Below are 60,948 nucleotides of genomic sequence, written 5' to 3' on the forward strand. Positions count from 1 at the left end.
TATACAATAAAAAATAAACCAAGTATAATTACTAAATTTTCATAAAAAGATGGCATACTCGAAGGTCAAATACATTATGGAAATGACAACGAAATTCTTCAACATGATCTAAGATACATGTGTAGATCTCTTCCAAAAACTGATCAAGGGCCTTTATAGTAACGTGATAAAGGTCGTTCATCAAATACACTGCATGCTTTGGGTTCAAAACCATCCAAAGTATCTAGAATTTTTTCAAGCGGGAAAGCCACGAACCTGGTTACTGTGGAAGGTAAGTTGTCTGCCCGTTCGAAGGCTCGAATATTGGTATGTTCCTAAATTGTGTCTGAGAGACATCAACTAATACGATCTATGATAGTGTGATTGTTTTGATCTCTTGTACAATGCTTATAATGTTAGTGAACTTTTCATGAAGCATTTGAGCCGTGCCACGGAAAAACCAGCATAATGGGTTTGCGACCAGCATGGATCCAGACCAGCCTGCGCATCCCCACAGCCTGGTCAGGATCCACGCTGTTCGCTTATGGTTTCTCTAATTACAATAGTCTTTGAAAGCGAACAGCATGGATCCTGACGGATGCGCAGGCTGGTCTGGATCCATGCTGGTCGCAATCCCACTATGTTGGTTTTCTCATGGCACGGCTCATTTGATGAATGCGCTTAATCTTCCATTTACCTAATAAATAAACAGTAATACACAGGACAGATTCTTGTAAACCTCGTTATACAACAATGGACAGACATGCGCAACAACATGATTCTATTTGACGGCAAATGTCCCTGAAGCTAACGATGCAATCTTAATTGGCGATATTGTGATACCAGATAAAGGTGTTGCAAATTAAGCTAAATTAGAATACTCTCACATAGATCGATGTTAATCTATTGATCTAAAAAAAAATACAATAAATATGAAATACATAGATATAAAAAAAATATCAAGTAAATTCTACCTACAGTTCATACTGAGGGAGAATTTCATAAAGATGCATATTCCTAGTCATTTTCATTGGTCTAAATGCAATCACATGATAAGTGATAAAAGGTAATATTTTGTGTTTATGATATAATATATTCAATAAAGCTGCTGAGTTGTTAGTTTGAAGGTTGGGGCTCAATGCTAATACCAAATAGATCTTGTGGCAGTTACAACTTGTGTAACTGCTTTTGCATTCATACTATCATAAACTGATATATGTAAGTCAGATCTTGCCAAATGTTACAGAATAAATCATGGAACTGTCAATATTTGTGTCCATTGGCTGTCTTTGATTTATTAGATAGACAGCAATTATCTATCATGCCAAATGCTCGTACACATATTACAAAAGTTCATTGTACATGAACATTTGTAGCATTAAATTTCATAATATAATAAAAGACGCTTTCAGGAAGCAGTGATGTATAAGGAATAACATAAGCTTTGAACAGTTTAAAAGATATCGGTCACATACTTCTAGTTATTATTCCGTTCATTGTCATTTACAGAGACCCACACATTTTAGATGAAAACTAATCTCTGTCAAAAATCCATAAAAAGTGAGTACTCTAAAACTGACTAGTGGTACAAACTTACTGACATAACATTTTTTGAGATATTCTTATAAATAACCAAAACTATTGTACAGAAAGTAGTAAACCGTTGTAACGCTTTTGAAATAATGCAGAGAATTTACATTCTTCTTGCATATTTACCAATATCTAATTTTTATTTTCACCCACTTTATCATTTTTAGTGTCATATATACATTCTATGCAAAACTTTGGGGAAATGAACATGTTGAAAAATTTCACTCAAACTGTGGGCAAGTAGCTTTAATGTCACACCACACAAAGCAGTGGTCAATTAAATGATATAACATGATCATGAAGAATACATTAGGTGATGGAAGATATTACCTTACTCATCATGAATCAAAATTTGAGCCGCGCCATGCGAAAACCAACATAGTGGCTTCGAGACCAGAATAGTGCCAGACCAGGATCCATGCTGTTCGCTAACAGTTTCTCTAATTACAATAGGCTTTGAAAGCGAACAGCATGGATCCTCACCAGACTGCGCGGATGCGCAGGCTGGTCTGGATCCATGCTGGTCGCGAACGCACTATGTTGGTTTTCTCATGGCGCGGCTCATTTGTGCAACAGAGATATATCTTGCCGCTGCAATGTAACAGTGTGATGGTCGTAAATGTGACCCTATTGATTCTGCTCTAATGAACTTGGTTACAACATTTATCTGTTCATGATTCTGACATTTATTTATTGAAGCTCAATACAGAAATAAGGCATTGTTAGGCATAATATGCTATCACACTAAAGCGATTGAAACACGATGTACCCCTGAGACAATATGTGTCTGCAAAATATGACGATGTAATATTGCATTTGGTTAGATGAAATGAATGAATCAATTGTTTGGTTGTTTATTGTTTTATTCAAAAATTCCATTTCTGGGACTTTTCGAAAATTCCTTCCCTATATATCATTCGTATATAATTTATGCATCATAGGCATACCGATGTGGTTGTTGGACATCTTTGAATTGTGGTTATTTTTCAAAATTTTATAGCTTTTATTAAATACATTGAGTAACTTCATAAGTTTCTGACAGTTAAGATATCAACTACTGCAGCCAAAATGACAATTTTCAACACAAGAAGTTCAAAACAACTCAATTTATTAGGAAAACTGTCCTATAGCCATTCTGTATATTCTTCAGATATAAAATGGCAATATTTTAATCATTTGTTTCAAAGAAGAATGAACGTTGACACATATTTCGGTCCAGGAACTGGAAATTTCTCCCACCTATCTAAGAGGCCAGTACTGACGTTTTCAAAGAAAGACGGCTTTGAGTGTATCGATGCAATACACCGAGCACTTTAAAAAAAAAACATACTGGCTATTCGCAAAGAGCTAGGCTTAGTTAGCCGGACAGGCCTGTACCTGAAACATTTCTCTGTCTCTATCTGTTCTAGGGGCTTTCTCTGGCTCTGTCCCTCTGGTCAGATCGCTCTGTGTCTGTACTGGTAGAGAATGAATTTGATGCCCTGAGTGGCTGCATTTTCATTGTATAAAGTGCCTTCGAAAATGTGTATATCATGAAAAGGGTGCCGTATGAATCTGGTATTATAATAATAATAATAATATAAAACTGGATGATACAACATTATATTTTTAGTGTAAGTCTGTGTGGTTCCGTGTAACTTTGTGGCGGTTCTGTGCTTTGGTTCAGTGTAACCCATTGACGGTTTTGTGTGTTTGCTGAGTGTGACTCAGTGATGGTTCAGTGTAACTCCATAGTGACTGAATATAAGTATGTGATGGTTCTGTGCGTTGGTTCGGTTTAACTACGTGATGGTCCGGTTTAACTCTTGTTGTTCAGTGTAAGTCTGTGGCGCCAGAGTCTGCCATCACTTTGCATGATTATGCTGAATGCTTCTAAAGTAGCTCCTTATATATAGTCGAATACCGTTACCTCGATATTCAAGGGACTGTAAAAATTGCATCGACGTATCCGAAGTTCGACGTAACGATATCAACTATCCGGGACTACTTTGTACTTGTGTCGAACGTCTATATAGCCATTATATCCAATGCATTTTCAAAGGGTTTGAAAGGGGAAAGAAATAATATAAAACGAACATACGATTTTAATTTTATTGACAAATAAAACATATTAATTAAATAGTACAAATTTATATACATACAACTTTTTAATTTTTCAAAATATACATATAAACATTAGCATTTTTATTCCTTTCCTAAACAAGTTTGAATGCAGCGTAATTTAATGTTCCTAGATGAGTAGTCATTTTGACTGTTCTTCGATAACTAAAATTTGCCAGTTCAAAACGCATATTGTTACTCAATCCTAAATGGCAGATTTTTACTCCGTCAAACAGAAAAATATTTCATCCAAATAATTGTTATATTGGAAAGCAGTTTGCCCGCTTGCACGCTGTTTTATAAGAGTAATTATTGGGAATTATAAGTACTAATAAACTTTGATAATGTGGCAGTTGACCTAAATACAATCGACACTGTTTAATTTCCAATACAGGTAAATCCAATATTTGGTTTACAATAGATCTATGACGGATTATCATTGAACACCCCTGGACTTATTGGACTCAACTGCCACATTATCAAAGTTTATTAGTAACGCACAGTATTGTGTTATTTTTTATTTTTAGCATCATGTAAATAAACAATAAGTACTTAGCAATCTCTTTTAAAAGGAAAGATATTGAAGGTATGATCAATAGTTGGCTTGCTGGCGAAGTAGGTTGAGTGGATAGACATGTAATCATTTTGTAGTGATAGTCTTGATGCATCTTGAACTTTGCATCCGTCATTTTTTATTTTGTATTTAATTTATGTACTTTGTGTAAGTTTGTTTTTCTCTGATTTCTAATTTATTCACGAAAGCCTCAAAACATTAGTTCATATTAAAGATGAAGCATATATAAACATGAATACGTGTTAACAATGACATATATAAGTTCGTGAACAAGTTAGTACTAGATTAACAAATTTTTGCTGTTTTCTTTAAATCGTATTGAAGAAAAAAGAAATTAAATACAGTTTTCAAAATACTTTTTACGGGTCCGGGAATCGAACTCCCGACGAAAAAGTATAAGACGGATACCAATACCGCTCGGCCAACGAGGAATTACTATTCGCAGCGTAAACGTTGTGTATTAGATTTATGCTATTGTTATGTTTGTTTACATTTCAAAACGCCTTATTACTGTGCGATACCTATAAATCCATTTAAACTGGAGTAAAGATTAAATAACAAACAAAACAAACGCACAAACTATCTTGATTATGATTAATACATCCCCGGACAACAATAGGTTGATTTTCACACCTTACACATAACATGGATATTTGTTGACAAGCTGTGATATCGGCAAAACCAGGTGTAAAAACAGTACAGGTATACTAATAAACTTTGATAATGTGGCAGTTGACCTAAATACAATCGACACTGTTTAATTTCCAATACAGGTAAATCCAATATTTGGTTTACAATAGATCTATGACGGATTATCATTGAACACCCCTGGACTTATTGGACTCAACTGCCACATTATCAAAGTTTATTAGTAGTAGTCGCAACTTGACTGCGATGGTTGGCCTTAGGCTGATTATTCATATCGCATATTTCATTATAGCAATCAAGGGAGCTTAGGATAGCCGTGTACATTTATATGGAATTAATTTGTATACAGTGCAATATCAAAGTATATATACTTTTATATGAACAATTAAAACTTTCCAGTACACTAATATATATTTACACAAATTTATATTTCCTTTTCTCGTGCAGCTCGTGTTTTACGTACACTCCTTTTCAATAATAGGTTGTGCCTCATTATGTATTATAATGCAAAAGGTCAACCATCGGGGTCAAGTTGCGTCCACTATAAGTTGACGGGACTGAAAAATCTCATCGAGCTAAACAAAATATCGAGCTAATCATATCGAGGTAATGATAAATAATTACAGAGAAATATATACGGAAAAATCGGGACCAACTAAAACACATCGTGCTAACCGGAGTATCGAGGTAACCGATATCGAGGTAACGATATTCAACTGTATATATTCAAGTTATGCTGAATTTCACCTATGTCAAAGTCGGCAAAAGCGATGGTTACTGACGTACCATCGTTCTATAAATACATATTTAAAAGGTAACAATAAACTAATTTTCATAAATAAACTAATTTATCTTTTCAAAACTGATTTAACCTAAATATATAACCAGCTTTGTCAGAAATCAAAGAATGATTTTATTTTTATGCAAACCTGTGGTTTCAAAATCAATCACCTCTAAATTCTGTTAGAACAGAGATAATTTAAATATAAACAAGCATGAAACCAGTAAAGTTACATGTATTATTAAACGCTTGATAATTAAATAATATACCTAGAAATAATTTGCATTGTTTAAAATAAATTAAATGTAAATAATCAAACCAGTTGAATATACTCATTTGTGCTTTGTAAAATAACAACAATTAGATGAAATGCCCATCTTGCTTGGGGTTTATGCTACAATGTACTTGAAGCAATTCATTATCCTAACATATGTATTCCTTCAGCAATAGAAAATGACTTCCTTGCAAATAACTGATGTCATCTTAATTAGCTGCAAGGGAATTGCCAAGTAAATTGACGAGATATCACAAGGCGGAGTAAGTCTGTTTATCTGCAATATATGCTAAATAAATACGTCAGAGTTTAATCACAGTGAAAAATCAGCACCAATCTTCACCATCAGGATCTGCATGTTTTTAAATATTGTACTGAGACAACATTTAATACAATATTTCGGCCTGAAAGATTTTAGATAAGTATCTATAAATTCAGGTATGCATTCTCTTTTAAGAAAGAAACTAAATGATGTAGTTCAGTTTATTGTTAATTTTGATTAACACCTCGCCCTAGTGAATCTAAGTAAGGCTTACATGTTTTGATTTGGTATTGACTGCTATTTCCTAGATATTAACCGAGTGCCGGTGTGGGGTGAAAGGAGTGGACCCATGAAAAAAGTGGACAGGTCATATGCGCATGCGCAAACCTATATGTAGCTAATGGGCGGAGCGCGCTTAATATAACCCCAGGGTACATCTCAAAACCTAAACTGACTAGTTCGCAAATTGATAATACCCCCAGAAACTAATAAATATCCTCTTGATTTATGATATTTGTCTAAGCTTCCGTGTATTAATTGGGCTAATATACTGGTGTGACTGATTAAAAATCCTCATAAGGTCTAAAATGGTTTAGGTTTGTTTTTCTTTCAGGTCATATTTTATTATCGACATAGTATTTTACATAGTCTTTGTGACTGAGTGGTCTAGGGCGCTGGCATTTTGCATGAAATGTACAGCATTTTTTATTTCGAACAATGGTGGTTTTGCCCAGTGGGTATCAATTGTTCATTAAGAGCTATATGCCATTTCTTACTATTGTCTAAGAATGACATGAAACAGGAATATACAAGTTTATGAAATATACATATACACATATAAGAGACACAGCTTAGGAATTAGTAGACATACCAAGAATCCACTGGAAAATAAGTGGACATAATACTATGAGAGAGAAATGCGGTATTGGTAGACATAATAAGAATTATCTGGGAAATATTTGGACACGATGTTATTATTAAATACTGCATTTATATAGCGCCCTTTTCATGATAAACACGTTCAAAGGCGCTTTACCTATAGCAAACGCAGCCGCACAGGGCGCGAAATTCATCCTCTACTAGTACAGACACAGAGCGATCTGACCAGAGGGACAGAGTGAGATAAAACCCCCAGAACAGATAGAGAGAACTCATTTTTAGATACATGCCTGTCCAGCTAACTTAGCATAGCTCTTTGCGAATAAATAGTCAAGCTCTTTGACGTGCCCGGTGTATAGCACCGATACACGCGAAGACGTTTCCCCTGGGAAGAACCAGTACAGGCGTCTTAGTTAGGTTGGAGACACTCAAGAGCATTTCAGAAATGTCCAGTGTCTGGACCAGGATTCGAACCCCGGGCCTATGGATTGACAGTCAAGTGTGTTAACACTAGACTACCGGCCCACATATTATAAATATAATAGACACAGCTATGGTACATATATGGTGGACATAATCACCTGGGAAATAAGTGGACAAACTAGAAACGATATATATAAAACACAGCTGTGGAACTGATAGACATGATAAGAATCACCTGGGAAATAAGTGGACATATGAGACACAGCTTAGGAATTGTACGACATAATAAGAATCTTCTAAGAAAGAAGTGGACAAGATATAAAAAGAAGTGGACAAGATATAATTGAGACACAGCTGAGGAATTTGAAGACATAGTTAGAATCATCTGGTAAATATGTGAACACGATATATATGAGACACAGCTGAGGGATTGGAAAACATAATAAGAATCATCTGGAAAATAAATGGTCTCGATATATGTGAGACACGGCTGAGGGATTGGAAGACATAATAAGAATCATCTGGGAAATAAGTGGTCACGATATATATGAGACACAGATGAGAAAATGGTAAACATAATAAGATTCCACTTAGAAATATGTTGATACGATATATATTTATTTATTTATGTTGGGTTTAACGTCGCACCGACACAATTATAAATCATATAGCGACTTCCAGCTTTGGTGATGGAGGAAGACACCAGGTAGATATATTGACGCAGCTGACCATATCGTAGATACAGTAAGAATATCCGGGTGAATAAGTGGACACAATATATAATACACCGCTTAGGAAAAGGTAGATATAATTTGAATGTACTGGGAAATAAGTGGACACGATATTATGAGAATCTCCTGGGAAATAAGTGGACACTATCTATAAAAGACACAGCTGAGGAATTGGTAGATATAATTAGAATCATATAGGAAATAAGTAGACACAATACATATAAGACACAGCTGACGAAATTGTAGTCGTAGTAAGAATCTCCTGGGAAATAAGTGGGCATATGAAACACAGCTGAGAAATGGTGGAAATAATAAGAATCTTCTAGGAAATAAGAGGACACAATACGTATGAGACACATCTAACGAAGTGGTGCACATAATAGGAATTTCTTGGGAAATAAGTGGACACAATAAATATGAGACACAGCTGAGAAATAAGTATACATAATAAGAAGTTCCTAGGAAATAAGTGGAAACGATATATATGAGACACAGCTGAGGAAATGGCGGACATAATTAGACCTTCCAGCCGGATACAAGGCGGCCGTATTAGATTTTATAATTTCCTTGTGCAGCGAACTACTTCTACAGTTTTCATTGCATTCTCTTTCTCAAAAATGTACATGTCAGACACTGCGTCTTAACATGTCGATCACTTCCTTGAAGTCTGAAGACAATACAGCAAAAAATGTAGAAGATGTGAGCTCAACAAGGAAATTAACACAATTTCCAAGTCAATTGTAGCAACGAGTACGTTACACTGGCTGTGTTTCATATATATCGTGACCACTTATTTCAAGGAGATTCTTGTTATGTCTCATATATATCATGTCCACATTTTCATAGAAGTTTCTTATCATGTCTACCAACTCCTCAGCTCATCTTTTGAATAAAGAAGATCAACCCGAATATATTTTAATCGACTGTGTGGACTTTGCTTCGAAACGCAGTACATATTATGACGTTCAATCTTTGAAAATTATTTGAAAACGTTTCAGTCGGAAATATTTTATCGTTTTTAAAGCAGATAGGAATTTATAAAAAAATCTAACATTTCATATTTTTATTTACATCTTTTGCAATTTATTATGTTGCAGCTATATTTTCACACTTACTTAGTATATAATTTTTAATACTGTTTTGTGATATTTCCACACTTTATTTTTCATGATGTTTTATATATGCTTTCATTATGCAAGGACATTGTTATAACATTATGCAGTGTGCTTTACATTTTTACAGGGAGTTTGTAGGTTTTTTTTACATTTTTTACATAAAAGTTTATGCTTTCAGTTGGCGTTGCAATGTCTTCTTTCGGCGTATATGACCAATTTTCTGTCGATTCGCCGTTAAAACCAACTCACTCACCCAGGACTTCAGTTTCTCAGCCGTGTCCTATAATCGTGTTCACTTATTTTTCAGAGGTTTCTTATTATGTGTACCAATTCTAGAGCTGTGTCTCATTTATATCGTATTAACTTATTTTCAGAGGTTTCTTATTATGTGTACCAATTCTAGAGCTGTGTCTCATATGTCCACTACTTTTCAAGGTGATTTCTATTATATCTACCGATACCTCAGCTGTGTGTCATATATTTCTTGTCAACTTATTTCCCAGCGGATAAGAATAATGTTAACCGATTCATCAGCTGTGTCGCATATATATCGTACTATTTTTTTCCCAGAGGTTTCTTATTTTGTTTACCGATTCCTCACCGGTGTCTCATATGTCCACTTATTTCCAAGGGGATTATTTTTATATCTACCAATTCCTGGGCTGTGTGTCATATATGTCGTGTCCACTTAATTCAAAAAGTTTCTTATTATGTCTATTAATTCCTCGGCTGTGTCTCATATACATCGTGTCAACTTATTTCACAGTGGATTCGCATTATGTCAACTAATTCATCAGCTGTGTATCGTATATATAATCATGTCCACTTATTTCCCAGGAGATTCTTATTATGTCTACCATTTCGTCAGTTGTGTCTCATATAATATCGTGTCCATGTATTTCCCAGGAGATTCTTATTATGTCAACAATTTTATCAGCTGTATATTACATGTATGTTTATCATGTCCATTCATTTCCGAGGATATCGTGTCAACGTATTCCCCAGTGGATTCTTATTATGTCTACCAATTCCTCAGCTGAATGTCATATATATCGCGTTCAGTTATTTCCCATAAGTTCCTGTTATGGTCTGCCAATTTCTCAGCTCTGTCTCATATGTCTACTTATGTCCCAAGGCTACAAATTCCTGTGCTGTGTGTCGTATATGTCGTGTCCACCTATTTCCCAGTGGATTCTCATTTTGTCAACCAATTCATCGCCTGTGTTTTATAAATATCGTGTTCCCTGTTTTCCCAGGACATTCCAATTATCTACCAATATCTCAGCTGTGTCATATATATATATCGTGTCTACTTAATTCCCAGAAGTTTCTTCAGCTGTATCGCATATATATCGTGTCCACTTATTTCCCAGGGGATTCTTATTTTGTCTACAAATTTCTCAGCTCTGTATCATTAGTTCACTTATTTCCCAGAAGATTCTTATTTTTTCTTCCCATTTCTCTGCTCTTTTTCATATTTCCACTTATTTCAAATGGTATTTTAATTTTTCCTACCAATTCCTCAGCATTGTCTCTTATGTCCACTTATTTCCCACAGGTTTCTTATTTTGTCTATAAATTTTTCAGATCTGTCTCATCTGTGCACTTATTTCCCACAGGCTTCTTATTTTGTCTATAAATTTTTCAGATCTGTCTCATCTGTGCACTTATTTCCCACAGGCTTCTTATTTTGTCTATAAATTTTTCAGATCTGTCTCATCTGTGCACTTATTTCCCACAGGCTTCTTATTTTGTCTACCAATTTTTCAGCTCTGTCTCATACGTCGACTTCTTTCCCTTATTTTCTCTACAAATTCCTCATTTCTGTTCCACTTATTTCCCAGAAGATTCTTATTTTTCCTTCTCATTACTCCGCTCTCTGTGTCTCATATGTCCACTTATTTCTAAGGGGATTCTTTTTTTTTTCTACCGATTCCTCAGCTCTGTCTCGAATGTCCAGTTATTTCCAAGAAGTTTCTTATTTCTGTTACCAATTTCTCAGCTCTGTCTCATATGTATATATATTTTCCACGAGTGCCTTATCTTGTCTACCAATTCCTCACCTCTGTCTTATATGTCCACTTATTTCCCAGGGGATTATATCTTATGTCTACCAATTCCTCTGCTGTGTCTCATATCGTGTCCACTTATTTACAGAAGTTTCTCATATCTACCAAGTCATCGGCTGTGCCTCATTTATATCGTGTCTACTTATTTTCAAAGAGTTTCTTATTTTGTCAACCAATGTCTCAGCTCTGTCTCATATGTTCACTTATTTCCCAGAAGTTTCTTATATCTACCAATTCCTCTGCTGTGTCTCTTATCTATCGTGTCCGCTTTTTTTAATGTTTTTATTAGCCTTCCGCGTCTCCGGCTGTGTCTCATATATATAATGTCCACTTTTTCCCAAGAAGATTCTTATTTCTACCAAGTCCTCTGCTGTGTCATATATATATCGTGTCCACTGATTTCCGAAAAGTTTCTTATTTTGTCTACCAATTACTAAGCTCTGTCTTATATGTCCACTTACTTCCCAGAAGTTTCTTACGTCTACCAAGTCCTCGGCTGTGTCTCTTATATATCATGTCCACAATTTCTTAGCTCCGTCTCATATGTTAACTTATGTCACAGGGGATTTTTATTTTGTCTACCATTCCTCAGCTCTGTCTCTTTTGTCGACTTATTTCCCACAATTTTCTAATTATTTCAACCAAGTTCTTGGTTAGGTATCATATATATCGTGTCCACTTTTTTATTATGTCTATGATTTCCTCAGCTGTGTCTCATATATATCGTGTACACTTATTTCACAGGGAATTATTGTGTCTACCAATTCCTCAGCTGTGTCTCATCTATTTCGTGTCCACTTATTTTCCAGAGGTTCTTATTTTGTCTATCGTTCCCCAGCTGTGTCTTATATATATATCTTGTCCACAGTTTACCACAGGTTTCTTATTATGTCTACCAAGTTCTCGGCTGGGTATCATATATATCGTGTCCACATTTTCCTCAGACATTTCTTATTATGTCTACCAAAAGCTGTGTCTCGTATATCCGTTTATTTCAAAGTGGATTATTATTATGTCTACGGATTCCTCAGCTGTGTCTCATATATACATTGTGTTCACTTATTTCCCAGGAGATTCTAATGATGCCTACTAATTTCGGAGCTGTTTCTCGTATATATTGCGTCCATATATTTCCCAGGTGATTCTTATTATGCAAACCAATTTCTCAACTATGTCCCATATATATCCTGTCCACTTTTACCACAGGTTTCTTATAATGTTTACCAAGTCCTCGGCTGTGTCTCATATTAATCTTGTCTTATTTTGTCTATATGTCCACTTATTTCCCAGGGGATTCTTATGTTGTCTACTAAATCCTCATCTCTGTCTCATATGTCCACTTACTTCCCACAAGTTTCTTATTTTGTCTACCATCATAGATAAAGAGAAGAACAAACTCCAGATATATACTTTTTACTTTAGAACTAACATGTTTCGTCAGTTGGACTATTTTGTCTACCAATTTATTAGCTCTGTCACTGTCTCATATGTCCACTTATTTCCCAGGGGTTCCTTATATTGTCTACCAATTCCTCAGTTCTGTCTCATATGTCCACTTACTTCAAAGGGGATTCTTATGTTATCTACCAAGTCCTCAGTTCTGTCTCATATGTCCACTTATTTACCAGGGGATTCTTATATTGTCTACCAATTCCTCAGTTCTGTCTCATATGTCCACTTATTTTCCATGGCATTCTTATTTTGTCTACAAATTTATCAGCTCCGTCTTTAAGTTATATGTCCATTTATTTCCCAGGGGATTCTTATGTTGTCTACTAAATCCTCATCTCTGTCTCATAGTCCACTTTTTTCCCACAAGTTTTTTATTTTGCCTACTATAATAGATAAAGAGATGAACAAACTCCAGATATATACTGTTAACTTTAAAACTAAAATGTTTCGTTTATTGGACTATATTTTGTCTAACAATTCATCAGCTCTGTCTCTGTCTCATATGTCCACTTATTTTCCAGGGGATTCTTATATCGTGTACCAATTCCTCATTTCTGTCTCATATGTCCACTTATTTCAAAAGGAAATTCTTATGTGGTCTACCAATTCCTCTGTTCTGTCTCATATGTCCACTTATTTCAAAGGGAATTCTTATGTTGTCTACCAATTCCTCAGTTCTGTCTCATATGTCCACTTATTTTCCATGGGATTCTTATTTTGTCTACAAATTTATAAGCTCCGTCTTTAAGTTATATGTCCATTTATTTCCCAGGGGATTCTTATGTTGTCTACTAAATCCTCATCTCTGTCTCATATGTCCACTTATTTCCCACAAGTTTTTTATTTTGCCTACTATAATAGATAAAGAAAAGAACAAACTCCAGATATATACTGTTAACTTTAAAACTAAAATGTTTCGTTTATTGGACTATATTTTGTCTACCAATTCATCAGCTCTGTCTCTGTCTCATATGTCCACTTATTTTCCAGGGGATTCTTATATCGTGTACCAATTACTCATTTCTGTCTCATATGTCCACTTATTTCAAAGGGAATTCTTATGTTGTCTACCAATTCCTCTGTTCTGTCTCATATGTCCACTTATTTCCAAGGGGATTCTTATGTTGTCTACCAATTCCTCAGTTCTGTCTCATATGTCCACTTATTTTCCATGGGATTCTTATTTTGTCTACTAATTCCTCAGCTCTGTCTCATATGTCCGCCTTTTCCCAGAAGTTTCTAAATTATCTCAACTCAGTCTCATATGTCTATTCATTTCCCAGGGGATTCTTATTTTGTCTATCATTTCCTCAGCGCTCTTTCATATGTCCACATATTTCCCAAAAGTTTCTTATTTTGTCTGCCATTTCTTCAGCTTGGACTCATATGTCCACTTATTTCCCACACGTTTCTTATTTTGTCTACAACTCCTCTGCTCTGTCTCTTATGTCCACTTATTTCAAAACAAGTTTCTTATTTTGTCCACTAATTCCTCTGCTCTGTCTCATATGTCTGCTTTTTTCCCCAGAAGTTTCTAATTTTGACTACCTATTCCTCAGCTCAGTCTCATATGTCCACTTATTTCCCACAAGTTTCTTATTATGTCTACCACGTTTTCGGCTATGTATCATATATAATTATCATGTTCACTTTTTCCCAAAAGTTTCTTATTATGTCTACCAATTCCCCACCTGAGTCTCATATGTCCATTTATTTCCCAGTGGATTATTATTATTATGTCTACGAATTCCTCTGCTGTGTCTCATATATTTCGTGTCCACATATTTCAAAACGCAAACGTACGTCGCGATATCAAAAACAAATCAAAATATCCATTACAAACATGAAAATACATACTGGAGAGAACTTTTTAAATGTTGTGTAAGGTAAACTTGACAGTCCACTAATTTAATCAAACATTAAAATACATACTGGAGAGAAATGCTTTTATTGATGTAAGGTAAACTTGACAGTCCATACACTTAATCAAACATATGTGTTATATTCCTATTATGCCTACTATTTCCTCAGCTGTTTCTGATACATATCGCGTCCACATAATTCCCAATAGATTCTCATTAAGTATAACATTTTTCAACAGTGTTTCATATATATCGTGTCCACTTATTATATTGGAGAGTCTTACTATGTGTAACTATTCCTCAGCTGTGTCTCGTATATATCGTGTCCACTTATTTCCCATCTTCTTATTATGTCTACGAATTCCTCAGATGTGTCTCCTATATATCGTGTCCACTTATCTCACAGGAGATTCTTATAATGTCTACCAGTTACTCAGCTGTGTTACATATATGTCGTGTCCACTTATATCCCAGGAGATTCTTACTATGTCTACCATGTCGTCAGCTGTGCCTTATGTGTGTTGTGTCCACTTATTTCTCAGGAGATTATTAGTATATCTACCAATTACTGATCTCTGCCTCACACGTCCACTTATTTCCAAGTAGATTGTTAGTATATCTACTAATTCCTCAGCTGTGTCTCCTATATGTCGTGTCCACTTATCTCACAGAAGATTCTTATTATGTCTACAAGTTACTCAGTTGTGTTTCAATGACGAGTCCTCTTCTTTTCCATGAGTTTCTTACTGTGTCTACCATTTCATGAGCTGTGTCTCATATGTGTTGTGTCCACATATTTCCCTGGAGATTATTAGTATATATACCAATTCCTAATCTCTGCCTCAAACGTCCACTTATTTCCCAGTGGATTGTTAGTATGTCTACTAATTCCTTAGTTGCGTTTCTTATGTATGTACACGTATATTATTTGTACATTTATAAGACCATGAAACAATTACAAAGTAAAAGACAAAATGGGCAAAATTACTATTGCTTTAAACCGAATATGCTGTAAATCTACTCTTTACATAACTGGGTTATAAGACCATGAAACAATTACAAAGTAAAAGACAAAATGAAAAAAAAAATCTCTGACTGGACTCGAACTCACAACTATCGCTATTCGCTGGAGATTTCATGCTGCGCATTCCCACAAGTTTCTAATTATGTCTTCCAAGTAAAAAATAGGTAAAATATAACCGGGAAAACACAGAAACTATTTTAGACCTTATGATGATATCTATGTCCATCGTATTTATTAAGATAAGTCAGCTTTAGTATATTATCCCAGTTTATATACGGAAACTTAAATGTCTTGAATCCAGATAATATTTATTTGTTACTGGCCGCTTTTATCAATCGGCGAACCTGTGATTTTAGGTTTTGAGATGTACCCTGAGATATTTAGCGCGCTCAGCCCATTAACTATATATAGATAAGCGCATGCGCACATGACCTTTGTCCACTTTTATCTATGTCCACCTATTTCACCCTACACCGTTAATGCAATCTTACAATGTTGCAACTATACTCCATGTCAGCAATTTTCAGATGTTCTAAATGGTTTAGATTCACATTGATTTTCCGTTTACATTTGTACGTTGCAGACATTTATTGTTTCTTATGCCAATCTTTATTTTTTTGGAAGCGGGTCTGCAACTTTTCAGTTCAAAACTACAATTAGGTCTGCAATGTTCAGTTTAACAAATGTACGTTTACGTCGTTTCTAATTCCAAATACACGAAATGAAAGTACACACTGCATTGAATGTTTGTCAGTTAAGAACAGCATAGGGCTTGAGCATCTTTTGTGAATTTTGGAAGAAATAGATTTGGTGTTAAGTAAGATTAGTCACGGCCATCCTTTGTAGTTCATGAAGATTTGACATAATTAATATGTGCGAGATGTTCAATTTATGAACTACACCAACAGAAAACTGCAGAACATTGTGTAGATTCATATTTGAATTCACAAGGTGCACATGAATAAAAATCAAAACAGGTGTTTGTGCACGGAGTGTTGTTATTGGGGCATGTAAGTATTTAGAAATATGAAATGTAGATCAGCCCGCTGTGCATTCATTAGCCCCTTTATTAGAAGCGTATTATAACAAAATATACCTGATCCAGAACAGCGAACGCAGTGGTCTGGAGGTAACACTTTCTAACTACGAAGCCAGGGACCGTGAGTTCGAGCCCCCGTTTCTCCAGCTAATAATGACTTAACATTGGGATCAAGGCCCCGTGCATAGTTGTTTTATACCTTGCATGCTAAAGAATCAGGGAAGTTTTTGTAATTGGAGCGTCTTCTGTATCTTGCACTTTCCTCCCACTAACATTACTTACAGTCTTACGAAATTCAGCTATATTTGTTACTAGTGACACTATTTATAAGTTTACAAAAACAAACTACACGGTTCGGAATTAAACTACAAATGTAAAAGTACATGCTTTTCGACATTTGTAAGTCATTAAACCATGCGCAACCAAAGATAGAATCAACAAATGACATGATATTTGAAAGTAAGTCGATAACCATTTGTTATGTAGAGCGACCTCTATATAAGAATATACTTCTAACCGGCATCTCTATCCTTAAAGCGGAAAGAATTGATCTTACATGTAGTTGAACATCTTGTTGGACCATACAGTTTATTTTAACTGACATTTAAAAAAACGCGATCGCTGCATGAACGCAGTAAAACTCATGCTTAAACTTGATCGAAATGTATTTGACATATTTTTCTGACAAAAAATTATTCAAACCTTTACAAAAACAAAGGTAATATGTTGATTCTTTTTATTATCAATAAGCATTACTTTGGCTATGTTTTAAATAAGAGTTTTGTCTTATGCTCTCCACACGCTACAAATCATAACAACGTAAATTCATACTCAAAACCCCGATCCATCACTCCGCCAAGATATTTAATGATGATATCATATCAACACCATATACCAGCTTCGTGCAAATATTTTACACAACAGGACAGAATAAAAAAGTCCTGTCAAATTATTGCTGACATTTGTTGAGTAAGATTATGTACGGAATACAACAAAACAGTTCAGCAGACAGAATGGGATACAATCCAAATTATTCCCCGGACACCTCAGCAATTACTTGAATTGATTACCGCTTTATCAGAGGAAATAACATATTTTGTCTAAATCGTTTTGCTCATAACTCTGACCCTCAGTAATATGTCACGTACATCTTAACTTCATAGTAATCACATGTGTGAAGTTTATTGAAATCTGTTTAAAACTGTAACGTGCTCGTGAAAAAAAAAATCCATATATATACGGAAGGCTTTAACTCAAGAACGGAGTTACGTGAAGTAAAATAATGTTTAAAACGAAATGTTACATAGCAGAACTGTGTTAATTTATTTACAAACACACCTAGTTGGTTATTCGATGTGTAGAATAATTCGCCATCATTTGCGCCCAAATAGAACTATTCCGCAAGTATAAACAAAGGAGCATGATGACCTACCATTTGGCGCCATACTTGCGTAACAGTTCTATCATATTTTATCTAAATTTTACAATGAAAGATGTATAAGAATCGGAATAATTTATAGTAATACCGTGTTTGATCACTATTAATACACTCGGGCGGTTAAACGTCGGACGAAATAATTTTACTCGGGCTGTCCCATCATGACATTTTTATACGCATATAACCATCCATCCTGTATAAACAGTGTTAAAACACGGTTTTAAAAGTATTTCTTAAATATATTTATCATCAAAAACAAGAAATATTGGAATAAAAGTCATCAGCATGCTTTCGCATTCACCCTCGATTTATATTTCACATACAAAATGTTTTTCTTGTTCTTTAGATGCCATTTTTCTCAGTAAGACCCTGTAAATCAATTTCTACGCCCCGTCAGTTTACCGAAAGCTTTGATTCATCAAGGTAACAATGTTTTAGGTGCTTCATGCGCCGGTGTCTTTTTTTCTGGCAATACAATACCAAATCTGAGACAGCTTATAAAAGAACAAAACTTCATACACAAGCTTTTTTCTTATTTTGAATCTGAACTTTTTCTCCACATTATTTAAGTCAGAGATTTGAATTGGAGTGTAGTCGAGTGATCAATGTAAAGTCTTACGATGATTAACATTGAATCGATCAATTCAGGATACAAAACCATAGACGGCAATGCTATACAGAAGATATAAAAATCTTCAGTCATGTGACAAACAAAGGTATCTCTTCATTCTGTCAATACAAATTGTCAAAAATAAATCTGTGTTCTTTCCCCAACCATTGACAACATGAATGAAGAAACCTATAGGCAACATAGAAGGTAATGGATAGTGCAAGTTTAGTCCTGCTCTCTGGTGACTTGCAGAACAGCAAAGAAGGAACTAATTGGGACTTCCCCTGTGCTGATGACTGCGACTTCATTGACAATTCGGAGAGGGATATAACAGGTTCCCTAAGTGAAGATAACTTTGGACTGACCACCAGCACCAAGAAGATACGGGTAACATTCCGTCCTGTAAACAAAAATTTTTACCATGAAATCTACAGGCCAGTAGAAGGCCAGCGTCTTCGAGCAATTGACACCCTCACCATTTTGAAAGCAATTTGTCACATTCAACTGCAAAACTAAATTGAGATTCTGGATAACCAAAGCCATCTCTGTTTTAGGCAAACTCCGGAGAAAAGTTTGGGACTTAAGGTCAATCCTCTCTTTCACGAAAAATAAAATATTAAAATAAACCGCATGATCTAATACACACCTGAAACATGGACCATATACTAGTACAGAAATACAAGACGAATCATTAACTTTCACAAAAACTATGCATATCAAGATACCTCTCGGGCGTCGTCGTTCTCACTGGAGTTGATGTGTCAAGTGTCTTCACTGTGTTTAGAAAGCACTCGTACCATTTACCACCAGATAATTCATGCCGTAATCTGTATGGAGAGCCTTAAGAATGTAGCTAGAAGTCTCTTTTCAAGCTTTGAAATCTTTAAGCATAGTGACCCCCTTGCACCTCGAGCCGTCAAGTCAGGACAAAATCAGACTCTTATGAATGTGTCAGAAAATCCAGATCTGCCAGCATCTCCACATCTGCAAGTTACCAACACATGAAGTCAATGGTCATAGATTGACCAGCAGCAGCATCATTACTGCTTTAAAACAAAGTAATCTTTTAATACCTTCAATATGAGAATAATTCGTAATTGTTGCTGCTAGTATCATTTCGCCTCAGGGTAAAACATTATGCTGATCAGGTGTTATAAATGAGGTACAGTATTTGCTAGTAATCTGAAAATGTTGGACGTAGTATTGATCTGGTTATCTCTCTGATATGTATTGCGTGACGAACTGTATGGTATAATATTAACCTTATACAGTGCTGTCATACAATTTCAGCAGTCTAGATTCGATGAACATCTATAACCATCAAGACATAATGTGTCTGCCAAAAGGGGCAATGTATACTATAATTGGTTAGATGCTCTAAATAATTTAGACGTATATTTCAATGTTCTACAAATCAGAAATTTAATTTTTGGGTATCAGTATATCTTTAAAAATCACTACTTTTGCTTTGATTTTATGTAATGATCGTATATATGCTGTATGTGTATTCATTGTATCCTGATGAAGTCATACATGTTCGATCATAAGCAAGTAACTTGTCTTACCGGGTCAGAAAATAATTGTTTGATTGCTAAATGAAGCAATGGACCATGTTCAATGTTCGTGGCAAAATGTCATATTGAGAACCCTAGAGAAAATTAGGGGGAACTGAACTGGGTCATATTTAAGCCTACCTTAAATAAACTAATGTCTATGATGATATTTGGACCGCATCGATTGCCTAGTGCCAGAGGAAGCACTTATAGTGTGGGAGGTCTTGACTTGTAGCTCCCTTGCTTTGTGCTCAGCATTAAAATGGAACCTCATATCCCAGTCAGAAATCGACATAAATTAGATAGTTATCAACTAAACAAACTTGATGTCTCTTCAAGATAAAGCGATAACTGTCGGTCAGTCCCGAACATGAGATAGTGCTCAGGGTAGCTGTAATGTAGTCACTGACTTGTTAATTAGGTAATACTTTCTGTTTAACCTATATATGAGCCGTGCCATGGGAAAACCAACATAGTGGCTTTGCGACCAGCATGGATCCAGACCAGCCTGCGCATCCGCGCAGTCTGGTCAGGATCCATGCTGTTCGCTAACGGTTTCTTCTATTGCAATAGGCTTTGAAAGCGAACAGCATGGATCCAAACCAGACTGCGCGCATGCGCAGGCTGGTCAGGATCCATGCTCGTCGCAAAGCCACTATGTTGGTTTTCCCATGGCACGGCTCATATAACTATAATCCATTTCATCATTTTACCCGTTATATCCATTTTCACTTAAAAATCGTTTTACCTAACCGACAATCTCTGCCACTAATGTATTTAACTAGCAAAATTTGTTTAAACAGAATAAAATAGTTACAATTTACGTAGATACGTGTTTATTTTGCAATTATGATGTTTTGTGTCGTATCATATGTACGTACATTGATGAGACGTAAATAAACAATAAAATCTACGATTTAACGGAATATATTATAATAACTTTCTATAAATAGAGTCCCTGTGACTGTGACTGAATATCTAATTATAATTTTCTATAGATATCATAACGGTGAATACGACGGAATATCTAATTTTGTTTTACCTCCAACCAGATTCTAGCCCTTTCAGTGGTTGAGTAGTGTCACGTGGTTGCCCTCTATATTTCTATAGAGGGTCAGTGGGTGACCGTACATGAGAATTGCAATTCAAAATGGCGGAAATTTGCTGAATTAAAGCAAAATATTTCTTCTTTAATTATGATTTAACTTTTCATTTTTAGGTCGACTATTCAATGAATGAGGGAGCTATCCTACTTGCCCGGGAGAAGTAATTAAGTGGTCGATAAAACAAATCAATTATAGGGTTTGTTACTGACCCTCTTCGCCTCGCCTTCTATAAAGCATACTGACCCTTCATATTTCCGTAGAGGGTCAGTAACAAACCCAATAATTAATAATAATTTTCTATAGCTATCATCACGGTGAATGCGACGGAATACCTAATTATAATTCTCTATAGATAACATTACGGTGAATGCGACGGAATATCTAATTATAAGTTTTTATAAACTTAATTATTGTAACTGCTGCGAAATATCTAATTATAATTTTGTATAAATTATGTCACTGTGACTGCGACGGAAAGTCTAACTATAAAAACAACTCTATAAATAATATCATTGTTTCTGCGATAGAATATCTGAGTATAATTTCCTATTGATAAAGTCGTTGTTATCAAGACACAATACATAATTATAATTGTATATGAATAAAGTCACTTTGATTGCTGCGATAGTACCGTGAAGAAAACCAGAATAGCTTCATGATTTATATAATATTTATGTAGAAAGCTATACATACATTTATATACATTTATATGTAAGCACAGAGTAAGTACAAGTCCTTGTAAAAATGTAGCAAACATTTTTACTTTCTTACAAAAAAACAAGGGCATTTGATAGAATCAATACTTAAATCACCTTTAAAAATTACAACATTCCTTTTACTTTCACTAAGATCTTTTAGGATTCCACAGGCGATCCAGTCAGAAAACTTTGTTTAATTTTTATTGTTAAAGATTTATAAAATATTAATGTATTACGATTTTATGCGGAAAACTAAATATCTAATCAAACACATAAAACCAAGAATAGTTGTTTGCATTTTTAAACTGTTAATAGAAATTGGCTAAATTTTGAATAATATTCGTTCAACTTATTTACTATAACAACTGGATTCTTAGGTTTTCTTTTAACACAACAGAAATTACACATGTAATAAATAACAAAGTTTCATGTAGTTTAAAGTTAAAACCCTTCAACCTTTAGAGAGGTTTTGAAAAATCTGTAGAATATTGTTCAAATACTGAATTCAGCAAATCATTTTGAAACTGTTGGTTGCTCTGCAACACTAAATACATCGATTATTTTTCAATTCATTCTTGTTTCATGACGATATTGATCAAACTTTTAGATGCTATCTAAATTGGCTGATTGACATTTCATAAGGCGATGCTAATGATTCATAAAAGTGTTCTAAAATATATCATCTCATATTTGCCATAATACAATGTTCTACATGCAAACAATACACAGAGAGTGTTACTGGCTTATCAGTATTAAAATTCAAGATCAATAGAAGAATGTTCAAATGCATGTATACACTTACTGAATGCAGAGGTCGACTAGTTTTGACTATATACTGGCATGTCAACTATATACTGGCATGTCATTCAGTAAGTGCTTTTAAAAATTATTACATCAGAAATTAATCTTCACATTTTTCATTTCAAGTTTTTGACCTATTTGCTCAATAAACATGTTGACAATAGACAGATCATATAACACTTACTACGGAGCGGCCAATAACATATGAGCCGTGTCATGACAAAACCAAACTTTGCGACCAGCATGGATCCAGACCAGCCTGTGCAGTCTGGGTATGATCCATGCTGTTCGCTTTTAAAGTCTATTGCAATAAGAGAAACTGTTAGCGAACAGCATGGATCCTGACCAGACTGCGCAGGCTGGTCTGGATCCATGCTGGTCGCAAAGCCACTATGTTGGTTTTCTCATGGCACGGCTCAATTATAATAACATTCATTGTAAAGTTTAGTTAACATTCAATCGTTCGAGGAAGGGAACTTAACGGAGCATAGAAAAATCAACAATAACACTTCTGAGAATTTCTAGACTAGTAAACTGTACTTTTTAGAGAATTGTGCAACCGATATCATGGGGAAGAATGCATTTCAAATGAATAATGGAAAGACAACAAAATGCCTCGCTACAATTTATATGATTACACTGAAGATATATTTGTTTTATATTTCACAGAAACAATGTATATTGCTCATGCGTTTAGGTATTTGTTTAGACCGATTCAGATTTAATATTGTTTTCCAAACACTGTTTAGATATAAATTGTGCTTTTCGTATTTGAGTACCTTTTGACAAGGGTTTCCGGTTATTTTGTAGAGATTTGCTGCACGCCCACATTGCGACTTGACTTGACTGTTAGTATTTGTTAGTGTGGAACATCTTCGATTTTCTTCAAAATGGCAATTTTGATTTCTTTTTCCTCACCGTAATAGTCATTAAGATAATCATTTTAAACAACATTGTCAAAGTTATCATTCTTAATGCTTCAAATACAGGAACAAAACTACAGGTTATGAAAGTACAGATTAAGATTGATGTACTAAATAAATGATGATGCATCAAAAATTGCTATTACCTAATGTTTAGGCACACACAAAATATATCCGTGTTTACATCTCTATCTCCACCCATGCCTGAATGATGCCAGGAGCACCTGAGGTTTCCCTCCATCGTCAATATCTGGAAAATATCCCTTTGATCTAGACTGGTGTTCACGTGACTTACTACTAGTAATATCCAAGAAACCAAACAAACAGAAGCTTTACAATAATTCATATTTTATGAAAAATAAAATTAAGGCAATGACAAAGGCAATTTTATTTTTTATGCAAGTACATTTTAATCACCTGTTCATCTTAAGTCACGTATATTGTATATCTCTATTCTATGGTTAAATGTTTTAAAAGAAGACAAATTACTCTTTTCCAAAATACTTTATCTATATGAAAGTGTCTTAAACAAATGTCAACATTACGGTGGCATAGAGGGGACAAAGGAAATTTATTTATCACGTGCGCACGTGATAACTATCACGTGCGCACGTGGTAGCTAACACGTTCGCACGTATCACGTTCGCATAGGAAATATTTTATTTATCACGTTCGCACGCGATAGTTATCACGTTCGCATAGGAAATATTTTATTTATCACGTGCGAACGTGTTAGCTAACACGTGCGCATGTGATAAATAAAATATTTCCTATGTCCCCTCCATGCCACCGTAACATTGCGTATAAATGTGAAAAAAATGTGAAAGTGTCTGCATTGAAAAGCAGAATATTTTTGGTGAAAATTGATTATTTACGTCGTATTTTATAAATGGTGGTATGATGTGGGATGGTATATTTAACAAATAATCAACTGGACGTCAAGCGGCAGTCTGATGTCATGATTGACGTCATAATGGTCTCTTGCTGGTCCGCGTGTTAACCGTTATTTGTTGCATAATATACAGAGCTTAACTTTTTTCTTTGTTTAACTGGCAAGCAAGTCGAGCCATGTTGGAATAAATCATGATACTCCATTTACTTGAATACAGCCGATGTGGAAAATAAACATTCTAACACGACTCGGTTTATTTACCTATAAAACAAAGAATAGTTTAACTGTGTGTTCAAATTTCACTATGTGTACGTAACAATTATTGCGTTACAGCGTTATACATGTACGTCAGAGCGGCGCGCTGGAAAAGAAAACCAGACAAAATAGGCAACTATTTGATGGATATCTTAAAGGATGTAGATCTATATCATAATTATCATTGATATCGTGTTAGAATCGAAATGCTACATCTCAAAAAGTGATTTGCTCTTGAATAAAATCATTGTCGTTTAGCTGCGCTTACGTGATAAAATTCCTTCGTACCTAACAATGACTTAATTCAACGACGAATCTCTGTGTTGGATATATTATCTCTTCATTAATATCTGACAAGGAAACTAAGATTTTATCAAATGGTGTCCAATTCTGTTACAACTTGAAATGGGCAGGCACAGAGTTGTACAGTTTTAACAGATACTGGTGTCTAATAAATACTTATAGTAATAGATTTCATCGAATCATATATTTACCTTTATGCTATCAGAACAGAAGTCATTGAATCCCCCATTCACATTTTAGTTACAAATAAAAATCGTTGAATCAGACATTCATCTTTATGTTACAATAATAGAATTCATCGAATCACTACTACTTACCTTAAAATGAACTGAATTACATAATTACCTTTTGGTTACACTGACTAACAAGTGAAGATACATTCACAATTACAAAAATCTGGAGGCGTGCAACTTTTTAAACAGTAAGAAGTAATATATCTAATAACATGAATAAATATAGACAAAGTTACAGATGATGAAAACTGTATAATAATTACATTCAAAGCTTATTCCTTTCTAATATATCCCTCTTATAATCAAGCACATTGCTATGTTCCCTTCGGTACACCTTAGTGTCAGTACAATATTTTTCCACTGAGAAAGTGTAAAGTACTTTGCATTTGATATACAGAGCTTTAGTTATAGTCACTATATTTAATATTTTTGTGTTCTAAAATTTCGCGCCACATCTGTCACATTTCTTCTCCTTCATCATCAAGCAGCACAATATTCCTAGAGGAAAGAACAGGATGGCCAGGATTATACCTATAGTTGTGAAATTTTCTGACACCTGTCCAACCTGAAAATATAAATTAAACTAAACTATACTGATCATCTGTTAAAGTAGCACATACCTGTGTAAAGAGGACATAACCCGTAGTGATGTTGATCAGAATCATTTATGAAGTGGCGTAGAACCATTTAGACAAATTTATGAGATGCTACAGACAGTTTACCAATGATTCATGACGTGGATCTTATTAAGGCGACTTTTGACGTAAACTGCGTTATATTCTGCCTATATATCCAACAAAGAGGCCTAGAAATTGGCTTTGATGGCATTTTTTGTTAATGCCCGACAGCCATGTTCATTGTTAACTTTATAAAAATTGGAAACTTTTCAGGGGGGCTGTCGCCTTTTAAGGGTCATAGTTAGGTCACAGCACAAGGTCAAAGGTCAGTAAGTGCATTTTTTGTTATAAGCTTCAGTTATTTGCAATTTTTGCTACATTCTAATACAAACTTGTCATTTTTCGGTGATAATTATGAATCTCATAAGTAAAATAAATTACTTCAAATAGATTTATTGCATTTGAGACTGGCAAAATTCAAAACGACTAAAGTAATTTCTATAGAATGAGCTTGAATTTTCGTACACTCTAATATTTTGTTCATTTATGGAAGTTATCTTTCTCATGCTTCTAAAATTTCCGTTTTCTGGCTAACAGTTTCCATAATGGCTGGTTGGTTACCTGTATGATTGTCTGTATGAACAGTACAGGTAGAAAAAAATCTATGGCGCGTATTTTGTAAAGACTAGTACAGTCAAACTTCGTTTGTTCGAATTCGGATTATCCAATTACTACTTGTGCTCGCTCGAACTCGGTGTCAGGTCTATGTAATGTATACTTCACGTTGGCTTGTACTACTGATATCTCGAACACATGTTGCTTGTCCTATCAAGCTCTAGCGAAAATAGTTTGACTGTACTAACTGTCGACAGATCTACAGATTCCTTCGGAGGCATAGAACTCCAGAACGTAAAAATAGCAAACTCGGTTTGATTAAGTCTGTTTGTGAGATAAAATGAAATGTGAAAATTCTCTCAAGCATTATCTAAATCTGTCTATGCTGTCAATCAAAACTCTATTCCATTGGTTTACGCATGCATGAAAAATGGTACTTTTCATATTTTTGAATCAGCTAAAAAATTATTCCTTGCACATTGACATTAGGCTATTGTAAGAACTTGTTACCGCTCTTCAAGTGTTTCAATATCTACAATTTTGTAAATATTTGTTTATGTTGGTTCTTCAGATGTCCTAACTTCAAAAAGGCTTGATAATTGTCAGTGAATTCGATAGTACACGGAATGTTATTAGTATGATCTTTATGGCTGTGAATATAGGGGTAAAGCCTGTTTGTTTTCCTGTTACAACACCTTTAGATTTCCGAGTGACTGGTTGGTGATAGAACCGTGTGGAGCAAACTTTCCAATGTATCACGAAGGAATCTATTGATGTTATAAAATAAACAATGGTGAGCTAATGCTATTGTAGCCATAAACGTGTAAAAAAATATATATTGTCAATTAAATTCAGTGTGGAATGTTAGAATGAACTACCCTTATATAGAAATAACTTCTTACCCTTATATAAAAAATAAACCCCATAACACTTCACAAGCTATAGACGGGTTAGCCTGACATAATTTATCACTCGGCATTATTTGTTTATTATAAATCCATCATTTTGAATTTCAAATCTCTTCTTCATGCTCTTCTCATCCTGTAGGAAGTTGCTTTTACCCATTTTATATCTCTCGGTAACTATCGAACCACCATATTTCATCATTTTGATTAGCTGAACCATCATATGTCAGTAATCATGAAAATATCGGAAGGTATAACTTCAATGTATCACTGAACGAGCCTGATTGTTACTATTATAAAAAAAATGTAAACATCAGACCTCTAAGTGTTACCTTGACCTTTAAACTCAAGGTGTCTGGGTGTCTCATATGATACATCAACTCGTTATGGGGAACATTTGTGCCAAATAAGGATCGGACATGAAACTATGGACAGACGGACTGAATGAAGAGCTTCCGTTGCCGAATGGTTAAGGTCGCTGACTTCGAATCACTTACACCTCGCCGATGTGCGTTCGAGTCTCGCTCAACATATTGAATTCTTCATGAGAGGAAGCCACCCACCTGTCGTAAGGAATGTCGGTGTTTTTTCCTAGGAGCCCGCCCGTAATGAAATAATACACGGGAGGCCATCTTCCTCCACCATCAAAAACGTTTAACCCAACAAACAAAGATTGAAAGAGTGAAGGACGAAGGGAATGTGCAATCCTGTAGTCCTCGAAACTGGTGCTAGGCGCCGTATGTCGCAAAAGTATATGTTTGGTAACCCACATTATTTCATTCTTTCTAGGAATGTTATGACAAAATGACACTTTTCAGACACAGTAGTCAATATCAGGACTAAAGTGTATTGATGAGGTCTAGAAGATAAGCACGTCTATAGAATTAGCTTTATAACACTGCTATACGGAAACTTGTGTATGGAGTCAAAAGTTCATGTTATTCTGCTCATATACGTAGCACTGAAGTTGCGGAAAACTTGTATCAAAGGTTTCTTATTTCAGTTTAGTATGGATGATGGTGGTGATTACTATTAGCATAATTAGTATAATTGCAATAAAGTAATCAAAGCACTGAAAGTACTGGAGGATCGATTGTCTCTGAACAACACAGAGTGTACACATCATGTGTAAATATCATGTACACAAAGTTTGACATTTAACCATACATGTGAACTTTACTTTTGATGTAGGAACTCATATGCAAGCCTTATGCATTCAGTAATCATATTTCTCCATCCTATAACCAGCAGTATTTTGAATGGTAATCGAGAAGTAGATTTTAACACAACTGAACTGAAAATTCAAAGCTTGCACAACAGGTAATTTTAAGTTAAACCTACTTTTTGTGAAATACATTCAATATTTATTTATTTCTGTAAACAATATTATTGTTGAATTATAACAGTACAAACATATTAAAGCTATAAATTTTGTATAGCTTTTGACTTTGGTATATTAGGGGTGGGGGTTACACTATAATTTTTACATTTCCCTTTTAGTCACTTTTTATGCAGAGCAGGTATGGTTTTGTCCAGTCCACAATTTTTTATACCCAGTAGTAAAATACTCTCCACTGGGACTTGAACCCAGACCTCTTCCTACATGGTGTAAGAAGCATTCTTACATTTAAATATGGAGAGGATTTAGCAAAATATTGTAAAACTTGAGAATACAATATCAGAAGAATCCAAAACAAATGTATACAAATTATAATGACAAAGTGAAAATGTATAGTTATGCCTACATGTATTTTCCTCCAACTATTTTATTTCAAGAAAGTGAAAATCATGAGATTAATCCACAAGAGCAGTCGGATGACAGCGCGCTCGACTATTAGAAGAATTGATTGAAGAATGGAGTCAAAATATTTCTACAGATGTTCAGACAAAATAAAAAAAAATACATTAGACAAACAATGTTCCCGTATTTGTGGATTTCGATAAGTCTTGCACTAAATGGCGTATGTGAACCAATTTCAAAGTCCAAAAAGGGCCATTATTCAGCCAAAATAGTTGTCAGAGTTATGTACTCTTGCCTACAGATGGAAATCATGATGATAAACAAGTGTTCAAAGCTTAAAAGCCATATATCAAATAGTTTTGATAAAACGTGGACTTGTATGAAATCAGAACCAATTTCCAAGTCCAAAAAGGGCAATGATTCAGCCAAAACATATGACAGAGTTATGTACTCTTTCCTACAGACAGAGACTATTATACTGAACAAGTGATAAAAGTTTCAAAGCCATATGTCAAACACTTTACACAAAATATAAACTGGTACGAAAAACTTAACCCAGATTTCTAAGTCAAAAGGGGCCATAATTCAGCCAAAATCCTTGATGAAGTTATGTACTCTTGCCTATAACTGGACATGGTGATGGTAAACAGGTATTGAAAGTTTTAAAGCGTTATCTTCAAAGACTTTGTCAAAATATGAACTGGTACGAAAAACTTAACCCAGATTTCTAAGTCAAAAGGGGCCATAATTCAGCCAAAATCCTTGACGGAGTTATGTACTCTTGCCTATAACTGGACATGGTGATGGTAAACAGGTATTAAAAGTTTTAAAGCTTTATCTTCAAAGACTTTGTCAAAATATGAACTGGTACGAAAAAGTTAACCCAGATTTCTAAGTCAAAAGGGGCCATAATTCAGCCAAAATCCTTGACGGAGTTATGTACTCTTGCCTATAACTGAACATGGTGATGGTAAACAAGTGTTGAAAGTTTCAAAGCTTTATCTCAAAAGACTTTGTCAAAATATGAACTGGTACGAAAAACTTAACCCAGATTTCTAAGTCAAAAGGGGCCATAATTCAGCTAAAATCCCTGATGGAGTTATGTGCTCTTGCCTATAACTGGCCATGGTGATGGTAAAGTGTTGAAAGTTTCAAAGCTTTATCTCAAAACACTTTGTAAAAATGTGGATTGGGACGAAAAACTTAACCAAGGTGTGAGATATTAACCTCTTTTTGATCGTGGAAAACTGTTTTTCTGACATGTATGCAAAGGACGCAAATGAAACAAAGGGAGGTAACGTTTTAAAGACTATTCGCACTACAGCTGTTTCCCTTGCTCGGACTGTTTTTTTTTTTTTTTTTTGTTTTTCAGGTAAATAAAATCTCATCGATCAAAATCGCTACAAAAAAAGACTTTTCTTGGCTAGCTGTAATCTTTAAACAACGTCTTAAGGATCAGTCGGTGCTGTAAACAAAGCTGGCATCGTAGGTTTGTCGGTGACCTAGTTTTCGCGCATTAATATGTCACTGCAGTCAGAAATACAAAACAGAAATGTACATAATAAAAATTGAAAAATACGTTAAGAATTTCTTGTTTTGGACGTTCGACAGCTGAAAATAAAGTCGTGCCAGAATAATTATATTTTGATGGTTGACTTAATCTATAGCATGGAACTACTTTCCGCACTATTTTGTTCGGTTTGCAGTAAGGAAATTTCTGCATTGTTAACTTTGGATCGATTGTGAGACAATCCAAAAAGCAGACAACTCGGTAGATAGTAGACAGAAACCACATACATGACTCTTTTTTCCATTATGAGGTTAAAAGTTATACATATTTAATGTTATATATCAAGCATATATCCAGATAAGACTGATGATTTTCCATGACCAGGTGGTGTGGAAGTCGCAATTACCTCTAAGGTCTTGCGCCTCGCTTAATTCATCATGCAATAATAAAAACCTTTCAACTGACTTGCGAATGGCCGGTGGTTCCTACCCTAGTTTCCGCTCCTGCCTAATTTAATACTCAATACCTGAAGCAGCACACGGCGTCTTCCTCCACCACAGAAGATGAAATCTCCGCAATATCGCCTGAAATTACCTGATGTGACATAAACTCTTCAAAACAAACCAAAGCTTACCCCGCATGATGGGCACCCTCCTGCAGCTACTACTGTTGTAGGCTGAGTGGCTACGACCTGTGCTGGTTGTTGAGCAGACATTCTGATTATATTTTAACCTGAAAATATAAATCCCAATATCTAATTTAGTAAGTCAACAATTCTGAAATAGCATCTTTTATTTCTTTCAGTTTCTTTTTTATTACTTTTCAAGATCTAAATGTGTGTTATATATCTTTCATATTGGAGGTGTTGCTTGACATTTATGGTCTTAAAACAATTTCTCAAACGAAACTTCGCGTAAGTTATTTCCCGTGAACAATAAAATAATAAAATAATAAAATGTTTCCAAAATTGTAAACAAAGTTTTGATGAACATGTATCATCAATGCTAACTAATATCCAGAACGTTCAACAAAGATCCACCTATATATCATGTGAAAAAAAACAAGTCTTAAACATTACAAAATGTTTGGGATATTTACAATGTCATATCCTTTCCGCAGCCTTAACGTACTAAAACGTATTAGAGTCTGATGGCCCTTTCACGCTTCCGTAGAAACAACATTTATTACACGAAAATTATTTTGAAAATGTTTCTGAAATGTCTAGGTCTGCAGCTCTCAAATACGGTTATATCTTACATCTGAGGCATATATTGACACTCTCAGACAACATCAAAAATGACATTTTGAGCGATTTGATGAAGTTCCAAAATTATCAATGTACCTTTGGTCCGTTACGGACCCCTGTGGGATATCTGTTTATCCAGAGCTCAAATATTTTTTCATAGATTAAAAGCTGACATGGTGTACTAAAGCCCAGGTAATTTCAATTCGTAATAAAGTGCTGAAAATTGTCTCCCCAATAGCAAAAAAAAAAAAAAAAAAAAAAAATGAGTCCACGCGCATACATTTAGACGGGGCGACCCCTGCGCGTGGCCCCTGACTATCTACGAATCAAAATGTGGCTTTCGTTTTCAAGTTTATCATTTCTACTTTCATTTTATTTACTTCCGGAAATAGCTGAAGATCGAGTGACGTCATTTTCTGTGTTGTCAAAAACATACATATGCCCGGCGAGATTGCATAAATATGTGCTGGCCGTCCTAAGGTTATTAAAAAATCATTTTTTATCTAAAAATCAGTGCTTTGCGACATATTTTAACACGTCTGTACGAAAACTGACGTTTGAGACAAAAATGGCTAAACTAAAATGCATTTTAGGAAATCTGTATATCCTTTCCGCAGCCTTAACGTACTAAAACGTATTAGCGTCTGATGGCCCTTTCACGCTTCCGTAGAAACAACATTTATTACACGAAACTTATTTTGAAAATGTTTCTGAAATGTCTAGGTCTGCAGCTCTCAAATACGGTTATATCTTACATCTGAGGCATATACTGACACTCTCAGACAACATCAAAAATGACATTTTGAGCGATTTGATGAAGTTCCAAAATTATCAATGTACCCTTGGTCCGTTACGGACCCCTGTGGGATTTCTGTTTATCCAGAGCTCAAATATTTTTTCATAGATTAAAAGCTGACATGGTGTACTAAAGCCCAGGTAATTTCAATTCGTAATAAAGTGCTGAAAATTGGCTCCCCAATAGCAAAAAAAAAAAAAGAGTCCACGCGCATACATTTAGACGGGGTGACCCCTGCGCGTGACCCCTGACTATCTACGAATCAAAATGTGGCTTTCGTTTTCAAGTTTATCATTTCTACTTTCATTTTATTTACTTCCGGAAATAGCTGAAGATCGAGTGACGTCATTTTCTGTGTTGTCAAAAACATACATATGCCCGGCGAGATTGCATAAATATGTGCTGGCCGTCCTAAGGTTATTAAAAAATCATTTTTTATCTAAAAATCAGTGCTTTGCGACATATTTTAACACGTCTGTACGAAAACTGACGTTTGAGACAAAAATGGCTAAACTAAAATGCATTTTAGGAAATCTGTATATCCTTTCCGCAGCCTTAACGTACTAAAACGTATTAGCGTCTGATGGCCCTTTCACGCTTCCGTAGAAACAACATTTATTACACGAAACTTATTTTGAAAATGTTTCTGAAATGTCTAGGTCTGCAGCTCTCAAATACGGTTATATCTTACATCTGAGGCATATACTGACACTCTCAGACAACATCAAAAATGACATTTTGAGCGATTTGATGAAGTTCCAAAATTATCAATGTACCCTTGGTCCGTTACGGACCCCTGTGGGATTTCTGTTTATCCAGAGCTCAAATATTGTTTTTACAGATTAAAAGCTGACATGGTGTACTAAAGCCCAGGTAATTTCAATTCGTAATAAAGTTCTGAAAATTGGCTCCCCAATAGGAAAAAAAAAAAAAAAAGAAGTCCACGCGCATACATTTAGACGGGGTGACCCCTGCGCGTGACCCCTGACTATCTACGAATCAAAATGTGGCTTTCGTTTTCAAGTTTATCATTTCTATTTTCATTTTATTTACTTCCGGAAATAACTGAAGATCGAGTGACGTCATTTCTTGTGTTGTCAAAAACATACATATGCCTGGCGAGATTGCATAAATATGTGCTGGCCGTCCTAAGGTTATACCCCACTTCTTACATCCATCCGTCGTCAAAAATGGATATTTGGTGATATCTTTAAAAGTCAACCATATTTTGATGAATTACTCTTTCTTAACACTTTCTTGAATTCTTTAGCAATATGAAAGTTAAGTCAAGTACTGAATACCAAAAAAATCAACAAATGAATCATTTACTTTTCTGTTGTACTCATGTTGAATCTCTTGTACAAATGGTACGTTTCAGAAACGATATCTCTTAAAATGTTGAAGTTAAAATGTGAGAGTGCCATCCCACAATGATTGTATCGGTATCAGCCGCGTTATCCTAGCTGCCAGTATTTGTTCTGTTGTTTATAATCGATGTGTAAATGGTTGATTGATTAGGTGAGAATGTGTAAAATTCTTTTACGAAATCCTTTGATCGTCTCGAAAGCTTAGACAAAACGTTTCTCAAAGGTGTATTACCATATGATAACAGAGTTATGGTGGCTATAAAACCCTGTCATCGTTTATTTAAATGATTGCCCCCAAGACATAGGAATAGCACTAGCACGATATCCAGGTACAAAACAAACTCAAACACAGTAATTATATAATGTTCGCGGGCGATTCCGGACTACGTGGGAATATGGATTTACATTTTCAAGCACTGTTATTCATGTTAACGGGGAAAAGCAACCTATGTTATGCTAAACAAACCCTAATGTATGTAACGGTCTCTGCTCGAACATAGTGGAGTTCCTCCGGCTTTGGGCTAAAACTGTTTGTTTTTCTTTTTAATTGAAGTTTGATCATATTATAAACATTAGAATATGAGTTTTTGGTTCTAAACTATCTTTAAAATGCCAAATCAAAAAAAATGCCCGAGTCGGGGATCGAACCCGGGCCACCGCGACAATAAAAACTTTCCCGCGCTCTTGACTAAATCACGTATTTCATGATCATTAAATATAGATATTCATAATTAAGGCAGTTGACCTCGAGTGAAGCGTTTATAGTAAAATCAACTCTTATGTGTTTCCGCATATACTTTCTCAGTCATTAAGTTTCAGAGCTTTCTTTAGAAATTAAGCATTAATTTCTTGATACTAAACATTTTCTCTTTTTTTTTTTTTTTTTTTTTTTTTTTTTTTTTTTTGGTTGTCGTACGATCATGACGATCTGGAGTGCAGTGCCTTTAACTTTACTCTTACATGTTTATTTTGTTTATTAACGAAAGCGTACAAGAAATTTCTCATTTATTACTTTATTGTTCATTCAGTGAATATTTCTCAAATAAATACCCAAATACTACATCAGGTTTAAGTATATGTAATTATAAAAACTAATCTTTTTCTCAGAGCCTTTTCTGTGATAGTTTACAAGCATTTTCGACAGTACTTACAGATTTTCATTTGCGTTACATGGAAAGTTCTAAAAATCGGAAGATATTAAACACTTAGCGCTGATCGAAACGAACAAAAGGATAAAACACGATTCTGTGTATCAATGTCTACAGAAGTCTGTGGGATTGTTGTTGATCGAGACCGAAGGTGTTTTGTCGCTCTCCTTGCATAAAGAACTTGACACAAAGACAAAATGCATCCATTTCCAAAGGAGATGACTTTACGATACAGGTACAATTTTTACTTTATATTCTGCTGTTTTCTTGGAAACAACAACAACAACAACAACAACAATAAATTTATTGCATTAAACATTTTACAATGTCTATAGCAAACTGACAACTCCAACACGAACATAGCTTTACGGAAGATCTTACATGTACTTAGTTTCTGATTTTACTTGCATGGTATAAGAATTTGGACAAATTTATTAACACATTTCTAGATTTTATTGACAAAAGGTTAGATAGTTTTTGAAGCGTAGGCCATGTAAAATAATATCTCTTTAGATATTTTTGTCTGAGATCTTTGTATTTAGTACATATTAAAAGATGATGAAATTCATTTTCAACCATATTTGATCTACATTGAACACATATTCTATTATTTCTTGGAACATTAACATGTCTACCTGTTTCTATGAAAAGATCATGGGAAGAAGTTCGAAATTTAGTTAAGGCTATTCTGTATTTTTTCTCTTGTATTTTGTCTAAGTACGACTCAAAAGCAAATGAATGTTTGAATAAACAATATGTTTCTAAACGAGGTGAATTATTAATTGCCGCATACCAGGTTTGATGATATATGTCTATAATTCTTTGTCTAATGATATTATAATTTAACAACATAGTAAATTGATTTTGCCACAAATACGCTAACCCTGCTTGATCTAATATACATTTTACTTGATACGCCCAATTGGTTTGGTTATAGGTAACGCCATTATCAACATCAGTCTTTAACATACAATACGTTTTAAACAATAAAGAAGTATCTTTCTGTTGTAAAACTTTAAGCCAGTATTTTATAATTATTAGTTTCCTATAAATATACATCGGAATTCTTCCTAATTCCCCGTAAACAGCATCCAGATTGGTGGAAGTTCTCACACACAGTAGTTTTCGACAGAATTTAGAGTGCACAAATTCGACATCCGGGCTTTTATGATAGCCCCAAATTTCTGCGGCATAATTTAATATAGGAGCTACAAGTGTGTCAAATAAACCTAATTTCTGTGACACTGGCAGTTCTAACTGATTATTTACAATAAACAAGTTATGCATGGAAAACGAAGCATGTTGCGCAACTAATTTTTGCGTGCGATTCCAATTTCCGTTTTTAAATAGATGAACGCCTAGATATTTAAACGTTGTAACAACCTCTATACGTGAATCATAAAGATAAAAATCATGGGAGGTATGACGCCCGTTTTCGAAAATCATAACTTTTGTTTTGTTTACATTTAAACGTAATCCCCATGTATTACTGTAATTTTCAATGTCATTTAACATTGACTGAAGAGAAAATGGATCATACGCAAATATAATCGCGTCATCGGCAAATAATAGAAGAAAGATTTTAAGATCATTTATTTGCAACAAACCATCTATATTGCTATTTATGTTGTTTATGATATCATTTAAGAAAAATAAACATAACAAGCTACTTGACGAATCACCCTGTTTTACGCCAATATTAGACTGTATATATGAAGATTTATCTGCCTTGTATCGCACATACGATTTTACAACATTATACATAGATTTTATAGCCTTGATAAATTTTGAACTAATATTTTCCTGCATTAATTTATGCCAAAGATACAGCCTATTTATTTTGTCGAACATTTTTTCCCAATCTAAAAATGCAGTATACAGTTTTCTTTTAGACGCTAATGTTTGAGAAATTAAAGCATGTAAAATAAAGATACAGTCTACTGTAGACTTGCCTCGCTGGAAACCAAATTGATTATCTATCAGTTTCTCATGTTTTTCGGCCCATTTTGTGAGACGTGCAACCAGAAGTCTAGAGTATATTTTAGACAGGATATTATTCAAAGTGATACCTCTGTAGTTTTTAGCTTCGTCGGCGTTCCCTCCTTTAAAAATAGGTATTATAATTCCTTCTCCCCAAGTTGTTGGGAAAATACCATCATCTAATATTTTATTATAAAGTTTATGCAGAAAAGGAGATATAATGTCAAACGAGTTCTTAAAAACCTCAGAGATCAACACGGTCAACATGTTTTAAATATCAATTACCGGATCGCACATTACAACACAACCAAAAGCATGCACTAGTATTCGAGGTTTTAATATAGGCGTTAAGTTGGTCCGCAGTTTGCAGTTCACAACTTGAATTGCAAACCGCAAACTATTTTGCATTTTGCAGTTCCAATTGCAAACTGCGAACTGTTTATCAGATTTCGATTCGAACTGAAAACCATTAACTGTTTTGCAGTTTGCGATTCAAATTGCAAAGTGAATTTTTTATTTTGCAATTCAAGATTTGTATGAACCGCGTTGCTTTCCGAGAAAGCTGTAATTGTTTTGGGCTTTTTAGGATTGAAACTTCAACAATTCAAACTAATTTGTACATTGTAATATGAATTGCAATCTGCAAAACATTTTGAATTTTGCGGTTCGAATTGCAAAATGAATTTTTAATATTGCGATTCACGATACATATGAAGCGAAATTTTTTTAAGACTTTGAAATTTAACATTTCAATCTAATTTGCACTTTGTAATTTCAATTGCAAAATGATTTTTTTTTTTGCGGTTCAAGATTCTCTTTCTAAAAAAAATAATCTATTATTTTTTGTCTTTCAGGCCTTATTATTAAAGATTTCAATCTAATTTGCACTTTGTAATTTGAATTGCAAACTGCAAAATATTTTGCATCTTGCATGCACTTTGCAGTTCGAATTGCAAAATGAACTTTTATTTTGCAGTTCGAGAGATATATATAATCCGCGATTCGCAAATGTTAATATTTTGAGCGACTTGGGCTTTTGCAGTTCGAATTGCAAAATGATTTTATTTTGCGGTTCAAGATTCTCTTTCTAAGAAATAATTTTTTATTGTTTTGTCTTTCAGGCCTTATTATTAAAGATTTCAATCTAATTTGCACTTTGTTATTTGAATTGCAAACTGCAAAATATTTTGCATTTTGCACTCTGCAGTTCGAATCGCAAAATGAACTTTTATTTTGCAGTTCGAGAGATATATATAATCCGCGATTCGCAAATGTTAATATTTTGAGCAACTCGGGCTTTAACATTGAACATTTAAGTCACGTCGTTTTTCTTTTCTGCGATTTGCGATTCGAATGGCAAAATGAAGTTTTACTTTTTATTCATTATATATATGAATTGTGATGTTTTGAGCTTTTCAGTATTTAAAAATGAATACATTTCAGGCTTTAAAATCGAGCTTTTCAGTCACTTTTGCGTTTTGTATTTTTAATTGCTCACTGCAAAATATTTTGCGCTTTGCTTTTGAAATTGAAAAATGATTTTTTTTTCGCAGTTTAAGATATAAATTAATCGCAATTCGCTTTCTGAGAAAGATGTTAATGTTTTGAACTTTTCAGAATTTTTAATGAAACATTTCATTCTCATTTGCGCTTTGCATTTCAAAATGAATGTATGGATATCGCACGTCTTTTTTCTTGTTATAACATCTGCAGAATCACGAAGGATCGGTTGGTGCCCAAGCTCGGTAGGGTGAGAGTACCAGCGTATCCCGAGGGATATCTGATGATGTTATAACACGAAATGAACATGCGTTAACGCAATTCTAGCATATAACGCGCATACAACAAACTGTTTTAATAGCACGTGAACACGAGAACACGTTTACTCTCTTGTTAAAACATCCTCGAAACTTGTCAAGCACAGCAGTTTTATGCTAGATTTTAATTTTGCGGTTCAAGAAATATATACCGCGATCTGCTTTCCGAGAAAATGATTTTCAGGCTTTAAAATCATTCCTGTGCTTTTAATTTCAATTGCAAACAGCGAAATATTTTCCATTTTGCAGTTCGAATTTCAAATGCGTTTTTTTTCCAATTCTGGTCAACAAGTTGTCTTTTTGACGATGCTAGGCAAAGAATATGGGCTGAGTACACTGAACTCAGATCACAATCAAGGCCAGTAGGTAAGGTTAGTTTAGTTTACTGGGCAAAGAGAAGTATGAACGGAAGAATTGTGAAAAATGAATTTCCACATTGGGACTATATTATGTGCAGAAACACAAGCATCAAGAGTTTCTAATAACAATGTACCCCATTATGCCGGAAACCGTATAAATGAATCAGTTGCACAAAGCTATGCAATTTCTGACTCCCCTTAAATACCAAGGCAACAGAAATCAAGAGCCCCGCCACCAAACCGTGGTTAGCGCCAACGAGCTCCCACTTGGTACGATCAAAAAAGAATGTCTGGATACGAAATCAAGCGTCCGAGGTTTCACAAAAAACAATCTCAGTCGATGTAGCAGAATTTAGCCAAACCCCAATAGGACAATAAGGATGGGGGATGTCTAAAGTATTACGAATGACTGTAATTTGACATTTGCCTCACTGAATGCCAGTTACTTGAACGGAATCTCTTTTTCTGTATCAAAAACAAATATAAATATGTATGATATTGTAGATATTGAAGGTTATTTGCAATAAATTGCGTATATTTTGAAATACTTTGCAGGTTGCAATTCAAATTACAAAGTGAAAATAAGATTGAAAGCCTGAAAAGCCCCAAACAATACCATGTTTCTGAGAAATTTCATCGCAATTCAATACATATATTGAATCTAATGTAAAAAAATCATTTTGCAATTCGAACTGTAAAATGCAAAATATTTTGTAGTTTGCAATTCAAATTACAATGCGCAATTGACATTGAAATCTTGAATTCTGAAACGCAAAACTAAAATTCATTTTGCAATTTGAACTGCAAAATCCAAATATTTTGCAGTTTGCAATTTAAAATTATAAAACGCAACTTAGACTGAAACGTTAAATTTTCAAGTCTGAAAACCCCAAACAATACCATCTTTCTGAGCAACTTCATTGCAGTTCCATACATATTGAATCATTTTGCAATTCGAACTGCAAAATGCAAAATATTTTGAGTTTGATATTTCAACTCAAATTACGAAACGCAAATTACAAAGCTCAATTGATACTGAAATTCTGAACTCTGAAACGCAAAATACAAATTCATTTTGCAATTCGAACTACAAAATGAAAAATATTTTGAGGTTTTCAACTCAAATTATGAAACGCAACCTAGACTGAAACTTTAAAATTTCAAGCCTTAAAAGCACCCCAAAATACAACGTTTTTGAGAACCTTCATCGTAGTTCGATACATATATTGAATCAAAAATAAAAATGTATTTTGCAATTCGAACTGCAAAATGCAAAATATTTTGCAGTTTGCAATTCAAATTACAAAGCGCAATTGACATTGAAATCTTTAATTCTGAAACGCAAAATAAAAATTCATTTTGCACTTTGAACTGCAAAACGCAAAATATTTTGCAGTTTGCAATTCAAATTACATGCGCAATTGACATTGAAATCTTTTAATTCTGAATCGCAAAATAAAAATTCATTTTCAATTCGAACTGCAAAACGCAAAATATTTTGCAGTTTGCATTTCAAATTACAAAGTGGAATTGACATTGAAATCTTGAATTCTGAAACGCAAAACATAAATTCATTTTGTAATTCGAACTGCAAAATGCAAAATATTTTTCAGTTTGCAATTCAAATCAAAAAACGCAAATAAGACCGAATTGTTAAATTTTAAAGCCTGGAAAATCCCAACCAAAACCACTTTTCTAAGAAACTGAAAAGCAGTTTATTACATATATTGAATCGAAAATAAAATAAAAATATTTTGCAATTCGAACTGCAAAATGCAAAATATTTTGCAGTTTGTTATTCAAATCAAAAGTTTCAAAGTTTATTTAATTCTCAGTTTGTACATATATAAAAAAAAAAACATGGATTACAAATCGAAATGGACATTGATATCCTAAATTCTGAAACGCAAAATAAAAACTGTAGTTTGGAATTGAAATTACAAAGCGGAAAGGACATTGAAATACTGAATACTGAAAAGCAAAGTAAAAACTCGTTTTGCAATTCGAACTGCAAAATGTTTTGCAGTTTGAAATTCAAATTACAAAGCGCAAATATGATTGAAATGTTAAATGTTAAAGCACAATACAATGTTTCTGAGAAACTGCATCGCAGTTCAATACATACAGTGAATCTAAAGTAAAAATTCATTTTAACTGATGATTTTATAAAAAGGGATTTGACAAAAAAATCCCTGTTTGGGGGTAGTATACGCCGTTTAGAGTGTCTTTATTTTGACCAAATATCGGAGGACTATTTTGGAAATTGTCCACTTTGCAAAAAAACGCGGAATTTGTGACATGGATTAATCCATGCATTGGCAAAACCCCGATTAAAAGAAGCTATAATTTTTCCATTTATCATGGTTTAATTCAGCTGCGAATACAGAATTCATTACTGATTTTGAATGGATTAATCCATTTTTCAGTCCAAATGAATTCCATACTTTGAAGAAATATTACACTTTATGTTCATTATAAAAAACATGGATTAATCCATCCTTTCATTTGGACTGTTGATATATGTCATAATCAGGTAATATAAACCTGGTATGATATATATATATAAAAAAAATGGATTAATCCATGAAATTTATTTTGCATGTTTTCGAATCATCTACAAATCTTTGCTGATATTGATAGTAGAAAATGACGAATTAATGGATCCCATCTAATGCGGGAAAATGTAAGACATGGATTAATCCATCTTTATTATGTACATGTTTGAAAACTAGCACAGATAAATGCAAATATGGATAAAAATATAAAGAAGGATTAATCCATCTCCATTTCATGTAGTAAAGTCAATGCTAAAATGAAAATAAAAGAAAATAGATAGGTTCCTCCTTCCTTCGCGCATGTTTACATGTTTCTACAAGCAATGTTAATATAGAAATAGACGGATTAATCCATCCCAATATTTGTAGTGGAAAACACATTAGCAGACTATCTCATATGTAGAGTCAAAAGCATGGATTAATCCATCCTTTCTTCCTTGATAAAGATAAATAATTTTCTTCAAGCAGTTAAAACCTGTTACACTTTTCCAAAACTTCTACATACGATGCAAGTATTGATGAAAAGATGGATTAATCCATCCCTATCATATGCAATGAGAAAACATTGTAAGACCGTCCAAATTATATAATCAAAGACATGGATTAATCCATGCATTCTTAGTGCAGGTTTTCAAAACTTGATAAATTATTTTTTCTTTCATGTATTGAAAACCTGTTCTTCGGCATGGATTAATCCATCTTTTCTTCATGCACTTTCCAAAATTTCTACACGCGATGCAAGTATTGATAAAAGGATGGATTAATCCAACCCCTTTTAAATATATAATGAAAACAAATTGTAAGACCGTCTAAAATATATATGCAAAAGATGGATTAATCCATGTATTTTGGTGTGCAAGTTTACAAAAACATATAAAAATAAAGTAATCCGTAACAATTTCATGTAGTGAAAACCAGTTCCCCGGACATGGATTAATCCATCATTTCTTCTTGCACATTTCACAAACTTCTACGTGTGATGCACATATTGATAAAAATAAATTAGCCCCACCCCTATTATATATAATGAAAACAAATTGTAAGACCGTCTAAAATATATATGCAAAACATGGATTAATCCATGTATTTTGGTGTCCAGAAATACAAAACTGATAAAAGATAAAGTAATCCGTAACAATTTCACGTAGTGAAAACCATTTCGCGGACATGGTTAATCCATCATTTCTCTGCACATTTCACAAACTTCTACATGCGATGCACATATTGATAAAAAGACGGATTAATCCACCCTATTATACATAATGAAAACAAATTGTAAGACCATCTAAAATATATATGCAAAACATGGATTAATCCATGCATTTGGTGTTGGCAAGTACAAAACTTCATAAAAGATAAAGTAATCGTAACTATTTCATGTAGTGAAACCAGTTCGCGGACATGGATTAATCCATCGCTTCTTCTTGCACATTTCAAAAACTTCTACGTGCGATGCACATATTGAAAAAAAAAGATGGACAAAAATCCACCCCTATTATATATAATAAAACAAAATGTAAGACCGTCTAAAAATATATACATGTATGCAAAACATGGATTAATCCATGTATTTTGGTGTCCAGTTTACAAAACTTGATAAAAGATAAAGTAATCCGTAACAATTTCATGTAGTGAAAACCAGTTCGCGGCCCTGGATTAATCCATCATTTCTTCTTGCACTTTTCACAAACTTCTACATGCGATGCACATATTGATAAAAAGATGGATTAATCCACCCATATTATATATAATAAAAACAAATTGTAAGACCGTCTAAAATATATATGCAAAACATGGATTAATCCATGTATTTTGGGGTCCAGTATACAAAACTTGATAAAAGAAAAAGAAATTTCCGTAAAAATTTTTCATGTAGTGAAAACCAGTTCGCGGACATGGATTAATCCATCATTTCTTCTTGCACATTTCACAAACTTCTACAGCGATGCACATATTGATAAAAAAAAGGGATTAATCCACCCCTATTATACATAAGAGAACAAATTGTAAGACCATCAAAATATATATGCAAAACATGGATTAATCCATGCATTTTGGTGTGAAAGGGTACAAAACTTCATAAAAGATAAAGAAATCCGTAACTATTTCATGTAGTGAAAACCAGTTCGGGGACATGGATTAATCCATCGCTTCTTCTTGCACATTTAAAAAAACTCTACGTCGATGCACAATTGGATAAAAAGATGGATTAATCCACCCCTATTATATATAATAAAAACAAAATGTAAGACCGTCAAAATATATACATGTATGCAAAACATGGATTAATCCATGAAATTTTGGGTCCAGTTTACAAAACTTGATAAAAGATAAAGTAACCCGTAACAATTTCATGTAGTGAAAACCAGTTCGCGGACATGGATTAATCCATCATTTCTTTTTGCAATTTCAAAAAACTTCTACATGCGATGCACATATTGATAAAAAGATGGATTAATCCACCCATATTATTTTTAAAAAAAACAAATTGTAAGACCGTCTAAAATATATATCAAAACATGGATTATCCATGCGTTTTGGTGTTCAAGTTTCAAAACTTGATAAAAGATAAAGTAATTTCGAAATATTTCTGTATGAAAAACCAGTTCGCGGACATGGATTAATCCATCTTTTCCCTTCTTGTACATTTCAAAAACTTCTACATGCGATGCACATTTTGATAGAAAGGTGGATTCATTTTTCATTTAGTGGAAGAAATTCAAAACAGTCTCGGTCGTAAAACCAAAGACACGATTAATACATCTTTTATTCCAACACGTTTTCCAAATTTTCTACATACAATGGTAATATTGGGGTTATTCTATCCAAAATTTCATGTAGTGAGAAAAAAAAAACAACATTTGCTGACAATCTCAAATGTTAAATCAAACCACCCTTTCTCGTTCGCGTACCTTACATGATTTCTGTGCAAACAGCAGAGATTAATTCCATCCCTCAAATAAAAAATTTGAAACAGTAAAAAGGTTTTCAAGAAAAAAGGATAGATACTCTATCAACTCATACATGTTTGTTGGTTTAAATGGAAAATAATCATAATAGTCCAAAAATATTTTCCTTTTTTTCCCCAATTAAGAACAAAGGGAAAATTTTCGCATTCTTTTGTCATAAACTCAATGGGCTTTAAAAATTAATCTAGGTTAAAGGCTGATTGGTAAATAAATAATTTCATCAGTGATTGAGGTTATACACCCTTCTAATTTCTAATTGCTGCCACCATGTCTGGCTATTCTGGTTTTAGATTTTACACTGCCGTGTGACCAATATCCTATCGTCCGATTTTCAAAATTCTTTTAAGCGTTAAAATTGTTTGACGATGGCTCTAAATACACAAAGCATTCCTTCCTGTTTGATATCAAACTGAAAACTTTTTTGTTTTGTTCAGCTCGGATTGTTCAGTTTATACAGCTTTCATACGATAATATATTATTTCATTTTTTCCCTAAATGAAATCAGCAAAAAAAATTTCAGTAATATACTACGTCATGCATTTCTTGATTTTTTGTTTCTAAATTAATAGTAATACACAACATTTCACACATAAAATCCTGCGCCTTTTACGCATCAAATCAATTTAGCATCACTTCTTTCAGATTTTCGTTATTCACAGACATGCAAAAATGTCTTTATAAGATCTATAGACTTCTCTATTTGCCGTCTGCTATGAAGAGTAGAGTTATGAACGATAAAACCCATGGAAATATTCACTTTCATGATCTCCATAAGTGTAATTTAATCTGTTCAGATACAAATATCAGTCTGCCATTCTCGCATACCAGAGGTTTACGGTAATACCATGGATCCCCGGTAGTTCATCTCTGACTTTTGACGAACTTCTGAATTATAAAAAAGGCTGTCTGTCAGTATCTGCTGAATACCCCGGAACGTGTAAATATCCAGGCCAAACTATTGGAAACTTCCACATAAGCATATTTCCATCGTGTGTCAACCTGAAATAATGTACACGCTTAAAATCTATAATAACGACTCCGTGATCTTACAGTTCACAGTACCGAGATTGACAAAGGCTATAAAATGATCCGGTGTGAAAATTATTATGAATAAAATCTGGTATGGGGATGGATGACATAGTTTTAGTATCATTACGCACCATACCCATTCCATCGCGAAAAAAGAAAATAGATATCATTAAATTTTCCTACTGTAGTTTGATACAAATTATCTAAAATGTTTCTATCTAGATAGTGTTAGTAACTTCATTTGCGTTTTATGGTTATAATTCATTAAACTGTAAATAGCATTACATATTAAATGCAATACATATGTTCATACTCTTGTCACACATAGCCGGGCCAGTCCTTTCCTCAATTTAAGAATTTTTTTTCAAAACTGAGACAAAAGGGTAGAGATTTTTCAAGAAAGATTTTACCATCATAATTGTTTACTTTAAAGTACAAAAAAATGCAGTGATTGATCTGCTGTTACTACTCCTACTAAAATGTAGTTTTACTTCACCAAAATAACTAAACAAACAAATAAATTAATTAATTACACTTCTCATTCTGCTTCATCAAAATATCACAAATAAATCCACAATGTAATCTTAACCAAACCTAGCCCAGCCCGAAACGATACCCTTGTCAAAATTAGTGTCCCATAACCTGTCTGCCGTTATTGCCCTTAATTAGTGTTCCATAACCTGTCTGCAATGTTGGGACTTATTTAAGGTATAAAATATAAAAAAGTTGTATCTTCTATATAAAATTAGCAATCTTCTGCGAGCTGTAAAATATACCCAGACCCATTTTAAAAAGATCACTAGCCTTATTTTTCCTAAATGACCTAAAACCACAAAAGAACACCAAGAAAAGTAGATATTGTGTATCTTCTAATGTCAGAGATTTAATGTCTGACATGTCTACACCAGGGAATATCTTCCAAACTGACAAAGTTCTAAACTGGGGGTAAGAATACATGTGAAAAATTGTTTATTTACATTTCTTTAAAAGCTAAAAGCAAAACAAACTCCTTGAAATGCTAAAAAAATGTCGGGTATGGGTCAATAATGAAATAAAAAAGGACCTGTCTTATATAAAACATGAAAATGACACTTTACTGGGGAAAAATGGAGGATTATTTCTTCCGCCATTATCTGTCTGCTTGATTACCTAATTTGGGAAACTACTGTACTTTAAAATGCAAATAATTTCTCTCATGTACATTTTATGAAATATGTGACAGTGACATGACAGTTTATTTTTTTATTTCAAAAAATAATTTTATACTTTCCTTATTCTTTGTGACTGACAATTTCCGATCGATATTTTCTAACTTAATTTTTTTAATTGTGTCCAAATGTGTGAAAATGATGTGTTTGCTAAAATAAAGATTTTGATTTTCAATCTCGGGGTCAGTATAATATTTTTGCAAGGACTTTTTTTTAAAAATCTAAAACGATTTTTATTTGATGTTTCTTTCTTCGTGTTTTATAGACAAGTAAAATAATCGTCATAACCGTCTAATCTTTTTGTGTTAAATTTTTTTACAGCATCCAGTATTCAAGTCCTTTAACTTTTCGCATCAATTATAAAGCTTTACTTAATTTTTAAGAAACTACTTGTGAAATATTTAACTGTAGCTGCTAACATTTCATAGCTAAAAACTTAAGCTATAGCAATGCTTTTTAGACTTTGATCAAGTGTATTATTAGTCTCCCTTGGTTTTACAACCCGAGAGCACGAGCACGGAGGAAAGTATCTCCACCTCCTTGCCTGGAGGTAATACGTTCACTGTGGCAACATTTATGAATCGTTTGATAACGAGCAAAATGTACATACTTCAAACTTTTCTATTATTTCGATTTTTAAAACATTTAAAAATGATCGCAATGAACGACATGTCCCTGTGGCCTCGGGCCTTTCGCTAAAACGACAATTTTTGGGATCTATTACATGGTACTATGAAACCACATGTTTATTTCAGGCCATTGTGAAAACACATATTTATGTTTGATTTATTTCAGATCATTATGAAAACACGTATTTATTTTTTATGTTTTTAAAAACATGTTAAAGTTTATTATTAGTTTTTGTTAGTTTTGGGTTTAACGTCATTTTTCAACAGTATTTCAGTTATGTAACGGAGGGCAGTTAGCCTTATCAGTGTACCAGTAAAAGCATGTTCTCAGCATTATCTGTCAACTTCCACAGATTAATCTGAGTGGGAGGACGAATGATTTCAAACACAATGTCTTCTATCAAATCGTCACGAGAACATACGCACCGCCAGGGACCCAAAACTCACGACCCATGATCCGTAGATCTGAGCTCCCCCTACTGACTAAGCGGTCGGACTGTGAAACGTTACGCCAGACGTACAACCGTCTATCTCGTAAAAAATAGCGAAAAACACGGTTTGCTATAAGCTGTTCCTTAATAAAAATTTCTTTCGTCCGTATTGAAAAATTATTCCCTTTGTGCATGTTTGTGTTTGTGTTTTGTGTGTGTGTTGGAGGGGCGGGCGGCAAGCATACATTACATGTCCTAAAATTGATATATCTGGTTTCCCTTCGCTCGAAAATTTTTATAATCGCTGAAATGTGGGGACAGGACGACAGCCCTCAACTTAAATCTTATGAGCCGCAACATGAGAAAACCAACATGGCGGCTTTGCGCCCAGTATGAATCCAGACCAGCTTGCGCATCCACGCATTCTGGTCGGGATCCACGTTGTTCGCTTTCAAAGCATATTTAAATTTAGAGAAACCGTTAGCAAACACATGGATCCTGACCAGACTGCGAGGATCACAGACTGGTCGGATCCATGCTGGTCGAAAGTAAAAATGTTGGTTTTCTCATGGCGCAGCTCATATTGCTTTTATGCCTCAAATAGTCACGCCCAATTAAAATGAGATTGCACTATTTCAATTACACATCAAAAACAATTGTCCGAGGGAGCATTTTCAGGGATCACGGTCCCCTAGAAACTCCGCGCTAATCTTGGATTCGTCCCTGTATATAATGCACATTTTTCTGTGTATCACAAGTGCACTCTTTCGGAATCATGTAATTTGAAAGAAAAATACACTGCAGTAACAGCCGACTGATGAATAAATGTGTAAAGAAGATAAAGCTGCAAATTGGAAGGCGCACTAGTACTTAATAAAATCTAAAAGTATCCAAATATCATAGATTAACCTAAATGAAATTTAAGATATTATGCAGAGTAACATTCAGCTTCGGTATTTCATCCTGGAACCAATTTAATATACATTATTCTGTACTGGAGTCGCCAATCATTCGAAATAATTATGTAATATTGTATACATGCCTAATCAGTGGTAGTTAAAATGAAAGGAATGATTCGTTTGACAGTGTTTTTGTTGTTGTTGTTGTTCTTTACAAGATCGAAATTACAGACCTACTTGAATAATTTACTAACAGATGACCTCTGTTTTCAGAATAATTTGTGATGCACGTGCGCATGTCTCTAAGTGCACGTGAACAGGTCTTGCTAGTGTAATAGAATACCGGTTTTAAAGTGCACATATAGACCTTCCCGCGAGATATATATTGTTCATGCAAGTCTTTCCGAAATATATAGACCCTAGGTAAACAAAGGAGTGGGTGTGTTAATTTATTTCGTATTTTTTTTTATTAGTGACAGATATAATTTTTGATATAACAATGTTACGTATACATCAAAACTGCTTACACTTAAGTCTTGAAATAGCGTTATTTTGACAGTATAATATGACGCTTAGATTACCCAATTTCTCAAGATGAAATATCATATATATATTAAACTTCATTAATGCATTTTTTGAGATTACAGTTTTGAACGAATGAATTAATTAATGTCTGTGCCGCCCAATTCATTCGTAAAGAAATTTGCTTATACGAAATGAAACTTTTTATCTGTACTGTAGCTGCATTTTTCTTCCTTGCAACTTTTTTTCTCGTTTAATTCCAATGGCATTCATGAAAACCTTTTGCACGATAAAGTTTTTCTTCGACTTTATTTCAAACCCTTGTAGCATCAATGTTTGATGTCGATTACTAATGAAATGATATTTAAATGAGTTTTGATTGATTGATGGAATGAATGAATGAATTGTTTCCGGCTATATTCTGGATTTTTCATATCGATATTTCAAAATTTATTCAGTTGAAATGTTCTTCATTCACTTTTATTCGTTATACGCAATTCATAAGATCTACATTTTCATTTAAATACGAAGAAACTCGTGTTTTTGGAAAGCACAAAAATATGTTTAATGATGTTGTTCTTAAAAAAAAAGAATTAAACGCACTATTCATATTTTTTTCTAATTCAGTTAAATTTAAAAAATTTAAAAAATAATTATAAATCAAATATGTACTTACCCTACTGTCCAAGTCTTCCACTGAATAATTAATGACAAGTATATTCTCGAGTGCGGTCACTTCAACAGGGTGTTATCGCCTCGGGCTAGATAAACACACAATGCGTGTCCCCGCGATTGGACGATTCAATTAGCAGCGCAGGGTACTCTGCCTTTTATAATTAATGTGTATGATTTTAATGTAAATTTAAAGTTTGAAACTGTTGAGATGGATTAATCATTTAATGCCTATGTAACATTTGATTAAATTTTATGTTAACATGTTAATGAACATGAACATATCAGTACCACGTAAACAAAATACCACGGAAACAAAATAATCTTGGAACAGTGTATACATAAAACATCTGCGGAATAAAAAACATCAAAGGATATGAACACAAGATGGTAGCAGACGATATTTTATCAACTGAATGAAGGACAGCGTGTTTATTCGAATCTTTGGATGTTGACATATTATCATAATTAAATTTTTCATTGTATGCAAGAGTGTTGTAAAAAATGCAGACAACAGAGTGGATTAATACATGCATTTGATTTTAACAATAGGATGGGTTAAATCCCGGATATTAACATTAAGTGGCAAAAACGTTCGGATACGCGCAAGAAGAAATGATGGATTTATTCATGTCTTTGAAATATTTGTATTATACATTTATTTCCGTCAATATCAGCGTTCATTTAACTTGTACAAGTTCGAAAGAATGTAAACTGTTTGGCCTTTGAAATGGCCGAAGGATATATTTTACAACATGTCTGCGATTGGGATGATTAAAAATTATTTCCATCTGTATAGCGCTCTCTCGTATTAAGGATCTGTGAATGTAAAGAAAATGATATTATATAAATCCTTCTTTAAATTTCTTATAATGAAAAATCCCTCAATGAATATCAAGTTAATGCAGAATTTTTTGAAAAGTGCAAGAAAGGATGGGTGGCACGAAATCATTGGATTTTGAATTTGTGATGGTCCGTGAAGTGTTTTTTTTTATTTAATTTTGGAAATGCGCAAAAAGAAAAACTGAATTATTCCATGTCTTTGGCTTCCATTTGAAATAGTCCACGAATGTGTTTTACTACAGAAAATCCATCTTTTTCTATCAATATTTGAGGGTCTGGGCTCCAGATTTTGGCTAAAATGATCGATTTTGTTTTTTTTAAAAATGAAACCCAGCCATTTAATCAACATTAGAACATGCAGTTTTAGCCGGGAGTCGAATCCGGATTGCCTCGGCAAAAAAAAATAGAAAACCCAAAAAAAAACTTCTACCATCTTGACCAATACAGCATGGGAGAATTTGTAGAGGAACAGAACAGAACAGAACAGAACATATAATTTATTTCAACTTGTACATACGTACATATAACATTTTCATAGTCACGTAAACTATATATGGTACTACTTCTAGTTGATAAATAAACCAATATCAATCAAAGTTACCACCATTACATAAATAGTCAGAAAAAAAATCCATTCTAACTGAAACAGTAGTCGTTTCATCAGCGATTTATGACGATGAACTTTTATAACCGTGCGGGTACTTATTTCATCCATTACATTTATATACATGTACAAAATTCATAAAAGTGGTATTATGCGCATTTTTAAGCATTATTCCAGCTACTGCATTGTAGAGGCCTAGATCCACTTCTATATATGTGTCTCCCATCTTATCTGTTGCTTATCAGCGATTATGTAACAGTAGCTGATTAGAGGGCAATTAGCACAGAAGGGGTCCCAGCTAGACCGTGAAGACGTGTGAAGTAGAGTTGAAAGAAATTGATTTTCCTTCGATGAATGTTGATTTTTATTATTATTGTTGTTGTTGTTGTTGAAAATCTACGGTTTTCAATCTGAGACAAATGTTACTCACAATATTCTGCAAGCATTAAAACAAAATTTTTAGATGAGTAAATGTTACATTTTTATAAGATTTTGAATTAGTGCACATCTCCAAACAGAACTCGAAAAAAATAAAAACTTAAAAACCATTAATGAAATTTGTAACGTATTCCTAAATAGGTTTCTTATTATTTTATTATGAAGTTTTTAAACAACAAATATTTTCTTTTCACAAAAATGCACAAATATGTATTACGTGTTTTTAAAATAAAATTCACTGTTTCCCCTCTTACTAATTGATACAATACATTTGTAAGGTAGAAATGACTTGACCCTAAATTTATTAGAACTCATCAGCCCCCAACTGTACCAATGAAGACAGAAAAACCCCTTGGTAAACCCAAAATCTAGGCCTTTAAAAAGCCGGGCCGTTGAAATAAATATTATACACAGTCATGTAATTAAGGCAGATTTTGAAATGCATGCTTAAGATTCTTTTGGTTTTAATATTTGGTTGAAATTATTTGGAAATCATTTGAACTGAATGTACAATGTAGAAAGTTTGGAGAGATTATTTACCAGACGGGGAATTTCGGTATTTTTTACCGCTGCTGGAAAAATCCTTCTTACACCCTGGGTGACTCTCGTGCTGTAAATGACGTACTTACGAACTATATATATATAATATCGGTTACCCTTTGGCCCCGTGGTTAAGGCGTCCGCATCGGATAGGGAGGCCGAAGTTTCGAGCCCCATGGGGAGCGTTCGTCCGTTAGAATGTTTGTAATGGGACTCGTTCCGAAAAAGGGCCCTTTCGTGAGCCGCGAGCTAGTTAAATGGTTACCGTATTTTTTCCGCCTGGCGCCTTGCATAGAATAGGATTTTGGAGGCAATTGGTACGCACAATAAAGGGTCCCATAAGCCAAATTTGGGTGGCCCTTTTAAATAAACAAGAACTTACCTTTACCTTTACCTTTTTATATGTAGAAGATTTATGTAGTAATTTATATTATATTTATGGAAAGTTGGTTTCCCGTATTTATTTAAATACGCTGCTATAAGAAATAGTTCTAAAAAGAAAGCCGTTCGATAGATTTTATAATTATATTTATTACTACTGATATCTGAAAGAGATTATATCACTGGTTTTAGGTGCAGATATCCGGCCCTCGGGTATATATTTACGCGGTAACTCGGCAGAGCCTCGGCCGGAAATTCCATCTGCACCAACAACCAGTGAAAGAATCGCATTAAATCCATGTCTTTTTAAAATTTTTATTTGGTAAGATCAGCAAATGTTGTTTTTTGCACTAAAAGAAATGCAGATAGATTAATCCATCTTTGATTAATCAATGTCTTTGTTGTTTTTTTTTTCATTTTCATTTTGATAGGTAAGCCAATGTTTTTAAAACCTAAAGTAAATCATAAATGCAGACTGAAAATCTTTTTTCTTTGTTTTCAATTAATATCAACACTGAGTGTAAAAACTTGGGGAAAAAATGGAAAATTTAAACCGTGTCTTTGATTTTATATAGTTAATGGATCCCCGAATGTGCTTTTTTTTAAGAAATAACTTTAGCAAAAAAGTGGGTTTTAAAACAATTCATGCAGGATGGGCGTTTATACGTCAGGCGTAATGATTTTTTTACGCCGTATTATCGCCCGAATGTATAAAAATGTTATAAACTAGGGTTTTTTTATAAATTATTTTGATTCTAATATGCCCTTAATCTAAACAGTAGATACAATATAGTAGCGCTTTTTCTTGGTCGCAACCTAAACATTGAAGTTACCGCACGTTAACATGACGTCATTGTAGCGTAAGAGTGTTTCAACAAGAAAGTACATTAGAATTCAATATAAAAATAAGGGATGGATTAATTTTATAATTTCTATATTAATACACTGAATTTTAAAAAAAGGTTTGGTAACTTGGGAAATAGAAAAGATGGGTTAATCCAGGGCCTTTTTTGATTTTACAATAAATTCGAAACGTTTTCATACGGTTTGCTTATGTGTTTTTCAATACCATGCAACAGGGATGGATTATCCATCTTTTCTATCGATATCAACAATGTGTGTAGCAATTATGGAAACATGATAGAAAAAAGATGAATTAATCTTTGTGTTTGATTTACTTGTGAGACGTTTCACAAACATTTAAAAATTTGGGAAAGGATTAATCCATCTTTTTCTGTCATATTAGCATTTGTTTCTACAAGTTTTAAATGGGCAGATCAATTTAGACGGCCTTACAATATCTTTCCACTACACAAAATAGAGATGGATTAATCCATCCTTTTCTATAATCAATGTTAGCACTGCTTAGTAGAAGTATTGATTTTCACATAATAAAATGAACGCATGGATTAATCCATGTTTTTGGTTTAACATTTTAGATAAACCGACATTGCGTATTTCAGTCAGTAAACAGTCCAAATGAAAGGATGGATTAATCCATTATTATATTTGTAAACAAGTATATCTGTATAAGTTATTAGAATAAAACTATTATGTTTAGCATGTAATTATATGGTAAACCTTCCTTTACAGATCGTAATACCTTATTATACATATAGATCTAAATGATTATATTTAAATTCAAAATACTTAGTATGCGACCACTTTGTCTATGACAAATGTTTCGTGTTATATAATATATGATGCATTTTATGTTTGTAATATTTATTTTGTTTGTAATGTTCGTTGCCAAAGTCATGTGAATGATGATGTGCAATAAAAGTATTTGTTGTTGTTGTTGTTGTTATTATTTTACATTTTAGATTAACCGACAGTGTGTATTTCACAGTCGGTAATGACATTGTAATAACAGTCCAAGATGAAAGGATGGATTAATCCATGTTTATATTAAACATGAAGTGGATGATTACTGTATTTGTTTCAAACTAAAATGAATAGAGTTGGAACAATATTTTTTCACCAAATAAAATGGGGATGGATAATCCATCTTTTTTTATAATTAATGTTAGCCCGTTAAGTAAAATATTTTTTTCCCAAAGACTGAATGCATGGATTAATCCATGTTTTTGGTTTTACATTTTAGATTAACCGACAGTGTGTATTTCACAGTCGGTAACGACATTGTAATAACAGTCCAAGATGAAAGGATGGATTAATCCTGTTTTAATTACACATCAAAGTGGATTGAAACATGTATTTGTTCAAATAAAATGAGATATGAGTTTGGAACAATATTGTTTCCACAAAAATAAAATAAAGGATGGATTAATCCTTCTATTTCTATAATTAATGTTGGCACTGTTCGGTAGAAGTATTGATTTTCTTATAAAGTCAATGCATGGATTAATCCATGTTTTTGGTTTCACATTTTAGATAAACCTACAGTGTGCATTTCACAGTCAGTAATGGCATTGTAATAACAATCTAAGATGAAAGGATGGATTAATCCATCTTTTTCTATAATTTACTGCTGGCACTGTTCGGGAGAAGTATTGATTTTCTTATAAAAATCAATGCATGGATTAATCCATGTTTTTGGTTTTACATTTTAGATAAACCTACAGTGTGCATTTTACAGTCAGTAAAGGCATTGTAATATCAATCCAAGATGAAAGGATGGATTAAACCATCTTTTATATTACACTTGAAGTGGACTGATCAGTATTTGATCAAACTAAAATGAGATAAAGTTGGAACAATTCTTGTTTCAGTCGATTGCGTTGCTTATTAGAGTTTTGCTGATTGTATGATGGATTAATCCATGCTTAAGATTATATTGGTTTCTGTATTTTGTAGAAATTATTTGGAAATGACTGGGACTGAATGATGGATTAATCCATGCACTGTTACCTGAAGATCTACGATAAATACTGGAGTTTTATTGTAAAGGCATTATCAGCAATGGATGTTATATTTGCAGATGGATTAATCCATGTTTATATAATGCACTTGGAATAAAATTGAAATAATAGCTTACGTATTTTATTCGTTTGTTTGTCAATGTATGGATTAATCCATGTCATAACCTTAGCATTTATTTACAAATTAGACCATTTCCTAATTAGTCCTCCGTTATTTAGTCAAAATAAGGACACCCAAAATGGCGTATACTACCCCCAAACAGGGATTATTTTGTCAAATCCCTTTTTATAAAATCATCAGTTTTTTGCAATTCAAAATGCAAAATGCAAAATATTTTGCAGTTTGCAATTCAAATTACAAAACGCAAAGGAGACTAAAAGGTGAAATATTAATGTTTCAAAACCGTTATTAACATGTTTCTTGGTAAGCAAATCATGGATCATATACATCTTGTATTGCAAAATAAAAATCCATTTTGCAATTCGAACTGCAAAATGCAAAACAGTTTGCGGTTTGCAATTCGAACTGCAAAATGCAAAATGCAAAACAGTTTGCGGTTTGCAATTCGAATTGCGAATTGCAAATTGCAAACTGCAGACCAACTTAACGCCAATATTACAAAAATGACATTCATCATGCATTTGAGTACCACTTAAAAATTCGGTAAACAGGGACACAATTTAAAGAATAATTATTTGAAATTCGGTCATTTTGTGTATGACCGTTTTCAACATGCTGATCTGCTTCCAATATTTATATGACATCTGTGAGATAATAAATAAAATCGCATGTAGCTTTGAGATTTTTAATTTAGGAATCTTTTCAACGAATTTGGAAGTATCAATCGGTTTATTTGATTGATTATTGATTGATGAAAACTACTGTTTTGTTTTGTTTTTTTTGTTGTTGTTAAAATTTGATGACGATATTTCACAATTTAGATCATGCTCATTTCATCACCTTAAGAATGAATTAAGCTAGCAGGTACATGTTGGTGAAGTAATGAATAAAGTTGGTGAAGTAAGTCAATGTAAAATCAGAGCTTTCATTCATGATTCTTATAATGGTATTTTACATTTTAAGACATAATATAAAAGAAAATATCATTAAGTAGCAGCAACAAATACAATTAACAACTTAACATTTATAATGTCCTCCTGATATGCTAAATCCCTGAATTATATAGGGACATTAAACAGGTGGAAAAAGTATTACCAATGTTTGATAGCTTCTAATTAATGACTGAGAACTGGTAGAACTGAATGTATAAAAATTTACCAGTTAGAATAGTTTAGAATCTAAAATAGAACACGCAAATACCTATATAATCTACGGAAATATATAATACATCATGTTAGTTTTGCGACACTGCCGGGGAAAATTCAATTAATTCTTTGCGAATAAACTTTCCGAGAATGTCGGAGAAAATTCCATCAATTTTTTTTGAGCAATTTCGGTGAAAAAAATCTAAATGTCAAAATTAAAATAAGCAAAATAATTATCACTTTAATAAAACGAAATCTCTTTGCGCTCGTTCTTAAAATTGTTTACATGGGGGAACATTCCATTCTTGGTTAAGGGTACCAAAATTAAATTGTTTTCATGTCTTTCAGTGTTTAATGTCTGTATTTTATTTGTTTCGAAGTTTCTGACACCACGTGAAATGCAGTATATTTGAGATTTGTAAATAGATGCAAAGTTGTTGTCTAAACAGAACAAGATTTAAAGTGCTTAGCAATTCTATGCAAGGAATTTACGGACTACTTCACCTTAAGAATGAATTAAGCTAGCAGGTGCATGTTGAATGACGTCTTAAAGGCGTACACATTTTGAATATGTAATTACCAGAGTATTTATAAACATCTGTATCAAATTCCTAATAGCTTTTCCTTTAAAAGAAGACATGGTTATAGTATCAATTGAAACAGGAAAATTCAGCATGCTGTCAATCAATGCTTTGCAAAACTGACATAAATGGCGGAACTATTTATATGGCATATGATTTAGATTTTGGGAGCAAAATAAGGCTCGTGATTGTAACAGTCTAGAGGAAATTCGCCAGCCTTAAAACGGACATGGCAACATACTCTTATGATCGCTGAAACTGATAAGTATTTATATTGTATTTTAGTAAGACGTGTAAAAGTCATATAAAATTTAATACTTAGAGATGCGCGCTACATTTTAAAACAAAGTGTTACGAGTACATAGTTTTAACATATGATAGCATTGCAATTATTAATAGAAGTTAATTAAAGATGTTTTTGTCTTAAATTACATGCTATTCAAACCTGACAATAACGCAGTTACCAATAACAGTATGGCCAACACACGTGTCATTTCGCCTAAAGATACGGTATCGTTCATACGAGAAAATCACACGATCCCGGTAAACATTTTGCTTATAATTTCCTTATTACTTGTATTGACTGATTTTAATAATATAAAAAGCGTCGAAGACTGGAAAACGAGTGTTTTCCTGGAAACTTCTAAAACTTGGTTAAAATAAACGTCATGGAATAATTTATATTGAACTGACAAATACCTAGAGAAGTTGTTGACCTACATTCCTTGCCAAATGCTTCCACGAAACCTAACGTATAGATAATAGGTATTTTGAATGTTTAATCGATATGTTCTGAACTGCAGATATGTCTAGGGCTGATATATACTCACCTAGATATAGCCTCAGTATACCTCATAACATACCAGCGCGGAGGCAATAATAGAGGTTGCTTACATTTTTGATCGGGTAAATGTTAACTCAAAATACAAAATAAACTACATACAGGTGTAAACAAGCTAAAAGTCTCCACCTGTAGTTGAACTGCGGTATATTATGAGTAACATTATACGTATTGATCAAGGTTTCTCTAAACTTCATAACTCTAAAAATGCAATTATCTCAACAAGACAAACCAGCAATTATTAACTTTATTTATATCAAAACGCAAAAACAATTAAGTGAGAAATAATATTACTAGTCTACTTTTTCCATTTCAGATTTAATAACAGATGAAAAGAAAAGAAAAAACAAACCTGTTCTTAACAAATTCCAGAGTATTAAACAATTCTCTATGCGTGATCCTGAATTCCAGTTTGAAAATTATGCCCAACAATAACAGCCGTCTACAATTTGCAATAACAAGAGTTTACAAAGAATTCAGCGTTAATACTTTCTCGACATGCAGATTTCTCAAGCTATGATCAAAATAGCAGCGACTGTAAATCTGTTCAATGGATGTTGGTAGTGTAGACATCATTATTGGGATATTTTATGGGATATCTGGTTCAAATTGACAGTGAGACTACTTCAAAGAGGACGATTTTATTCTTTCTATAATCAGAATGCTGGCGCTGATTATGAAATATAAATATGCAGTTAGTTATACATAATAGTCATCAGTAACATGATATGCAATGTTGTATTCGGCTCGAGTGGATTTAGCCAGGCCTGGATTCCATGAAGCGCTTGTATCATTACAAATCATGATACTGCTTTAATGACCCTTTTATTGTATACATATACGTATTTGTAGAGTTATATCAACTACAATTTACTATAATATCAGACAAATAAGACTGTACTGGTTTGAAACGGTGAATTTTTTGACGCATGGGATATCGAGACGTCATCATTACGTCATTTCTGGCTTCAATATTTGACGTCGCCGCTAAAGCTAGTAGTCCTGAAATCCTGAATATTTTTCCATATCTGATCGAACTGATGGTACCTGTTTGTTTTTAAGGTGCTCAAATGAGTATTTTGTTGGTTGAAAGTTCTAGTAGTTCCTCCTTTTTTACGTAAAGATCATTGATTCTCTTTTGGTTATTCATGACTAGTTTATTCCCCATTTGCTTTTCAAAGATCTGCTTAGTAGGAAACTGCAGCTTTTGTTTGAACTGCACAGGTTCATTGGTAAATCATTGACAACATCCTTTACTCCATGTTTCGCTGGCGAGCCTACATACTCCTACCAATCTAATTGATATGGTAAAGGTTTGTTGTTGGAAGTTTTCCCGCAACAGTTTCTTTTTGTTGCGGGCCTACTTTGCGATGCATGGCTTTCTGGCTATGTTTGGAGTGTATTGTGCTTCCGGGAAATCTACCCTTACCTTTTTATATGGAGAACTAAGAAGAGTTCCGACGATAGGCAGTATAAAAATAAATTACGTACGCTATTGATTACAAAGGAATCTACATCTAGTACTACGAAATGACGGGAAATGTGCATTAGAAAACTTAGGCTTGTCTGATATACAAATTTGTTGAGACAATAACGATATTACCCTTTCTACCATCAAACAAAGAATATTGTATTATGAAACGTGGTATGCTATTATTATCAATTCGAATCGATTACTCTCTTGCAGTATATTAAACACTCATTAATTCTTGTATGCCCGTTGAACAATATTTTTGTATGGCCTGCTCTCAATAAATTCATTACATCAATGTCTAAAGAAAACAGAAACTGAGTATTGAATTGATCACAATTTATAGATTTTGCCAATCGCATTGAAAATTACATTCTTTTTAACCTTTAGCCTGCTGTTGGCAAGTGGTTCAGCCTTTGAAACCATTGCAGACTAAGATCAGCCTGCACGTCCGTGCAAGCTTATCTTGGTC

At 33.7% G+C, this 60,948-nt stretch overlaps 1 long non-coding RNA gene across 1 annotated transcript; it reads right to left on the reverse strand.

The window, feature by feature from the left end:
* Positions 1-24,306: 24,306 nt before the first annotated feature.
* LOC123564855 (uncharacterized) lies at positions 24,307-59,501 on the reverse strand. The gene is made up of 3 exons (XR_006689048.2): positions 59,358-59,501; positions 31,637-31,734; positions 24,307-26,179 (listed from the first exon to the last, which is right to left on the reverse strand). It is a non-coding gene; the product is annotated as an uncharacterized LOC123564855 (long non-coding RNA).
* Between the last annotated feature and the right edge of the window lie 1,447 nt (positions 59,502-60,948).

The sequence above is a fragment of the Mercenaria mercenaria genome, chromosome 2 (genome assembly GCF_021730395.1).
Source record: "Mercenaria mercenaria strain notata chromosome 2, MADL_Memer_1, whole genome shotgun sequence".
Taxonomy (NCBI): domain Eukaryota; kingdom Metazoa; phylum Mollusca; class Bivalvia; order Venerida; family Veneridae; genus Mercenaria; species Mercenaria mercenaria.